This window comes from Sorex fumeus, unplaced genomic scaffold (genome assembly GCF_029834395.1).
Source record: "Sorex fumeus unplaced genomic scaffold, SorFum_2.1 ptg000045l, whole genome shotgun sequence".
NCBI classification, from domain to species: Eukaryota; Metazoa; Chordata; class Mammalia; order Eulipotyphla; family Soricidae; genus Sorex; species Sorex fumeus.
Window position 1 is genome coordinate 20,439,184 of NW_026606102.1, and position 61,851 is coordinate 20,501,034.

Consider the following 61,851-nt stretch of genomic DNA (forward strand, 5'->3'; position numbering starts at 1 on the left):
TACACCTGGCCGACTGGGTTCAATCCAGGCATCCGTATGGTTGCCAGAGCCCCACTGGGACTGATCCCTGAGCACAAAGTCAGGAGAAATCCCTGAGCACTGTGACCCTAAAACCGAAACAACAACAACCAAAGAACTTCCTCCTGGCTCTGTGCACAGAGGTCACTTCTGATGGAGCCCAGGAGACCACACGGAATGGGATGCCCTGAGTGGAACTCGGGTCAGAAGTCTGCAAGAAAGTGTCTTACTCCTGTACTAACTCTCTAGGACCTGAAGAATTGCTTTCTTTTTGGCAAAAGAAACCAAAGAAAAACTATCTAAGAGCGCCACGCTGAGGGTCAAAGTCTCTGCACCTGTCAAGCCAGGCCACAGGGACTGTGAACGGGGACCCCAGCTCAGTGAGGTGCCTCGCTGGAGTCCCTCCCAGCAGCCAGGCCTCTCTCCTGCATCCTTGGCCCCCTCAATCCTGGGAGATGCTAGCTGACAGGCCTCCCTCCCCCAAACCCAGCTCCTTGTCACTTCAGAAAATCAGAACTAAGCCCCAGTGATTAGAGGGAGACCGCGAGAGATGGGGCTTAGAGGCCCAGGCTCAGGGAGGCGCTAAGAGGCAGTGGGACTGAGAGTATTAGGGGTAGAGCTAATAGCTTCTCAGGGTGCCCTCCCCTGGGAGACTACAGTCTCCATAGGAGGAGGAAAGAGAGGGGGATGAGGAAGAAATGAGCAAAATCAGAAAGGAGGTGAGAAGAGGGGCTGGAGAGAGGATTCAACAGCCTGGAATACATGCTTTGCACACAGGACTGAGTTTGGTCGCTGGCACCACATGGTCCCCAGCACTGCCAGGAGCAGCCCCGGAGGGCCCCTGGGAAAGGTCCAAACTGAAAACAAAACAAAGCAAAAGCAGAAAGACAGAAAAAGGGGGAAAAAGAAGATTAGGAATGAAAAGAAGCTGAAGGAAGCAGAAAGAGGGGCAGAGAATGGCAGGAGGAATGAGACCCAGTGCAAGAGAGAGACGGGGGAGCATGAGCAAAGAAAGACGGTTGAGCGAAAAGAGAAACACAGTGACAGCAGATGTGGGGTCAGAGCGATAAGTGGGGCGCTCGTCTGGGACGTGGCTGAGCTGGATCTGGTCCCTGGCACCCCATGTGTCCTCAAGCCCTGACAGGAGTGATTCCTGCGAGCAGAAGAGCCCCCCAAAATTCTAAGCACCGCCGAGTATGGCCCGAAACCCCAAGTGATAACAATAGTAACATTAATAAAATAACTGGCAAAATGTCTTTTATATTTGGTTGCAATATATTATTTTTAAAGATATCTTTATTGAATGAAACTCACTTCAAAAGAGATGGGAAGAAGGCAAGCGAGGTTCGTGTTCAAGGGAAAACACAGTCTTGAAGAGCAAGTCATTATATCATTTAAAAAAAATCAGCATCACCTTGGAGATTCTAGAGGTGGAGGACATCTAGCAATCGTTATCAAAATTTTAAATGCTTTTCCTTGGAGCCAAACAATTGCACATTTCCACTGCTGTCCCTTGGGAAACCCGGCCTATGCACAGCAGCGTTGGGGATTTGGTCATCCCACGATGAAGCCATTGCCAAACACTGGGAAAGACTCACGGTCCAGCATTAAAGATGACACTCATTCAGCACAGAGAGCATGGGGTGCGGCTACTGTGCAGTCAGGAAGAAGGGCACTGGTTCTGCACTTCTCAGAGCATAGGGAGTTTGAGCTGTGAAGACAAACAACCACTTCAAGTTCATGGTGGGGAGGACGTAGACACATGGAATCAAATGTCTACGAGGAAGAGAATCCCACCAAACTACAAGTAAGGAGACCTGTGCAGCAGAAAAGAGAGGTATTTAAATGCCTCATTTTGGGGGAGGCGGGTGGGGGTCCTCCCAGGTGTTTTTCAGGTGTCCCAGAGGCATCTAACCTTTCGCTTGTTACATTAGGGGTGTGTGTGTATGTGTGTGGTGGGGGGGGACAAACCTAGCAGTGCTCGAGGCTTACTCTTGGCTTTGTGCTTGGGGACTACCTAGTGGTGCTCAGAGAATTGTATGCATACGTGGTGCCAGGGTTTAGATCAGGAGCATGCCAGGAAAGTGCCTTAGCCCCTGTACTATTTCTCCAGTCTCCTGCATTATTTTTTGAAGTTTTTTTAAAGCCTGTGCTAGTCTGCATTTTTAAGAATAATAATTCTGGGACTGGAGATATGGCTCTGGACTTAAGGCACGTGCATTGCAGGCCACACTGTCTCCCAGCCACCACCAGGGTTGGCCTGCTGATCCCTGGCACCACAGGGCCCTGGCAGCTCCACATCCTCAGGGCCTTGCTGGCCCAGTTGGCTAAGAATCACCAGGAGGGGCCTCTGGGACACCTGAAAAACACCTGGGAGGACCCCCACCCTCCTCCCCAAAAAATTCTGGGCTGGAGAGTTAAGCAGGTCAGAGTACATACTTGCTTGCAGAAGGCTCTAGTTCATTCCCTGACACCACATGGTCCCAAGTACTGCTGGAATAATCCCTAAGTACTGAGCTAAAGAGCAGCCCCTGAGTACTATCAATGTAGCCCAGAAACAAACGAGAGAAGATGAAGGAAAAAAATTTTGTTGTTGTTTTGCTTTGGGGTCATGCCCAGTAGTGCTCAGGAATCACTCCTGGCAGTGCTCAGGGAACCATATGTGGTGACAGGGATAAAACTTAGGTCGTCCAAGGCAAGCACCCTACCTGCTATACTATCTTTCCGGCCCCTCTTCTATTTCTCTGGCCCCAGAGAATTCTTTAAATAGGACGAGGGTAGTATTGAAATCCAATCAGGAACAGCTTTGTAAGGGCCTATCTCACAGTGTCACTGTCACCCGTCACTGTCCTCCCATTGTTCATCGATTTGCTCGAGCGGGCCCAGTAACGTCTCCATTGTGAGACTTGTTATTACTGTGTCTGCATATCGAATACGTCACGGGGAGCTTGCCAGGCTCTGCCGTGCGGACGAGATACTCTCAGTCTCTCAGAAGCTTGCCAGGCTCTCCAAGAGAGGCGAAGGAATTGAACCCGGCTCCGTTGGGTCAGCCGCGTGCAAGGCAAACACCATACGCTGTGCTATCACTCCAGTGATTCAATAAAAAAGTTAAAAAATAAAAAGAGGAAGGAAAGGGAGAAGGGGAATGGTGACGATATAGAACAGGAGGGAACAGTGACATGAGGGAGGAGGGCAGATGGGCCGGGCAGGAGATGCGGCCCATATGTGGGAGCGTCCACCCACCCCAGTAGTGACTCAAGTGTCACATTCCTTTTCCCTGTTCCATGAGGCTGAGTAATTGGAGGCTAATTGTTTTTTAGGCTTGTCAATGCTCCTGTGAATATTTGCACTGAGGACAGTCAGTCTGTGGGATAAATGACTCCCTGTGGGACACGGGGTGCGTGGGGAGTGGGAGGGCAGAGACAGTCAGGAGCGTTTTGTTTTGCAGAGCTGGGGCTGGGTCCATGTGCCACAGGAACTAGAAATCCAGACTCCTGAGGAAGTCAGGGGGAGCCTTCCACGGGGAACCCCCTCTCCTGCAGGGTCAGGAATCCTGGGCCTACTTTTAAAGGATCAGCTTAATGTGTGTTCCTCCCCAACCTCAGGCCCGACTCGGGCCCTGGCAACCAGGCTGGGAAACATTTAATGAGTTTGTGTCCCCAAGGACACAGTGACTGACAGCTGCCCCGGGTCATCACTCCTGTCCCTGAAGAGGACACAGCAGCTGTGGGCTCTGTGCGCCTGGGCCCCTGCAAGTGCACCTGGGGCCGCACCCTTGAGAGGGCCTGACCAGGGTCCCCTCCTTTTGCATGCACCGTGGGGTGGCACAGAAGGGCCTTTGGAGACTGGAGGCCTCTCTGCAGACGCCTCTAGCCACAAGCTTCAATCCTCCATCCAGTGTCCGTGTGTCCACTCCACCCGTTCAGCTTTGGGCCGGGCAGGCGGGAGGGAGGCTGGAGGCTGCCCACAGTGGGGTCTGGAGGAATCGGGGGGCACGGTCGATGTGGAGGCCTGAGTCTGCATGGGTAATGAGGCCAGGGACTGGCTTGTCAATAGCATTTAAGTACTTTTCTCCCCTTTTCAGGCCAGACTGAATTATTTATTCGTTTCTGGTCAATTTCTGGTAATGTCATTAGCATTTGTCCATCAAAGGCAGGGAGGAGAGTGGGAATGGTCCCCCACAGACACACTGAACCCCCATATTCCAAAGTGATTCTCAAATGTCATTCTGTCCAGGCCTTTCCCTTCCTCTCGCGTTTCTTATGCCAGGACCAGGATTATCTTAGATCCTGCATCCAGAAAGTTCTCTATTCCCACAGGCCTCAGCTGAATGGGGTCGAATATTGAGAAACCTTCCTATCTCCGCCATACTTCCTCCAATCATTAATGCGGATGCCCAGCCACCCACACTGAGTTACCACACTGACTGGGTGACCCCCAGGGGAGGGGAGCATGCTGTGTAGACAGGAATCGGCCTCTTCTCCGTCTGGAGATGAGATCAGAGTCTGGCTTCTCCCAGGCAGGCTCACAGAGGTGACCTGCCTCACCGTGAGTCTCGGCCCCTTCTCTGTCCCCAATCAGCTCCCAAGCTAGATGCCGCCTCTTCCCAGGGCAGCCCCCAGGGTGCCCACGAAACCCAAGGGATTGAGGCTCAGTCCCCGTGGAAGGACCCAGGGCTTTTGCCCAGTTGAGCCAAGAAGACTTGAGTCAGGAGCCCTTCGCTGACCAGCCTGGTTTTCCACTCTGAACCTTGGGGCTTCACAAAGGAAATGGAAGGTGCAGTTCCTTGTACATAGTGGGGTGGGTGGGATGTACATGGTTATGAGGAACCATGCAGCAGTGTGGGGTGCCTGGAGGGTGAGGGGTACAGCAACATCAGCCACAGCCAATCCCCAGGAAGGCCCTGGACTGTGCTGGCCTTTCCGGGTTGTTCCCCTAGAAGGCAGGAGTCTAGGTCTTCATCCTCCTGCACCCCTCAGGGCCCCTACCATGCCCCTGGGACTGTCCCTAGAGAGACGGGGAGACGGGGGAGAAATTCCTTCACCTGGGAGGAACTTGACTGTGAGAGCCGGTGTGAAGGCTCCAGCAGCTGCAGGAATGAGGGCGGGCAGCAGGGAAAGGTGCGGGCGTAGCCCAAGGTGTCCTGGACACCCGCCTCCACTGCTTCCAGCTGGGGGCTTGGGACTGGGAGGCAAAGAACAAGGTCCTAGGAGTCGCCATGGGTGGTCTAACTCATGAAGACATCCTAAAGGTTGGAGAGGTGTGGGTAAGTGGGGTGATTGGGGGTGGCACAGAGGATGAGAAGGTTTGGGCTCACAGGGGGAGCTGGGACAGTGTGGAGAGCAAGGCACAGAGGATTTAGGGGCATAGCAGGGGACCCAAAATTTGGAGGACAGAGAGTGGTCAGGATGAGGACAGACTGACAATGCCTGGGCCGGGGTGGGGCCGGCAAGCTGTGACGGGGGGCCTGGAGCCGAGTGGGTGGGAAGCGGCCCCCTACCCTGCCGACTCCTCAGTCACTAAGCAGGATTAGCCTCCTCTTCCTCGGGAGGGGGCTCCGTGCCTGCATCCGCCACCAGCTCTGGCCCTAATCCCCCGCGCTTTCTAATCCCCCCACGACTTTCTTAGGCATTACCGTGGGCTCTCAGCTCCCTAAGCACCACCCTGGAGATGGGAGCTGGGCTCTGACGGGAATTAGGCCAGCCTCTGAGAACGGTTCTGCAGACCATGGGGGGGAGGTGCTCCTCCTCTGCAGCCCCCACCTCAGCCTCCGGACAGGTCAAGAGCCTCATAAGGAGCCCCGTTAGCTGCCTGCCACACTCTGGTGAGGATGGGCAGTGGGGAGGGCTAGGAGAAGGCGGGTCACCAAGGCTATGAGGGTCCTTCACAGCTTGGCTGAGACAGAGGGTCAGGAGGGATTAGGAGACCCACCTGAGGGAGACTGGGAAGGGAGGCTGAGGTCAGACTGAAGGGGGCTTGAATGCCACCTGGAGAATTTGGACTTTACCTGGAAGGGTAAAGTAGCTTTGCATAGTGCAAGGCCAGGTGGGAAGATGATGAACTTGGGGCAAATGCTTTGGTGCCTAGGAAGGAGTGTGGGTTTGCGGGGCTGGAGCGATAGCACAGCGGATAGGGCATTTGCCTTGCATGCGGCCGACCCGGGTTCAATTCCAGCATCCCATATGGTCCCCTGAGCACCACCAGGAATAATTCCTGAGTGCATGAGCCAGGAGTAACCCATCACCAGGTGTAATCCAAAAAGAAAAAAAAAAAGGAGTGTGGGGTTGGGGGAAGAAGAAGGAGAGAAGTTGTTGGCTGTGTCACACCCAGTTCTTGGCAGCACAACCCGTGCACCTGTGCAGGAGGGCAGCTGAGTACCCCAGGAGACTTCTCAAGCCTCCTCTAGCCCTTGATTGCAAGAAGCAGAGACAGTGGCCAGGACACTGGACTCCAGGGAAGCTCCCGGGGGAGAGAGGAGACACGCCAGCCCAGGCTTGTGAGGGGAAACCACTTGGCTGTCTTCCTCCAAGGGGGACCACGCAGAGAGCCGAGGAGGCAGGAGGGATGCGAGACTGGGGTGTGGGGCCTAGAAGCCCACTGGCCTCTGGTCTCGCCCGCTTCCTCGCTGAGGCCGGACTACATTGTCTGCAGTGATTTCTCAGGCGGCTGCTGGTGTTCATCACTCCAAGGGCTTACCAGAACCCTGCTGGGCCGGGCTGCTCTCGTTTGCCCTGTTTCACAGATGAGAAAAATGAGGCTCAAAGAGGGGGTCGCTTTTCCTGGCCCCAGGCAGCTGGTGCAGACACCCGCAGCAGGGAGCAGAGCAGGCAGGTCACAGCGTCACAGGCTCAGCAGGCGAGGGGTGCAGTGGGGACATGAGCCCGGGGTTCAAATCTGCCTGCCAGTGTCCAGGTGAACCACCTCCTTGAGTGGTAACGTTCACCCCGGAGTGAGTGGGCATCGCTAGTGCTGGTGCCGGTGCCGGTGCAGGCAATGGGACAACTATACACAAGAGGACCCCCAGGGCGCACTGGGCCACTGGATGTGTCCAAGAGGGGCCCAGGCTAGTTCTCAGCTCTGTCCATCTCTGGAACTTTCTGCTGCACCTTCCTAGGGATGCTGGAAGGCAGCTGGCTCCCCAGACTCTTCCCAAGGGCTGGCTAAGCAAGGAGGCTATTGACTTGGGGAGGGCTGGGAGGAGGCTGGGAGGGTCAGCGCGGGCTCATCCGGCCATCCGGCAGGCCCTCTCATTGGACCCTGCTAATGAGCTTCCACTGGATTATCCGCTCCCACCTCTGCTCGGTTTACTCTGTCAAATCGAGTTTGCATTTTAAATGGGAATTTGACAAGATGGGCAATTTGTCTGCTGACGAGGTTAATGGGTGTTAGCCCTGCGGATGGAGAAGGGAGAACCCATGCCCCACACAGCCTGGCCCCTGCCCAGATCAATGACCCCAGCTACTGTTCCTCACTTTGCTGCAGCTTCCGTGGCTCTCCCAGAGGCCAGGGACCCAGCCTGCCCCACCTCCCCGCCTCCAAGCCATCTCTCCCAGAGGCCCCCACTGCGTTGCCTAGTTCACAGGCTGGTTGACCCCTACAGGCTGCCTCTCTTCCCTCTGGGTCTCTGATGCGGGGTCCATCTCTGCTCCCTGTCTACCTCCCACTGCCGCTGCCTCTGTGGGCCCTCTGGAACCAGAACCAGGTGCCTGGGACGCCTGTTGGCATTGCTATGTCTGATGTTTTAGATGGGGCAGGGATAGGTTCCGACAAAGCCAAGCGTTCAGCTCCTTCAAGTTCTGTGTTGGGGTCCCCTCTAGCCCCAGACCTAATGTTGAAACTCAACGGAGAGCTGGGGTTCCCTTCCGTAACTTCCCGATGGGGCCCATGTGGAGATCCGTCCTCCAGCTACCCCCTCTAAGGCGAAACAAGAGGCCACGTCTCTGGAACCCTGGTCCCCCAGGCCAGGATGGCTCAGGCCGCGTGGAAGACGCCTCGTCTCCCCTCCTCCCGGGCCCCAGCGCCCTTCCCCGCCCCGGCTAATGTGCCACAATTACCTCCTAAGTGCCCAAACAAATGTGGCTGCTGGGGAAAGTGACACGGGCTCCAGGTGATGGATTCGTGCCATCGGGGAGCCGGGCGGAGTGGGCCCCGAGCGGGGGGGCAACACTAATATTGTATCAGCGTCGGCGCCGGCGCCACGAGCCGGTGATGAATATGTGTCACTTTACCCGGCGCGCACTCGGGGGCCTGGCTGCGCAGGCATGGAAAATAGAGTGTCTGGGATTAATGATATTGAAAATGATAGAGAGCAGATTGGAAATGGCTTCGCCTGCCCGCCCGACCCGCGGAGATGGAAACGTACCTCAGAGCTATCTGCCCGGCCCCCATGTGCCCCCCCTCCGCCAGCACAGACCGTGAGGACCCAGAGTCGCATTCCCACCAGCGGCAACTTGGACGTCATGTGTGGGAAGGGGGTACACCTGTGAGCAGAGACGCTGGCCCAAAAGGAAATCTTAACTCCTGACTGACTCATCCGACCTCAGTCCCCAGTGAGCCTTGAACCTTGAACTGTCACCCGGTGAACCTTGACCTTGGCCAGAGACCAAGTGCTGACCTCCTTCCAGCTGAGCCCTGCCTCCAGCTACAGATTAAGCACGCTGGGGCCTGAGCATCTCCCAAGGGCCGGCAGGGGTGGGGCAGAGGCCAGACACTGTACTGGCTGGGCGCCCCTGTGGTCTGTTCCCTGGGGCAGGGGCTCCTGGGCCTAAAAGCAGGTGTCCTCTCCACCGAGGCTGTGGAGTGTTTAATTGTCTCTTTTATCGTTGGGACCGCACACATAAGAATCTGTTTGGGGGCTGGAGCGATAGCACAGCAGGTAGGGTGTTTGCCTTGCACGCAGTCAACCGGGGTTCTATTCCCAGCATCCCATATGGTTCCCCGAGCACCGCCAGGAGTCATTCCTGAGTGTAAAGCCAGGGATAACCCCTGTGCATAGCCCGGCTGGGTGTGATCCAAAAAGCAAAAAAAAAAAAAAATTGTCCCTGATGTGCCTTGATGTGTACAGTAATCTCTGGGGCAGGGGGCAGGGCCTGTAACTGCAGGAATGTGACTTAGCTTAGCTCAGACCACTCTGTGCAACACAGAAATATGAGTGTGAGGGTGTCAGGGGTGGTGGGGTGGTGGGTGTTGGTACCCACAGAGGAGGGTCTTCAGTGCATGGGCTTTGGTTGAGGAAAACTCTTTCCTGAGACCTGACTCTGCTCCCAGGCTAACTTCCCAACACCAGGCCAAAACACCTCTTCTTGCCTGCATGGGATCCATCTCCTGGGATCTTTCAACATTTTTTTTTTTATTTATTTATTGAATCACCGTGGGAAAGGTTACAAAGCTTTCAGGTTTAGGTCTCAGTCATGCAAATATCAAACACATTTCCCTTTACCAATACTTATTTTTTACCATGAAGAACCCCAATAAAACCCCACCCCCCACCCCTCCCCGTCCCTGTGACGGATCTTTCAACATTTTTGCCGGACAGACAGCAACTCTGAGACCGTTGAGCCCAGACTCAATACTGATCCCTCCACTAGTTTCTACCCAGACTCAGGCCAGTAGGATATAACTACATTCATTCATCCATTCATTCACTCACTCATTCATTCAGGTACCTATTGTGCCCCACAGCAGGTGAGAGGAGGAAGAAACTCTGCACCCTGGAATACTACTCAGCTATGAGAAAAGAAATTCTGTCATTGCTGCACCTTGGATGGAACTGGAGGGTGCTGTGCTGGGCAGAGCGAGTCAGAATGAGAACGACACAAACCAAATATGTGGAGGATAAACTAAAGGGGGGCCAGGAACAAGGGGAATAGAAAGAAAGTAGAGCAGGTAAGATTCTTGCCTCGCACGTGGCCAGCTCCATTTTGAATCCTGGTTCAACCCACAGCACCACATGGTACCCAAGCACAAAACCAGGAGTAGGCCAGCAATGGTCCTCCCCCCCAAAAAAGAAACAACAAAACGGAAAAAGAAACAGAAACAGAGTCTGAGATTCTGCCTATGAAACTGAGTCTGTTAGATGCTGGTGCTTGGGAGGAGGGTGTGGCACAGGGATATTCGATTTCAACGGAAATCATGGTCCTCAACTAAAAACAAAAGACAAGCAAGAACTCTGCCTTACGGGCTCCCACGGTGGCAGCCACTGTCTCTGCTGGTGGCTCTAAACACGTCCACAGCTGGGTCAGTAGCGCCAGCCTCTGCAGAAGGCAGCCGAGGAGCGCTGGGGGCCTGTCATCAGGCGGAGCGGCCAGGGGCTCCTGTGAGCAGGGACGTTTGATGGGAGGGACGGCAGAAGAGCGAGCACCAGCCACCAGGTCAGGAGAGAGAAGGGAGCGGTAGAGTCAGGTGAGGACCCCCTGGAGGGCTGGGTCTGGTGCGCGACGGGATCCTTCCTTGCACATTGCCGGGGGAATCTAGACGAGCTCCAGTCCAGAGTGCTCTGAGCATTGAGTGGGAGCAGCAGGGGCTCCGGTCAACACCACCCTACCCCACCCCTCAAGGCTGTCTACAACGCTCTGGAGCAGTCGGGGCGCGGGTGCAGCACCCTGGTCACCTTCTCAGTCCTGCCACTGTACTCACCTACATTCTCTGCAGCCCCCTCTGCCTTCTGGGGTCTCTTGGAGCCCTCCCCGTTCCCCAGACCACGCCTCTCCCAAGTCTGCTCACAGCCAGGGACGCAGGAACATTTCCCATCGCAGAGCACAGCAAGCCAGCTTCCCCTGATTTGGGGGGCTGCCCTCAGAGCTCCAAGTCCGGAGGCCAGGAGCCCCCCCTCCACGGTGTCAGCCTAGCACACTGTTTGCCCCTGGCTGGGATTTGCTGGAGGGAGGACCTGGGGGGGGCATAGACTGGCACATGGTGAGGGGTGCCAGGTTGCCCAGACCCGACTCTGCCCCGGGCGCGCCGTGCTCGAGGCCGCAAGAGCGGCGCTGGGCAGCGCGCCTCTCTCCCAAGGCCTGGGCCGGAGCTGGGCGCACTCTGCCTCCCTGCCGTCTCGGCCATCTCTTTGTGTGTGCGGGTGTCTCTGCCCCTTCCTCTCCCTCCTTCCCCGCCTCCCTCTCTCTCCCTGAGTCATTTGCGGAACGGAGATGGCCTAGCCCATCTGGGAGCGAGAGCGCGGCGGTGACGGAGGCGCAGGTAATAGCCGAGTGGAGGAGAGAGACGCGGAAATTTATGACATTGAAAATGACTGGGCCGGAGCGCGAGTGAGCGCGGGAGAGGCGCGGGCAGGAGGGGCGGCTGGGCGGCTCTCCCGCACAACCTTGCGGGGAGAAGAGGACGCAGTGGGGGCCTGCTGGGGGGTGCTGATGGACAGACAGATGGCAGGGAGGCAAAGGGCAGCAGGGAAGGAAAGAGCGGGCCAGGCGCACTCGGCCGCCTGGCCAGTCTGTGGGGCCCCTTGGGCAGCTCTGGTCTGAGTTCTGGGGTCCTTCTGGCAGTGGCAGCCTGGGCTGGAGACCATCTGGGTGTGCCCAAATAGGGCCAAACGCATTCCGGGTTGCATGGCAGATCCCCCCACTGGGACACTGGGATTGGGGGGCGGGGCTCCTCTGCTGGACCCCAGGAGCTAATGGCCAGGATGGTTTCCTTCCAGACTCAAAGTTGGAGGAGAATCAGTTTCTGGGTAGGAAGCCCAAAATCTCACTCCCTCCACACCCCATAGACCACCCAGGAAGGCATGGCTGAAGATGAAGGGGGTACAGAGCTGTGAGCTGGTCCCTCGCCACCACCCCAGCAGACTCCCCACCTGTCCTCAGCCCCGCCCTGCACCATCTTCTTGGCTCCTACACTACTGTCCTCCTCCTGGTCACCACCCCCCACCCCCAAGTCCAAGGCTTGGTTCTTAGATCAGTCTTCCTTGTCTGAGCTAAGTTGAGTCCCCTCAGTGGTGAAATGGGGGTGATGGCTCTCGCACTTGTTCTTGGGGGCAGCGAACCCCTGTCAGGGTGCAGCGTCTACTTCAACCTGTGCCCAGACATTCCTGCCAAGTGGACCCTGCCAGGCCGGGGGCGGGGGGGGGGGCTGAGCTCCAGAGGAGTTGGGGAGGGAGGTACAAGAACAGACCTTTGTGCCAGCAGAGGCAGAAGCTGGAGGCCTCGCGCAGGGGCTGGCTCCCCATCACAGAGCTGAGAAGGAGGCGAGCAGAAGGCTGGCGATGAGTCCACTCGGGACCCCCACTGCCGGACCCACACGGTCGCATGGAAGGTGATAGACAAGCAAAGGGCACGGAGTATGTCCTAATCCTGGCCATGTGCCAGTTCCCCAGTCCTGTCATCTGCAAGGTTTGGGACTGAGGGAGCTTTCTTGACACGGCACCTTGGGTCTGGGCCCAAACAGCTGTTCAGGTGCCCTCTCCAGTCTGCCTTCTTGCAGAAGCCTTTGCTGACCTTCCCCCAAAGCCCCCTCAGATGAGCCCACCTCAGCTGGGGGCTCTGAACACACAAGCCTTTGGCCAATAATAGCTTTGCCCCTGGCTGGGTGACTGCGGGGGCTCTGGTCCCCCACCGCCACCCCCCACAAATGAAACTCTCTCTCTGGAAGTACTGGGAGGCCAGTGGAAAGTCACAGGTATAAAACAATACAAAATGACCAGCGTGGAAGGTGCTTGACACACGCCAGTCAGCCTCTGGGCCCTGGGGCCTCATCCCAGGTGCTCATCCCCTGCTGCACGGAGAAGGGGGGATCGGAGAGGTGGAAAGACCGAGACAGCAGATGAAGTCAGAGCTGCACGGGAGAGACGTGGGGGGCATGGACGGGGGCTCCCCGTTCTGAAACGAGAGGGAAGCAGCATTCAGAGCGCCTGTCTGGGCCAGGGCGTCTCCAGGCCCAGAGCCTGTCCACCGGCAGCAGGGAGGTGGGGGAGGTGAAGAGTTCACTGGGCCCACAGGCTGTGGCCACTGGTCTCCACCCAGCCCCCTGCCCTGGCCCGGCCCATTGTGGCCACATAAAAGGTGACGGATGGTTAATGGGGGAGATAACAGGATTCATAAGGGAAATTTATCGGTCACTCTGGTGGTATAAATATGTTTATAGCAGACCGAGGGGAAATGAAGAAGCCCCAATAAATCACTGTGAAGCCACCAGCCACTAATAGGCGAGCGGCCTCAGGAACCCCAGCATTGGCGCTTGCAACACCCCCTCTGGCTGCCCGCTAATGGCATAGAGGGGCAGGAGACTTGTTCGGCCGCACGCACTGACCCACGCCAGGCTGGGAACAAGTCCCCGGGGCGTCTCTGCGGGATGCGGGACCTGAATAGTCCTGCCCTCGTCCTGTCTAATAGGCCACCTCCACTGAGGAGTAGGGCCTGTCAGACTCCCGGGCCTGGGGGTGACAGGGCAGAGTACACAGGGGCTGAGACTGGCCTCAGACCCGCCTTCCAAACTTGGTGCTGCCCCACCCCTGCCCTGTCCTGCTCAGAGTTCCCCTGTCCTTGGCTTCACAGCCCTGGAAGCTGCTGGGAGGAAGATGAGCCACAGTGCAGGGCCCTGCAGCAGCTCCAGCTGAGGGAGAAGCTCCTGCAGGCAGCAGCTCCCCTCCCGGATGAATGCAGGCGAAGGTTCCCTCGCAGCTACAGTGGAAAGGTTCCCTGACAGATTCAGTGTCGCCCCGGGGAGAGAAGATGCCTGAGGTGCTGGAGCAGAGGCACTGGCTGACCCTCCTGGCCGGGACACAGAGGCCGGGTGAATCCAGACTCTCCCCCGATTCTCCAACACCCTGGACCTCCCTCCCCACGGCCTCAGCTTCCTCCGAGGCCCTGTCCTTGCTTCTTCCCTGACAGGACAGGCTCACTGGGCCCCATCACCTCACCCAGCATCCAGCCCTTTGCACCGGCTTTGCTCCCACCGGCTGCCTCTGGTCACGCCTCTGTGGGCGAGCCCCCTCTTAGCTCTGCTCCCTCCTGCCCTCCTGCCCCCACCCCCGCGAGGAGGGGGAGTCCGGCCAGTCGCCCTGTCCTGTGCCTCTCCCTGGTGGAGGTCAGGCTTGGGACAGAATGGGGTGCCATGGAACAGAAGGGATGCCCAGAAATAGAGTGGGGTGTCACAGAGCAGCGTGAAGTGTCATGATGAGAATGAGCTGCGTGGAGTAGCGGGGTGCCATGAGTAGAACAGGGTGTCATGGACTTGCATGGGTGCATGAACAGAGCGGGTGCCCTGAACAGAGCGGGGTGTTGTGGAATAGAGGGGGGTGCCATGAATGGAGGGCGGTGTCATGGATGTAGCGGGGTGCCTGGAGCTGAATGGGGTGCACACTGAGGCTGAGGCAGGAAAAGCAGGAGGGTGCAAGGGGCGGGACAGCCTGCTTTGGGCCCTTTCTCCCCACCTGCGGGGCGGCCCAGACTCCCCCACGTCAGGCTGACCCTCTCCCGCAAGCCCAGTCCTCCAGGCTGCGCCGTCCTGGAGTGTGGGTCCCCGCAGGGACGACGGGGAGCCGGGGCGCAGGACCGGCTCGGCTCGGCCCGTTCGCCGCCGGGTCTCGGCGGGCCTAGGCCGGCCGGCTCTCCGGGCGAGGCGGGCGGGGGAGTCGCTCCGTAAATAGGCGGATGGCCCGGGGCGCTGCGGGCGCAGACACTCGTTTTTAGAGCCGGTAATTGACTCCTTTCACTTGGTAATTCATGGCTTGCATAGGCGCTTTAATGCGGGCGCCCGGAGAGGCGCGGCGGGCGGGAGCCCCGCTCCGCGGGTCGGGCCGGCCGTCTGTCCGTCCGTCCTCGCGCCGGGAGGACACCAGGCAGCGGGCTGGGGGGTGCAAGGCAGGTCCGGCAGCCCCGCCCCAGCCGTCTGACCGGGCCTTCGAAATGAATCCGAGTGTGGACAGAAAGGGGCGATGTGGGCAGCCCTCCTCCAGGCAACCGAGGGGGAAACTGAGGCCCACGGGGGAAGGGGCTCGCCTGCACCCCAAGCGCGGGCACCAGGCCAGACCGCCAGGCGCTCTCCGCCCGTATCCCACTCCCGCCCCGGGGGATTTTCCCGTTTCTCCCTAAATTCCGCCCTGGAGCTGGCTTTCCTGGGGCGCCACCGCGCCTCCCTGGCTGCCGGGAGGATCCCACGTCCTCTCCCTCCCACCTGCGCCCACCTCCGCAGAGGGGCAGAGCCAGACCCTCAAGCCTCAGGGTGGCGGGAGGACTGGGAGCGGGAGGAGGAGGAGGAGGGCCACGGTGCACCCCCACCGGCCAGGGCCTGGCCTCAGCTGACCAGCAGCAGGTAGGTGGCCCCGCGAGGCTGACGCCCCCTCCGCGGCCCCCTTCGCTGCTGCCCCCCTTCCGCAGGCCAATTTCAGTCCCAGATTCCCTCCGCCCCCACCCCTCTGCAACTCGTCACAAAAACATTGGGCTATTCTGCGTCCCCCGTTCTGTTTCCTAGCCCCCTAGCTGCCCAGACTGGGACGTGGAGTTTACACCAAGGCTTTGGCTGGGAATGTCCAACCGCGAGTCAGAGGAAAGCCGGGTCATGCCAGGCTTGGTGTGAAGCTCGATGCTGCCTCCTGGTGTCTAGATGTTGCCGGCGCCAGGCCGTCCAGAAGAGGCTGCCAGAACTTGGAGAAACATCCCTGGGGTACTGGACACCCTCCACTGAGGACCACTCTTCCCAGGCCCTTAGAAGGGAAGAAAGAGCAGGGACCCTAAGAACCCTGACAGAGGAGGAACAGGGACGCTCCTTTGCCAGCAGCGATCTGGTGGAAGCCGTATTAAATGAGCTGCCTTGATTAAGCCCTGCCCAGAGGTCCAGGTTTCTTCTGCTGTCAGTGACCCAAGGCTGCCCTCTGTGCAGTTCCCGAGTCTTCACCTGAGTTTCTGTCTGAATGTCCGAGGCTTGTGTCCAGGGGATAGTCTCAGTCTCCCAGGACAGGTACATGAAGAGGACCCTAAGTAAAAGAATGGATAGGTCGAGAGTGGGTACCTGGGTACATCTCGTGATTTTGCCTTGAGATATTATCTCTGGAAGTGGCCAGGCATGGAGAGAAATGTGTTTATTCATCTGCCTAATTGACCCAGGAGGACTACAGGAGGGTAGGGGACTTTTTGTTTGTTTTTTGTTTGGGATTTATATCCAGAGGTGCTCAGGGGATAGTCCATGTCAGGGATCAAACCAAAGCATCACTCCAGTCCTGTGAGCTGCCATCCCAACCCAATAGGCGATTTTCTGAGGGAAGAAGATCTCAAAAGAGTTCAGATGAACAGCAGGTCGTGAGAGGGGTGGAGAGATCAAGGAAGGCTTTCGGAGGAAGTGGCCTTTGACTAGAGCTTGGAGAATCCGGAAGAGAATGAAGGTGCAGGGGGAGGGAACAGTGTGAACAGAGGCACAGAGGCTGTTTGGAGGAGACGATGCTATGGTAGAGCCAACAGAGAGGATTCTGGTGATGATTCAGGGGGCAGGAGGCAGAGTGCCAGGCCAAGAAGTTAGTACTTGTTGGGCAAAGCTCTGGGCCATGAGCCTGATTGGGACCCCAGAGGCCGAGGCTCCTTTGATTGGGTTTCATGACTTTAGCTTTGCTCTCTGGAACATTTCTAGACAGTGGTGGGAACCAGGGCAAGTTCTAGATCTGAGAAGTGCCCAGGAACCAGCTCGCAGAAAAAACCAAGGTGGAAGGAACCGTGGAGGGCCTCACGTCTCACCCCCTTAATTTGCATGTGAGCAAACTAAGGTTCAGAGAGGGGAGGCAAGTTGCTCAAAAACACCAGCAAGTCTCCGCCTCTCAGTTTGGGCTCCTTTCCCTGTTTTGCAATTTGGGGTACTGAGTTTGAGGAGAGCAGCTGGAATGCAGAAGGTCCCCTGGAGGGAGAGCCCCACCTAGAGTCGAGATCACCAGCTAGGAAGTCAGAAAAATGCTTAGTGAGTTCTTGACCCTGCCACTCAATTGAGCTGCTCTTCAGAGTTCACTGACCACCCACAGAGTGATGGCAAAGGAATGCGGAGGGCTTCTAGGAGGAGGCGGCAGGAAGTGGGTATGGTATTCATGAAAAGGAAAGAGCACTGGGAGCAGACTTGAATGAGGATGAAGACAGAACTCCAGGAGGTGTGGTGAGATGCTTGGGTCTCATCTGGTACGTGGTCCAGGCCTATATCACATACCAGGGCAGAGGAAGGTACTACACAGCCAACGGAAGTCCCACCAGCACCCACCACCTGCCAGGAGAGAGGGTCCTGCTCCAGCTCCCAGACCCTTGCCCAGCCTCCCAGCACCCTGCATCAGTCCAGACGACTCGTCCCTATCCTATCCCAAGTCGGGACATCCTGGCCCCAGAGTTCCCGGCTCCCTCAGCTCTCAGTGATGCCCAGAAAGACTCTTCTGACTGTAATTCCCTGGAGTCAAGATCTAAAACTCGAGGCCAAAGTGCTAGTTTAGTGATAAGGTACTTGCCTTGCATAGCCAACCCGGGTTCAATTCCTGGCTTCCCACGTGGTCTTCTGAGCATTTCCAGGAGTAATTCCTGAGTGCAGAGCCAGGAGTGACCCCTGAGCACCGCCAAGTGTGGCCCCAAACAAACAAAAGAAAACTGAAGATGTAAAACTTGCTCCCTGTGTAGAGCTGATTCACTGGTGAAGAGAAAATTCACCCATTATTCTCAGCAAAGGAGAGACACCTGTATGGCTCCCAGGCAGAATCTGACTTAATTTCCCCAGTGAGAAGGGAAGCTGGAGCCAAACTGAAACCAGAAGCTTGGGGGCTGTGTCTGAGCCCTGCCTGCAAGCCACCCATTTGTACAAAATCCAAACACATTTTCGTTGCTTTGTGATGAGGTACTGCGTGCCTTCGTCTCTGAAGCCAGGTCTCCATCTGAGCTGCTCTGTGGCTTCGATCCAGTTCCTTAGCTCGTTCTGTGTCTCTGGGCTCACTCCTGACTCTGAGCTCAGGAACTACCTCTGGCTGGGCTCAGGGGACCATATGTGGTGCTGGGATCAAAGTGGGTCAGCTGCATGCAAGACCAGAGCCTTCCTCGCTAACTCTCTCTGGCTTCTAATTCCTTTTTTTCATTTACCTTTTTTTATGCAGGTAGGTATTTTCATTCCCATTTTCCTGGTGAGACCCTGTGAGGGCCGTGTCCAATTCCCTCACACAGTAGGTGCCTCTGGAGGGCCTTTGCCCTGATCCCCTTCACGGCTCTGGACCAGGGAGACCTCTGGTTTGGTAGTTTTCTCCTGAAAGGTCAGAGGCTGACTTGGAGGCAAACAGTGAGTCCCCAGGGATGGAGAGAATGTGCAGCCAAAGTGATGAGGGATGAAGAGTAAGGAATCGCCTTCTAACCCCCGCCCTCAAGTCAGACAGAGGGAAAACCCAGTCCTAATGAGTGAGCACAGGTGAGCACAGAAACCTTGGTCACCCCCATCTCTGGCTGGATGTGCCCTGCATGCATGTGCTCTGCATGTGGGAGTCGGTGTCATCTGTGGCACCACATGGTCCCCGAGCACTGCCAGGAGTATGTCCAGAGCACCTAATGGAAGTAAGTCAACTTTGAGCACTACTGGGTGTGACCCCCAAACAAACAAAACCCTCTATCGCTGTAGCGTCCCTGGTAGAAACCAGTTTCTCCTCACCTTGCTGCATCACAGTGGTGACCAGCCTGAGATGCACCCTGCTGTGGGGAAGTTTAGGAGGTTGTACAGGAGGGCGTCTCGCCCGCACGGCAGAGCCTGGCAAGCCACCCGTGACGTATTCGATATGCCAGACACAGTAACAACAAAATCTCCAATGGAGACGTTACTGGGCCCGCTCGAGCAAATTGATGAACAACGGGAGGGCCTTTACCTTTTACAGGAGGGCAGAAAGATCATCCCATAAACCCAGGACATCAACAGGTGGGAAGAACGTTGGTGGGCGCCCCCTTGGGGTCCTTCTAGGAACTACATCCTCATGGCCCCTTATGTTCTCCCACCCCTTGTGCAGAGGAAAGGAGATGGGGTGAGGGTGGGGGAGGTCCTCCCTGGGGCCTTAGTTCAGAACTGAACTGGCTACTCTGCACGTATAATTACCCAAGTCTTCTCCAATGTGGGGGATTTCCAGTATATGAGTATGGAAACCGAAGTGGCAAAACAAGGTAGGTGGCGAAGGGTCCTGGACTAGGGTTGCCACGCTGCCATATGCATGGGGAGTCACCATTGGGGATCAACAAGAAGCAACGCAGAGAGAGGACATAACACGGAGGCGGGGGCTGAGCCTTTGGGCCTCTGGGACGGACGAGGGAGGAACGGGGAGAAGGACCCCCTTGAGCAGGGTTTTCTCCCTTTTTCCCTGAACTGACCTCACTGAGACGAGGTCTGAGTGACCAGGCTGGATGTGCCCTGCATGCATGTGCTCTGTATGTGGGAGTCGGTGTCACCTGTGGCACCACATGGTCCCCGAGCACCGGGAACTGCACACTGATGAAGGGACAGGCGTTGTAACATATATGACTGAAACCCATTCATGAACAACTTTGTAACTGTGTGTATCACTATGATTCAATTTAAAAAATTTTTAAAAAATAAAAAAAGTTAGCCTCTGATAAAAGAGTTTGCCCAATAGAGAAACAGCAGAAGTTATACTTCAAATACATTGGTTGGTTTGGGCTTAGAGGTCACACCCAGCGGTGCTCACGGATCACTCTTGGTGGTACTCAGAGGACCATTTGCGTGCTGGGGATCAAACCTGATAAGGCAAGCACCTTACCCCCCTCAACTATCTCTCCAGCCCCCTTAAAGTATATTTTAAGAGAACTATTAAAGCACATCTATCAAATGCCAAATTGTATTTCAATTCATAATTGCTTGTTTCTAAGTGCTGATATGCTACAGTTAGGCGAGTTATCGATGCCAAATAATAAATTTGCACTCAAATTATTTGTAATTCAAACTTCATTAACTTTATTGGTGTGGTTTATTGACTGCATTTAACTTGACACGAGCAGAGCTCTGGACTTGAATAATATTTTAAGAAAGTATCTGCTCTTATGTTTTGTGGCTAAACACTTTTTTAGGTAGTAAAATCTACAATTAATTTCCCTGAGTTTATGGGCCGGAGTGATAGCATAGCGGGCAGGGCGTTTGCCTTGCACGCAGCCAACATGGCCTACCCGAGTTTGATTCCTCCGCACCCCTCGGAAAGGGGCGGCAAGCTACCGAGAGTATCTCGCCTGCACGGCAAAGTCTGGCAAGCTACCCGTGACGTATGTAAAATGCCAAACACAGTAACAACAAAGTCTCACACTGGAAACGTTACTGGGCCCACTTGAGAAAATCGATGAACGGGAGGACAGTGACAGTGACTGATACCTCGAGTTTAGGTGATCTATGTTCAGAGTCAAGTGAAAAGGAAGAACAAACGGACACCTCTAAGGATAAGTTTATTTGGTTCTTTGAAAGAAAAAAAAATAACAGCAAGGTGATTGTTTATCTGCTCTAATTCTCTTTTGGAAAATATGACCCATACACAGACACAAAGATTTATTCAACAGCAATAAACACCCAAGCAAAGAGGTGTGTGTACTTGTCATCTGCCTCTGGAAAAGAGAGCAGTTCTTCAACTACAAGTCTGGTCTTGCCCTACGCAGAGCAGGTTGCAGGACTATTAGCCTCCCCTGGAAATCCCCTCACTTAAGGCAGATGCCTGAGGACACTGCTAGCGCAAACTTCAGGGGAAAATACCTCCCCTCTTGGCAATTCCTTGTGAGTATGATTCTGCAAAGTGAATCTGTTTCTCGGCAAGCTCGATAAGTAAACTTGTCCCTAGAATTCAGCCCTGCATTCTAAAACCATCTAGATGTAGATCCGCGTTTTGTTTTTCTCTGAATTTGCAACAGGAAAGCGTGAGCAGCTGGTAGTCTCAGAAAGGACCCTCGTCCGTAGTCTTTTCTTTTTTAACTCAAGGTACAAGTGAAAGTCACAAGGCGCTTCAAAAGCCGGTCTCTGCCCCCGAACATCCTGCTCCTGACTTTGCCAGGCGTTCCGCAACGAATCCGGGGCTCCCGCTTGCCTCGCCGGGCCTGGCGCCGGGCAGCTTGTGCTCCTCTGACCGAGTCGCGTCTTCTCTCCCCAGACTCCGGGACAGTAACAAGCAGAACAACAAAGTCTCACACCGGCCGCAGCCAGCCGAGTCGCGCCCAGACGCGCTTCCACGGGAGCGGGCGGCCCCGCCTGCCGTTCTGTTCCCCTCCCCTCGCCACCGGGCCGCCGCGGACCAAGATGCGGGGTAGCCTCCGCGCCAGGGGCCGCTTTCGCGAATCAAGAGCGACCACGTGGTCCGACGGAGGCCGCGGGGCGGGGCGGGGCGGGCGATCGGACGTCCCACGGCCCGAATCCCACCGTCCGCCGCCCCGGCGAACGCCCGCGGCGGCCACTGGCGCCCAGGCCGGGAGACGGCCGGGCGGGGCTTTTTCTCTTTCACCGCCCCGTTCCACTCTCAGCTCTCAGGCCCCTGCACGCCCCAGCCAGAAGGCAGGAAGCGGTCGACTTCGCCAAGGGGCCCGGCCCCCAGCGCCCGGGCGCCCCCGGGAAGGGCCCGCGGCGGCTCCTCGGGAGGGGACTGAGCCTGACGAGGCCGCAGGGCCGCGAGGCCCCGCCCCCCCCGCCTTCCCGGCAGGCCCCGCGCGCCCGCGCCGCGCCGCCGGAGCGGGGCGGGGAGCGGGGCCCGGAAGGGGCGGGGCGAGCGCGAGAAGGACGTCGTTTTGCGACGGGCCGTGCGCCGCGGAGGCGGAAGTGGAGGGCGCGCTTGGCGGCGGCGGCGGGAGCTGCGGAGTCGGGAATCAAAACAAAGGGCCGGGGGGCGGGGGGCAGGCGGCGGGGCCGGAATGTGAGCCGCGGTGGGGCCGGTGGCCGAGGTGAGTGGGCGGCAGCGCGGGCGGCCTGCTCGGGGGAGGGCTGTCCCGGGTGCCGCGGGGGTCACCCGGACCCCGGCCGCCGCCGCTCCGCCGAGGGTGGCCTCGCGGAGACGGTGCCCGGGCCCCGCCGGCCCCCGGGGGCCGTCCGGGCTGTGGCTGCTGCGCGCGGCTCCCGGGCCCCGGAGGCGGCCTCCGGGCGTGGACGGCGAACACCTGGGAGCCCGGGGCTCTTGCACGGCTGGGGCTCGGCGGCGGGGTGGGGGTTTGCCGCGCATCCTCCTGGCGGCACCCCCCGGGGAGGCCCTCGGGCGTCCCCGGGCTTGAGCCTGACCCCCTCCTGATGACGCCTTGGGGGTTGCCGGGGCCTCTTCCCCCGTTCCCGACACGCGCGTGCACCCCCGGCACACACATCCCACTTGATAACACCTTGGGAGGTTGCCCGGACCCCCCCCCCCCACCCCACATACACACCCGCCTTCCCCGCGCATCTTCCCCCACCCCCGACACACACACACACACACACACACACACACACACACACACACGCCCTCCTGATGACACCTTGGGAGGTTGCCGGGGCCTCTTCCCCCACTCCCGACACACGTGCGTGCACACCCCCCCCACACACACACATCCCTCTTGATAACACCTTGGGAGGTTGCCCGGACCCCCCCCACCCCACATACACACCCGCCTTCCCCGCGCATCTTCCCCCACGCCCGACACACACACACACACACACACACACACGCGCGCGCGCTGGAGCTGCCCAGCTTCAGGGATATTTCTTAGTCTCACGCACAGGTCTGAGAGGATAAGGATTGTCCTGTCCCCGCCCCCCAGTAAAGTGGGAGGAATCCGGATGGTCGTCCTAGATGGGTGTTTTTTGGTTTTTTTTTTTTTTTTTTGAGCTCCTGGTTCGCTCAGCAGCCAGGGGTAGGGGGGAGGCGTCTTGGAGTTGTTGACCATCAAGCGGGAAAAACCGGCTTCTTGGGAGGCAAGGAGAAGCAGGACCCCGGTAGTGAGAGCAGCTCTTTTTTTCTTGGTTTGTTTGAGAGGGGTGGGGTCCAAACCCGGCAGTACTCAGGGCTGACTCTGTGCTCAGCGATTTTACTCCTGACAGTGCTCAGGAGACCAGATGAGGCACCGGGGATTGAACCCAGGTGGGCCGGGTGCAAGGCAAGCCCCCTGCCCACCCTATATTGTCTTCTCTACTCCCCTCTGGTAGAGAAGCTTCTTTTGTTTAAACAAAGCGAATGGAACAGGATGTGCTTGAGGAGGAAGACTAGAAGTGGAGTGAGGAAAAGGTTACTTCTAAGTGTTACAGGTCCCCTTGAGTCCAAAGAACAGGGCCTAGGAAATTGTTACTTCTAAGTGTTACAGGTCCCCTTGAGTCCAAAGAACAGGGCCTAGGAAATTGTTACTTCTAAGTGTTACAGGTCCCCTTGAGTCCAAAGAACAGGGCCTAGGAAATTGTTACTGTGTTGCCCAGTCCTCATCTGGATTCGGGTCCAGAGGTCCTGAAGTTGTCCGAGAAGCTGCTGGCTAATTGGAGAGTTCTGCAGAAGTGTGATGGCAACTTTTATTGCTGTGAGGCGATTACAGCAACGTGGGGCATTTATCCACTGCCCCTGGACCTCTGTAGGGAGAGAAAGGGACACTCCCACTCAGGCCGGCTGGGCTGACCGCCTGCTACTTAGCCATATTCCAGGGAATGCCTGAAATGTTCTCAGGATGCTGGGTGCTTCTGGCCAGAAAGTTTGCACTTTCTGTTGCCATTATGACAAGGGGGTTCCCGTCTCCCCCCTGGTGTGGGGGGAAGAGAGGACTCATCTGACCTGCCTTCTTGCTAATTGTGTTAGGCAAGTTGCAGGATTCTTTGTTCCCCTCCCCCCAGTGTAAGATTTACTGAGGGAAAAAAAATTACATAAATATGTCCCTCATTTTCCCCTTAAGTTTGTACCCTTTTTTGCCAAGCACATGTTAGATGGTTACATGGTAGAAAATGAGTAAATATTTGCTGTCACTGTCTCTGTCAGTTCCTCTGTCAGTTGTTCATCGATTTGCTCAGCGGGCCCAGTCTCCATTGTGAGACTTGTTGTTACTATGTTTGGCATATTGAATACGTCTCGCCAGGCTTTGCCGTGAGGGCCCGATACTCAGGGCACGATACTCCGGTAGCTTGCCGGGCTCTCCGAGAGGGGCGGAGGAATCGAACCCAGCTCGGCCAGGTCGGCTGTGTGCAAGGTGCTTACCACTGTGCTATCACACCAGTGATAGTATTTCATTCATACAAATGAAATCGTATTTGAAATAAATTTCATTATCAAAATGTTTGGCCTGTTTGACATGCATTTTGTAGCTTGCTAAACTTTGTTTTAAATAATTTATCTTTATTTTTCTCATTTATTTATGTATTTTTGGGGGGCTACACTTGCTGGTGCTCAGTGGACCATATGTGGTGTCAGGAATCAAACCCAGGCCAACCTTGGGGAAAGCAAATGTACTTCCTGCACTCTGGTCCCTTATCAATTTCTCTACTCAACAGTTATTTGACTAATAGCTTGATATTTTTTATTTCAATATTTGCTGGAGGAGGAAATAAAGAATTATTCAATAAAAGCCCTCATAAACGTTCTGTGCACCACTTTGGCTCACTTTCAACAGTGGCCTGGAAAAGGCTTGAGGTGGCACCGCGGAGCTGTGTCTGTTTCAGAGACATAAACTCTAGGAGCGGGAGAGATTTCGGAGGACATGAGATCTGCGCTTTGTAGGAAAGAGGAGTACCGTACTTTCCTGGCACGGGGGCAGGGTGCACTCCCTGTTTCCACAAGTCCCAACCGTCCAGCCAGGAAGCCGCTGTTTACTCTGCTTCTCCTTCAGGAGTATTTGTTTAGTGTCAGTAGGAGGGTCCTGTGCTTGGTGTAGATGATGGAAGAGTAGAAGAGTAAAATGGCCCTGTGGGCTTCCTTTATTCGGTGTCTTGGGGGCAGTAGGTTGCCTTGCTCCCAGCTTGAAGGCTATGATTAGCCAGTCTGCACAAAAGGAAATAGAGACTTAGTGTAATTTTGTAGCTTTGATGCACTGGCAAAGAGTAAAGTAGTTCCCCTCAGTTGCTGGTGTATACTATTTCCATTGCAAATATCGGCTACCCTGTTCCAATGCGGAAAGGAGATGCCTCTGGCACCAGGGGACAGCCCTACCGTGTGCTGGGGCCTGAGTTTGATCCCTGGCACCGTGTGGCCCTGCTGCATTGAACTGTCCATCTTGGTTAGCCAAGCATCAGTAGTGTAGACCCCAGACCACCTGACTATTGCTGGGGGGGGCGCGTCCCAACCAAAGCAACAACAAAATCATTAGTAATAATGTAAGTAGACATGGGAAGAACTTCCTGTGTTTTGCTGTGTCTCAGTAAAGCTATTTATGGACATTCAAGTTTTGAGCATATTTCAAATTTAAAACCCCTTAATTTTAAATAATCTGGTGGGAGTACACTCAGCTGTGCTCAGGGCTTACTCTTGGCTCTGGGCTCAGGGGTCACTCCTGGCTACGTTTGGGGGCCAGCATGGGGGGCTGGGCGTCAGGCCTGGGTTGGCCATGTGCAGGGCAAGCGCCTTACCCCCCTGCACTACCCCTCTGACCCTTAAATGAATGTATTTTAAAGAAAGGAGGTTGGCTACCGCCTCCCCTCTTCTCTCTGCCGAGCAGGTTGCTCTTAAATAAATTTTAGAATCATATGTCACTGGTCATGAGGGCATGGCAGGTTTATTTTTTTCTAAAAGTATGTGTCTTTTGCAAATAGTTTGACTAAACAAGTACAGTCTTGCTAAGTGAAGCTCCGGCCACATAAAAAGAAGATTTACTCAGAGACACACAGATGGTGTCCCACTCATCTGCCTCTGGGCCCCAGATGATAGAGTTTTGAAAATCTGGTTGAAACAAGAGTTCAGAGATAAAGAGTCCAAGTTGGCCTGTGTGTGTGTATTTAATAACTTGTAATATACTTCACAGCCATTCCACTTTTGGGAAGCGGAGAGGTTGAGCTATACCCAGTGGTGCTTAGTGCTCAGGGACTATTCCTGGCTGTGTAATCAGGAGTGACCCCTTGTGGCGCCAGGGATAGACTAGGGTTGGATGAATGGAAGGCAGGTGTCTTAGCCACTCTGCTGTCTGTGGCTCTGTGGCGATCTGAATTGTTTGGGGGCCACGTGAGGGGGAGCTCAGTACTCCCAGCTCTGTGCCCAGGGTGACTCCTGGAGGTGCTTTGAAGACCTAGTGTGGAGGGTTCAAAGCTGCATCCGTGTCACATAGGGCAAGTGCCTTAACCCCTGTTCTGCCCCCTCAGGCTCTATGCCGTGTCAGAGAACAATACCTGGTGGTGCCCTGGGCTCACTCCTGTCTGTGCTGAGAGATCACTACTGGTAGGGCTCAGGTCCATATGGGATGCCGGGGATCGAACCCAGGCCAGCCACATGCAAAGCAGGGGCCCCACCCACTGTACTAGCACTCCCTCCAGCCTCACCATTCCATTCTTGCTATTGGAGATCAAACTTCTCAGACTCCTCTGCACTGTATATACAGCCTCATGCTTTAATAACGGCAGATTTCTACAGATGCCAATAACATCGAAATCCCCTTCTTCACAGGGAGGAAGAATGAAAGAAAAGAAGGATGGAAGAATGTTGAACCGCTCTGTCTGGCTGTATGATGGAAGGGAACGCAGCTGAGAGTCCCTGCAGCAGAACACTTGGATGGCTTCGACAAGATAATGATGCTAAGCCGTGGCTTTGGAAATTCTCTAATTGCTTTTCTGGTCCTGAGCAGACATTGCCACTTAGTCCCCAAACGGTAATTAAGATTTTTAAAATTATGCTTAAAACTCACAGCAAAAATTTTTTTTTATTATTTTTTTTTCTATTGGGGTCATATGAACAGTGCTCAGGTCTTAACTCCTGGCTCTGCACTCGGATCACTCCTGCCAGTGCTCAGGGGACCAAATGGGTTGCCAGGGATTGAACCCGGGTCGGCAGTGTGCAAGGCAAACTCCCTACCTGCTGTACTATGCTCCAGTCCCTACAACAAAAAAATTTTTATTTTGTTTTGGGACCACAGCCAGCAGTGCTCAGGGCTTTTCTCCTTGCTCTGTGTTCAGGGACCATTCCTGGCTGGGTGTCAGGGGACCATATGGAGACCTGGGAGGGGACCTAGGTTGGCCGCATGCAAGGCAAGCGCCCTACCCGTTGTACTATAGCTCTGGCACAAAAACTATGCACAGTGGTAAGAGGCTGGAGGGACCAGGACACAGGTTCTGCCTGGAGTGCGGACCAGGGCCAAGTTCTCCTTGAAACCACACTGTTGCTGCTCTTTGTAACATTGTTGTATCCCTGACTCATTGAGGATGTAGATTTCTTTCCCTCCAGGCTTCATGCTCTTGTCACTGATCCAGCTAGAGGACATACATTTTTCTGTTAGTTATTTTGGCCACAGCTGGTTCCCTGGGCTCCAGGGTCAGCCACACCTCTTAGGCTCTCTGGACACTCTCTCTAACTTGAAAGTAACCTTTCGTTTATTTTTGGGTCACACCTGGCAGTGCTCAGGGCTTAACTCCTGGTTTTGCTCTCAGGGATCACTCCTGGCAGGGCTCAGGGAACCATACGGGGTTGTTGGGAATTAAACTCAGGTTGGCCATATGCAAGACAGGTACCTTATCTGCTGTACTAGCTCTCCAGCATGAAACATAAACTTAACGGTGGGTTTTTTGTTGTAGTTGTTTTTGGGTGTTTTGTTTTTGAGCCACACCCACTGGTGCTCAGGGCTTACTCCTGGCAGGACTGAGGGGCCGTATGGGGTGCGGGGGATCGAACCTGAGTCAGCTTTGTGCAAGTCAAGCGCCCTTCCCACTGTTCTATCTCTCCGGCCCCACTGATGACGTTCTGGTCTTAGATCATGGTTCCTCAGAGACCTTTTCCATAATGTTTGGCACCTTTTACTCCAGTAGATCTTACTGAAATACTTTATGGCCCGGCCGTAGGAATGATCAACTGTTTATTTGCCTTAAAATATTTTGTGTGTCACCTCTACTGACTGTTCTTTGTGGCTGTGTCATTTTTGTGCCGTCTGTCTTCGGAAGAGGCAAAGGGTAGGTGTGGAGACATACATGGTCATCCCCACAAGTGTTTTGAGTTGTCTGTTATTTTTTTGTTTTTGTGGTGGGGGCGTCACAGCTGGTGGTGGTGTTCCAGGGTAACTCCTGGTGGTGCTTGGGGTACCTTGTGGCGCCAGGAGTCAGGTTAACCGCATACATGGCAAAGTGCCTTCAACCGAGGACCACCTGGGATGCCGGGGATCAAACCCCGGTCCTCTGCATGCGAGGCAAGTGCCCTCCCTGTTGTGCTGTGTCTCAGCCCCCGGAGTTGCCTGTTAGACACCAACCTCCCACCCGTCTCTGCAGAATGCCCGTCGGTGGAGCTGTGCCTCCTTGCCGCGTCTGACCATCGGGCGATGACCGCGGCATACCTGAACTAGCTCACGGGTGTTGCACTTTTTCTTTGCCCAGGAAGATTACATGGAGAACAAGAAAGTCGCTGTGGCGCTCAAGGACGTCCCGTCTCCCCTTCGTGCTGGCGCCAAGCTCTTCCCAGCAGTCCCGCTTCCAGATATTCATTCTCTTCAACAACCTAAAGTCCAGCTGAGTGCGGTGCCCAGAGTAAGCTGCTGTGCCCATTGTGCCAGTGAACCCTCCACCTCGCCCCTGCGTTTTGGTGGTGGCGGTGGCAGTGGTGGTGGCGGCGGCGGCGGTGAAGGTTCCAGGGGCTTGGTTCACACAGGCAGCCTGCAGAGCACCAGGACGATCACGTGTCAGGTCGGGGCCGGCTCGGCTTTCCCGGCGGTGCCCCCGTTGCAGAGTGCCTCGGTGCAGAATGGTGGTGGCGGCAGTGGCGGCATCACGGGCGACGCGCCCAGCGTGTGCCTGGATGGCAGCCTGGCCTGCAAGCACCTGCCCTGCTGCGGGAAGCTCCACTTCCGGTCGTGCCCCGGCACGGCGCACAAGCTGTACCCGTTCCCGGCTCTGCAGGGCTGCACCTCGGCCGCCTATTTCCCTTGTTCCGATTTCACAAGTGGGGTGCCCGGGCGTTTGGAGGAGCACATCTCACCGTCAGAGCTCGCGCCTCACTTGTGCACCAGCTCCCTGCACCTTAACGTGGTCCCCCCGGTGTGTTTGAAGGGCTCCCTGTACTGCGAAGACTGTCTCAACAAGGTGGGTGTCTGTCTGCCCCTCCGCCCCCGCAGCTGCTGAGGTTGGAGGGAGAATTTTGTTTTGTTCTGTTTAGGACCATTGGGGTCCAGCTGGGGTCGGAGCTCAGTGGCCAGAGCCCAGCTCCGCAGGCCATGGGTCACCGTGGGCTGGATCCTGGCTCCAGGCTTTAAGAAAGTGGATGTGCTTCGGGAAAGTTTCTCCTGGGCACGGGGATGGAGGTTTGCCTGTGAGCAGTTTTCTCTCCCTCCACCCCCAAATTCTCCCCAGAGTTTTCAGCCTAAATCCTGCTGGTCCTAAAAGCAGCGAAGGGAAGAATAGGCAGGGACTGTGTTCTGGTATGTAGTTGGTAACTCTCAGGGCTACCCCCCCCCCCCAAACACACATACACACCCCGACACCCCGGTGGTGGTCAGGAACCTGTTTCAGTTACACACACACACACACACACGACACATGGACACATATACACACACACCCCAGTGGTCAGGAATCTGTTTCTCACAGATACCAAACTCGGGGGGGTTGTTTTGTCTGCAGAGGTTAGAGAACAGTTGTGAGTCCCTGTCTCCAGCATGCAGCTACGGTGTAGGTCCTTGTGTGTTGTTCTTGTGCAGCCATCTGGGGACCTTGAAGGTGGCCTCAGTGATCAGCGTGTCCAAGGGCTGTGTCCAGAGAGCCCCCTCTTGAAACTGGCACAGCCTCCGACTCTCTGTCCTTTTGGGCTGTGGACTCTGTCTGCCCCGTCTCCTCAAGTCACAGCTTGAAGTGGGATTGTGAGTCAAAAGCAACTGGCCCCAGGAGAGAGGATTTGGGGGGGAAGCCCACCTTCTCAGAGTTAGCTGCTGGAGAGGGAAAAGTTAGGTTGTGTTTTCAGCAGGTGTCTGTATGACTTTAGGTTCTGAAATGATGTCTGAAATCACCTCCTTGTCTTACATTTTTTTTAAACAGCCGGCAAGAAATAATATCATCGATGCTGCTAAAGTGTGGCCAAATATACCACCTCCAAGCACTCAGACGGCACCTGTTCCTCTGTGCAATGGCTGTGGAACCAAGGGGGCCGGCAAAGAAACGGCGTTGCTCTTGGCAACCAGTCTAGGCAAAGCTGCTTCAAAATTCGGTAAGTGGCAGCACGTATGGTATAACGTGTTTGGGTTTCAGCCCTCCGCCCTCTGATACCAACACACCCTTTAGTCACCACTAAAGGAACCCGCGAGAGTCTAAAAGCGTGTGTGGGTATGCATCTCTGTCTTTGGTAAATGTTCTCATTTTCTCAGACTAGTAAGTCAGTGGCCCTTTGTGATGAACTGAGGCTCTTTTTGTTGTGGTGGGGTGGGTTTTCTTTCCCCTTTTGGTCTTTTTGGGTCACACCCGGAACTGCTCAGAGTTACTCCTGTCTCTGCACTCAGGAATTACTCCTGGTGGTGCTCAGGCAACCATAAGGCATGCCAGGAATCGAACCCGGCTTGGCTGCCTGCAAGACAAACACTCTCCCCGCTGTCCTATTGCTCCAGCCCTCAGCTTGTTTTTCACAGAGTTTTCTGTGGGCTCAAAGTCCTTCGCCTCTTGGGTCTGTTTTCCCCGGAAAACTCGGGCATCGCGGGCTCGCTTGTGTTCTCGGAACAGCTGGGGAGGTTGGGCCCCTTATGCTAAGCATCCCTCGATGGTTCTGTTTTTCCACCCTGTGACGAGTCGTTCGTAGCTCTGCCTGTGACATTACTGCAGCTCATTACCTTGTCTTCATCATGACATGCAATTGAAAGTGTTCCCCTTGCTCCAGGGTCACCGGAAGTGGCACTTGCCGGACAGGTGCTAGAAAACTTGCCCCCTATTGGCGTTTTCTGGGATATTGAGAACTGCTCAGTCCCCACTGGCCGCTCGGCTACGGCGGTTGTGCAGAGGATCCGTGAGAAGTGTTTCAGAGGCCACAGAGAGGCCGAATTCATCTGTGTGTGCGACATCAGTAAAGAGAACAAAGAAGTGATTCAGGAACTGAACAACTGTCAGGTAACAAAGGAGAGCTCAGTCAGCTGGGATGGAAAAGGCAACGTGTTTCAGTTAGAACTATGTTTAATAAAGCACGTTTGTGTTACGTTAGCAAATAATATGGCAGTATGATAATTTCTGAAATGCTAGAAATGATTCACTCACTCTTGACCTAACAGTGAAACTACTTCTGTCCGTGTGATGGATGACGGTTGCAAAAGAGTGTTTCCTTTGGTTTTCAAAGCTGAACCAGGCTCATTGGATTTATTTGAAATTTGCAAATAAAACTGAGTCCCTTGAAGTTAAGCAACTTTTTGTTTGTTTACTGGGGTTTTGGGGCTGCACCTGGCAGTGCTCCTGGCTTGTTCCTGGCTCTGTGCTCAGGAATCACTGCTGGTGGCTTGGGAGACCATATGTCGTGCTGGAGGTTAAATACGTACAAGGCAGATGCTTCATTAGCAGTTCTTTCTTTGGGCCCCATTGAGTGAATTTTAATAGGGGGGCATGCTTGGCGGTGCTTAGGGCTTCCTCCTGGCTCTAGCGGGACCACTCCTGGTGGTCCTCAGGGAACCAGATGGGGTGCCAGGGATTGAGCTGGAGTCAGCCGCATGTAAGGCAAGTGTGCCTTCACCCCTGTACTGTCTCTCCACCCCCAAAAATCCCATTTTTATGACTCAGGCAAGTCGTCCCGTTATTCACCCTGTTGTTTAAAATTGTATGTTTATGTTCTGTACAAAAAGAAATCTTTTTTATGTTGCTTGAAGTTGAGGCATCTCTCAGAAACCTTTTCCTGACTTTGAAGATTGTTCTTAGTGGGCCAGGGTTATAGTACAGCAGGTAGGACACTTAGCCTTGCACTTGGCCCAACCGGGTTTTGATCCCCAGCATCCCATATAGTCCCCACGCACTGCCAGGAGTGAACCTTGAGCGCAGTCAGGAGTGATCCCTGGGCACTGCTGGATGGGGCCCCAAAACCTTCCCCCCACAAAAAAGCCAGGTTATTGATGTTCCTGATTGGTTTATTAAAGACACCAACATTATTTTAGTGCCCTTAAAGATAAATACCTCTTCTCTCCTTGTCACAGACCACAGATACCTGACATCAAATACCCCAAATCATTACTCATTCATCAAATCCCTGCCACCCCCAGCTGGTGTGCAAAAGTTACTTCATTACTTTATATTTCTCCTCCCTTTTTTCTTTTTTCCTTTTTCTGAAAATGAGGACATAGATGGAGTGCAGAAGCCAAAGGTTGGAAATAAGCCCAGCTGGAATTATGGACTCAGTTCACTCATATGGAGAATCTGTGTTCAAATTACTGAGAGCTGGTTGCAAACTTTTTTCTGTTTTGGCCCATTCCTGAGTGACAATAATGATACTAGACACCTTTCCCCCTCCGGGACTGTCTGTTTGGGTATGGGGAGAATGCCTAGTGCTCTTCTCGTGTGCTCATGCCCTGCACGTTCGGCGTCTTGTGAATCCATGTAGGTGACCGTTGCTCATATCAACGCCACAGCAAAGAACGCGGCCGATGACAAACTGCGCCAGAGTCTACGAAGGTTCGCGAATACACACGCTGCTCCGGCCACCGTGGTCCTTGTGTCAAGTGAGTGCGGCGGCCTCACTGCAGGGGGTTCTAGAGGCCAGACACAACCGTGTCCTAGTAAAACGCGCCTCCAGAGAGGTTGAAGGATGTGGGGCACCATGATGTGCTTTTGTGCATGTGTGTGGGGGTCGGGGGCGAGCTACAAGGACTCGGACCCAGGGCCTCACACCTGTGGGCAAGAGCCTGTTGCCACATCCCCAGCCCTTGGTCCCTAAGGGTTTCGTTTACCACCCTCCTGGAGACAACAGTCTTGGTAAACTTTCATTTCCGCCTGCTCGGAACACTCAGTGTTTTCTCCATCAAGGGTTTACAAATGGTGAGGATTCCCCCCTCACAGATGCATGTGATGATCGCTCTCGCTGTTCTGTCCCTCCCTCCTTTTTATTTCACAGTTCTGGGGGGCGGACCCCAAACAGGGCCAGGGGCCCCACACCACACCACGTCGCGGCCCTCAGATTCGCCCACGGGTTTCGGGATTTGATTTTTCTGAACCGTCACGGGAAAGGGTTGGGGCTCGAGAGGTTTCTGTGTTTCTTTGTCGAATGTGAGCAGGATTCTTTGTTTCGCCTGCTCGCTTGCTGGTTGGTGTTGACATGGGGCTTCACCAACCAAATGCTTACTCCCGCTGAGCATGCAGCAGTCGCTCCTGGCTGGCAGTGCTTGGGGCACCATGTGGGATGTGGGGGTTGAACTGGGGATCGAACTGGTTGGCCATGGGCAAGTCTGTACTGTATCTGGTCTTTTCTTTTTTTGTTGTTTTTTGTTTTGGTGGTCACACCTGACAGTGCTCAGGGCTTCTCCTGATTCTGTGTTTCGGAATCACGCCTGGCGGGCTTGTGGGGCTTGGGGTTCTGCAGAGAGGAGGGAGGGAGCAGCTTTTCCTCCCCCTCGGTGGGTGTCCGGCGAGGCCACTGCCTTGGCCCAGCGCGCCTAATGTTTGGGGCTGGGGGCGGGCTGTGCCTTTCCTTCCAGCTGATGTGAACTTCGCGTTGGAGCTCAGTGACTTGAGACACAGGCATGGCTTCCATATCATCTTGGTCCACAAAAACCAGGCCTCGGAGGCTCTGCTGCACCACGCCCATGAGCTGATCCGGTTCGAAGAGTTCGTCTCTGACCTGCCCCCCAGGCTACCGCTGAAAGTGCCGGTGAGTGGGGGGCCTCCTCTTTGCTGTCCCCCAGAGCCCAGGCAGCCCCTGGGAAGCGAAGTGGCTGAAGTGACCTTGTATGATCCTCTGATGCCCCCCCCCCCCCCCGAAATCAGACCTAGAATTCCTTTTGGTCTTTCTCTTCCAAAGAGACAACCGAAGCAGGAGCATCTGCTCGAGCGCTTTATCTTTTCTGTTGGTCTGCTTTTGGGGCCACAACTCCTGGCTCTGCACTCAGGGTCACTTCTGGCGGTGCCCAGGGCACCACATGGGGTGCCGGGGATTGAACCTGGGTGGGATGCGTGCAAGGCCAGCGCGTCAACCTGGCGCTGTATTGCGGGCCCCCAGGCTCTCGGCTCTTTCAAATATCACAGGGGGTTGGCGTTTGATTTCCCGGCCCCAGTCCAGCTGTGGTTGCTTCGTGTCGGTGAGAGCGTTTCTCTTTGTGCTGCAGTTACTGGAGGTGCCCCTGCCGTGACTAGGCACCCCTCCAGCTCCGCCTGCCCTCGGCGCGTGTCTTGGCAGAGAGCCTGAGGATGGGTTCCTTCCCCCTTGGGGTGGCCTGTGCACCCAGAGGGTTGGGGGGCAGGCGCTTTCCGGCAGAGCGAGCACTCCTACACCCTTGTTCTGGTTGCTTCGGGATGCCAATGTCGGCCACAGTGCTGAATAGAGGTGGCAGCCTGGAAGTCCAGGCTGGCGAGAGCAGAGTCTGGAGAGACGGCTCAGAGGGTGAGTGCATGTCGCCCACGGGGAAGACGCACATGTGCTCCCCAGCACTGCGTGTCCCCCAAGCACCGCCCGGCGTGGTCTCTGGACACTGCTGGGTGCAGCCCCACGCCCACCCCAGGTAATAATCAGGTGGATATCGGTGGGGTGACCAGATGAGTGGCTGCTCCCTGACGACAAGAGCAGCTTGGCTGCCTGACTTGCGCGCTGGGGATGCGGCTCAGAGAGGATCCCATCCGGCCTCTCCATGGGAGGGACTCCCTGGAGGCCGTTCGTCTCCTTGCAGCAGCTCAGACTAGCCCCGTCCAGCCCCGTCCACTGCTTGCGCTGCCCATCCCATGCATCCCTGTTGTTAACGTTACGGATAGGCCCTGGCCCAGGGCGAAACGTGCTCGAGGCGGTTTTCACGGGGGATCCCAGAGGCCCTGCCCTGTCCCGGCTCTCCCTCCTCCTCCCCTGCCCCCGTGCACCCCTGTCAGCACCCGCGTTCTCAGCCTCTCGGCTGTGGCTGCGTTTCTCCTGCCGCGCTTCGACATTCCCGCCTCTCCCCTGGGACCCATCGCATCAGGCGCAGTATCAGGCCGCCCATCTTGGTGGGTTCTGGCTTAAAGCCGGAACACAAACAACCACCAAGCCCGATCCTTTGGGGTCCTGCAGGTCTGCTCTTGTTTACTCGTGGGCTGTTGACGGTGGCGTCGGACGCCAGCGAGTCCCGCCTCATCGAGCCGCCCTCCCCGCGCCCCAGCTGCAGCGTAGCCCCGCGCGCGGTTGTTTGTACGTGGCCGCTGCCACGTGCCCTCGGGTTGACGCTCTTCCTCTGTATCAGCAGTGCCACACCCTGCTCTATGTTTATAACCTCCCAGCAAACAAGGATGGCAAGAGCGTCGGCAACCGGCTCCGGCGCCTGTCGGACAACTGCGGCGGCAAAGTGCTGAGCATCAGCGGCTGCAGCGCGGTGCTGCGCTTCCTGACCCAGGACAGCGCCGAGCGGGCCCAGAAGCGCATGGAGAACGAGGACGTCTTCGGGAACCGGATTGTCGTGTCCTTCACCCCCCAAAGCAGAGACCTCTGTGAGACGAAGGGTTCCGGTGCCCTAGGCGACAAAGTGAAGTCTCCCAGGAAGCAGAAGGGCGCGAAACTCTGCCTGCTCAGGGACGCGGGCGAGCCGGCGCCAGGGAAGGGGGTGCCCGCCAGCTTGGGCCCGGCCGCGAAGACCCCCCACGTCAAGAGTCTGCAGGTAACCTCCGCCCTGGCTCCGGCTTCTGACGTGGTCCCCGGTCCCGGTTCTGCCCCCCGGGCCTGCCTCAGGCTGTCTCCCTCTTGCCATGGGGTGGTGCGTCCCCAGCGGGTCTGACTCCTCTCGGGGACTTGATGCTTGTCCTCGCGGCCCTGGTGTCTTCCCAGGAGCTGTGCCACCTGGAACCAAAGACGGGCACGAGGAGCAGCGAGCCCCAGCCAGGCCACCTGCGGCTGGTCGCCCCCGCTCACAGAAGTTCAAGTGCCACCCCCGCACCCGTGTCGAAAGCCTCGGCGCTGGCCGAGCCCGTTCCCAAGGCCAACCCGAAGTAGGTCCCCGTGGCCCGTCCTGGGGCTGCTGGGTGCGCGTGCGTGCGGGTGCGGAGAGACCCACTTCCTCTCCGCTCTTCCCTCTCCCCGTTAGGAAAGAGAACCCCGGCCGGAGCGCCGCTGCCTCCCCCATGGAGAGGCAGGAGCTGGAGGAGAGTCTGTTCCGAGTGAGCTACCCCTCTGCCTTCAGCAAGCTCATGGCGTCCCGCCAGGCAGGGCCTCTCCACGCGCCCCAGGCCTGGTCTCGGTGAGTCCAGCTTGCAGCCTGCAGGGGCCTCGGGTGTCTGAGGGCGAGGTGTGGGCGACCCGGCTTCCATCCGGGCACCAGGAGGCCCCTGAGCACGCCGGAAGTGGCCCCGAGCCCCTGAGCACTGCTCGGGAGCCTCCCCCTGCCAGAGGAAGCCAAGCACAGAGCACTCGGCTTGCCACGCAGTGCTGAGGGATCACGGACGCACAGGGAAGGGGGCGGGACTCGGCTGCCCCCTCCCTTGCCAGCTCCCGCTGACACGGGAAGTGGGGTTCTCGCTGTGTCTGCCCCACCCCGGTGGGAGAGGCAGAGGTCGGAGGCCAGGATCGGTGGCAGCCGCCACTCAGGTGTCTTGCTGCTCCGGTGGCGTGTTGTGTTGAGGGGGTTCCCACGCCACGTTGCCTGGCCGGCCCCTTCCCAGGGGACAGGGTGGTGGCCTGAGAGGCAAGGGGCTCCACGGCCGCTGTTGGGTTCTGTCAGGAGCTACGCTCCCCACCGAGGTGGGACGGGCAGTCAGGCCAGGAGGCCGGGTCACGCCCAGGAGCCCCTTCTGGCCTGGGCCCTGTGGGGCTCGGTGAAGGCTCTGGGGGAGTGACCTGGACCTGGAAAGTGGCAACTCAAAGCTCCCATAAAAGTTTTCTTGTATGTGGGAGCTGCAGAGATAGCGCAGTGGGTACTGCACTTGCCTTGCACGTGGCCGACTTGGGATCAGTCCCCAGCACCCCAGGGGGTCCCCCAGGCTGTGCCAGGAGTGACTCCTGAGTGCGGAGCCGAGAGACAGCCCTGAGCACCATCAGGTGTGGCCCAAACATCCCCCCCAAAAAAGGAAAAGAAAATGTGAGGGGCCATAGCATAGGAGCGGGAACTCCTGAGCTCAGAGCTGGAGACCCTTCCTGACGTGAGTTGCCGTCACCCGCCAGCCCAACAGAAGGGGCCCGGGTGGAAAAGAAGCGACTCGAGCCGGCCTGTAGTTTTTGTCTTTACCTTGAAATAATCCACGGAAGGACTTTTTGATGCTCAGCACAGTTCCAGGTGTTCAGGAACCGAAGGGGCGCTCTCGGGGCACGTGTGAGGTGGCAGCCGGCCTGGAAGCCAGATCGGTGCCTGAGAAACGGTTTCTGTCTGTAGCCAGTGAGCGGACCAACGCCAGGAATAAACGGAGCGGGAAGTGGCCGCTCATCACGAACTGCCTCTCTCTGTGTCTTCAAGCAGGAGTATGTCTCCGAACCTCTTAAACAGGACGTCCCCGCTGGCCTTCAACACGGCAAGCTCGAGCGGCGGCGGCAGCGGCGGCGACTGCCCCGACCCGTTTGTGAACGGGGCTGATGTCCAGGTCAGCAACCTGGACTACCGGCTGTCCCGGAAGGAGCTGCAGCAGCTGCTGCTCGAGGCCTTCTCTCGGCACGGCAAGGTGACTGCTCCTCCCGGCTTTGTCCAGCCCCCGCCTGCTACCGGGAGCTCCCCTGCCCCTCTGGTCTGCTCCAGTGTGCTGGGTTTCTGTCTCTGGGCCAGCCCGACTCTGTACCTGGGGATCACTCCTGCCAGTGCTCTCTCAGGGGACCTTGTGGGCTGCCAGGGATTGAACCTGGGTCGGCTACATGCAAGATAGATGCCCTCCCCGCTGTCCTGTTGCTCCGACCCCACCTCTGGTCTGCTTTACGGTGGGGTGGGGGCGTCCATGCCGTGTGGGGATCCCAGCCCTCGGGGTCAGGTAAGCTGCAGGCAGCCCTGCTGGCCATGGGCAGGAGCTGGCGTGGGAGGGAAGGACGGGCCGCTGGCTCAGCGCTGGCCGCTGGCACGCACAGGAAGGATTCTGGGGCTTTGCCAAAGCCTTTCTTATCCTCTCATGGTGTAAGATCCTGGTTGTAGGTGCCTTTTCCAGAATCAGTTTCTCCCCCTCCCCTCCCCCCTCCCCTCCCCTCCCCTCCCCTCCCCTCCCCTCTCTCCTTTTTCTCTCCTCTCTCCCTCTCCCTCTGTCTCCCTCTCTCTCCTCCCTCTCTCTCCCTCTCTCTTTACCACTCTCTCTCTCCCACTCTTTCTCCCTCTCTCCCCCTCCCCTCCCCTCCCCTCCCCCCTCCCCTCCCCTCCCCTCCCCTCCCCTCCCCTCTCTCCTTTTTCTCTCCTCTCTCCCTCTCCCTCTGTCTCCCTCTCTCTCCTCCCTCTCTTCTCCCTCTCTCTCCCTCTCTCTTTACCACTCTCTCTCTCCCACTCTTTCTCCCTCTCTCCCCCTCCCCTCCCCTCCCCTCCCCCCTCTCCTCCCCTCCCCCTCCCCTCCCCTCCCCTCTCTCCTTTTTCTCTCCTCTCTCCCTCTCCCTCTGTCTCCCTCTCTCTCCTCCCTCTCTTCTCCCTCTCTCTCCCTCTCTCTTTACCACTCTCTCTCTCCCACTCTTTCTCCCTCTCTCCCCCTCCCCTCCCCTCCCCTCCCCCTCCCCCTCCCCTCCCCTCCCCTCCCCTCCCCTCTCTCCTTTTTCTCTCCTCTCTCCCTCTCCCTCTGTCTCCCTCTCTCTCCTCCCTCTCTTCTCCCTCTCTCTCCCTCTCTCTTTACCACTCTCTCTCTTCCACTCTTTCTCCCTCTCTCCTTCTCCCCTCTCCCAACTCTCCCTGTCTCTCTATTCCTGGGCCTTGGGCTTCTGCAGTGTCCTGGTAGGCGCCCTGGCCTCCAGGCCTGCCTTAAATTGCGGTGTGTGCTGGAGGCCGCGGGCAGCCCAGCTTGATCTGTGTACCCGAAGGTCACCTTTCCTGGCTCGCTGAGGTTCTGGGAGGTCCAAGTGCAGTCTTCGTGCCAGGAGCTGTGGTTGCAGTTGCAAGGGCCTGTTCGCCTCTCTGCCTCCCCAGGTGAAGGCTGTGGAGCTGAGCCCCCACACGGATTACCAGCTCCGGGCCGTGGTGCAGATGGAGAGTTTGCAAGAAGCAAATAGCGCAGTGAATAGCCTCCACAGACACAAAATTGGCAGCAAGAAGATCCTGGTCTCACTGGCTACTGGAACTGCTAATAAGTCACTGTCTTTACTGAGGTAAAAACAAAATGAAACGTGCAAAAAAAAAAATTCAAGTCATTTCGTTCAGGAAACTTGGTCCAGAAAATTCAGGAATAAATAGGGTTTTTGTTTGTTTGTTTGTTTTGTTTTATTAGTGAAACACCACAAGGTACTGTTATAGACTTATAAATTTCTGTGCTTGGGTTTCAGTTATACAATGATCGAGTACCCATCCCTCCACCAGCGCCCATCCTCCACCACCACGGTCCCAGCATCCCTCCCACCCCCCATCCCCTCATCCCACCCTGCCTCTGTGGCAGGGCATTCCCTTTTGTTCTATCTCTCTCCCTTTGGGTCCTGTGGTTTGCAAGAGAGGCATTGAGTGGCAATCATGTTCGGTCTATAGTCTACTTTCAGCATGCGTCTCCCATCCTCTCGGCCTTCTTGTGGTGGCGCCATAGGTAATAATGCTCACTCCGAACTGCAGGTTAGAAATAAAGGAGTTAAAACATTTTACGCATGCCAGGTGATTAGTGGAAGGTCAAGTCCAGTGTAAACTTGGCAGTGAGGGGCAGAGGAACAGACGACACGCTCAGAACAGGCTCTTGAAATAGGAGGCATCTGCCGTCACAGTCTGTGAACCTGTAAAGCTTTAAATAGGTTCTTCCCACTTTGGCAGAAGAGGAGATTAGTGTGTGAAGTAGAGCACCTGTCTTGTCTGCCCAAGGCCCTGAGTTTGGTCCCCTGCATGGGGGTGGGGGAGTACAGAAAAAAAATAACTTTTCCCTTCGGGCAGTCCCAGACCTATAAGCCCAGCTGGGACCTCATCTCCGGGCCCAAGGACTGAGCCATCAGGCCAGCTATCTGCAGGCCAGTTTTCAGCCTTGGTCAGACGCCCAGTCCTGGGCACCTCTCTCCACCAGCGTCGAGTAACTGCCATGTTGAGGAATCTGTGGAGGGTTTCATTCAGCTGAGTTTTTCTCCCTGTTGTGGGCAAAGTTAGTGAAACACACTTTTCTTCAGGCTTTTCAATGATCTGACGTGTGCTGTGTTTTTCTAAGGGTTTAGTTTGATTGTATTTTTGTGTATTGGGGGAAGATTTCTGTGTTCCGGGGTGGTTTTTATTTTTGGCCCCCCCCCCCCAGCATTGCTCAGGAGGCAGTCAGCTGGGCTGATTGTTCAGGCACAGGCCTGAGAATGTGGTGCTGCTTGGGCCCTGCGGGGTTGGGGAGACCATTGATGGGTCCTCCAGGGCCCTGTGTGGTGCCAGGAATCAAAGCAGGGTCCACCTACTGTTCTGCTGTGTCCCGGGACTCAGACTTGGTCCGCCTGATACTGTACCCTCTCCCGGCCCCGTAAGTTTTTTTGTTAAAGTCGGGTAAAATTAACATGTTGAAGAAAGTTTGCAAAGCTCAGAAGTATGCATGGAACCCAGGGCTTCGTGCCTGCCCAGCAGATGCTCTGTGAATAGGCCACACCCTCAGCCCTGAGGTGTGTTTACGGTACAACTTGGGGGTACTGGAGGTTAGTGCGCGGGTTATGGCATGAGCCTGGCATGTGGTTGACCTGGGTTTAGTCCCTGGCATCCACTATACCCCCCCCCCAAGTGAGCCAGTAGTGAGCCCTGAGCACTGCTGGGTGTAACCCCAAAACAAACCAAAATCTAATTTGAGGGCCAGGAAGCGATCTGTGTTCTGATTGATTCCACTTTTGTCCTGCAGCGCAGAAGCCATGTCCATTCTTCAGGATGCCCCTGCCTGCTGTCTGCCCCTTTTTAAGTTTACAGATATCTATGAAAAGAAGTAAGTTTGATCCTGCCCTCCCCCCCCCCCCTCCCCAGCACTGAATTCCGTGCCTAAATCATGGGATGACTTAGAACTTCTTAGCATGTTGTCGGGAATGGAACAGAGACGCTGTTTTCTGTTTGTTTGGGGTCACCCCCGGCAATGCTCAGGGGCTACTCCTGGCTCTGCACTCAGGAATTACTCCTGGTGGTGCCCAGGGGACCCTTTGGGATGCCAGAGATCGAACTCGGGTCAGCCGTTTGCAAGGCAAGCACCCATCCCACGGCACTATCACTCCGGTTCCCGTTTCCTGGTTTTTGACCTACACTTTCAGACCTTGAGTGCTCAGCATATTTAGACCTCAGTCCACCGTATTTTTATTTCTCCCGCCAGCTGACTGACGGGTCCCTAGGGGACGCTTCCCAGCGTCTTTCAGACGGTCAGTTTCAGCAGGCTTGGGACAGCCGAACCCCTGCACTGTGGCTATGGACCCAAGAAGTGCCCCGGGGGGGAGGGGGCTTAGGGCGGCCGCAAAGCTGGCACGGCATGGTCCTTACCATGTGGCGCTCCCGCCGGGAAGGAGAGAGAGGACACTCTCAGAGGACAGCGTCCGAGGGAGGGCACACTGGGAGTGGGCGCTGGGGCTGCGGCGGGTGGAGCAGAATGGGAGCAGCGCCCCCCTCACTCACCGTCGGGGGGCCATGGGCAGCTCTGGGTGCTGTAGCCACAGCCAGGACCTGCGCTGGTGGCCGCAGCGTCCGAGCCAGAGCGAGCAGGGTCCGCGGCTCAGCGGGAGCTGAGGCCCCGAAGCTTCCAGAGCTGTCAGTACAGGCTGCTCATGCCAGCCACAGTCTGAGGGGCCGCGCGTTCTATCTGGTTTGGGCCATGGCCAATGAGGCTCAGGGCTTACCCCTGGCCCTGTGCCCAGGGCTCACTCCTGGTGGGGCTGGGCGGACCTATGAGGTGCTGGGGATCAAGTCAGCTGTGTGCAAGGCAAGTGTCTCTTCACTCCAGCCTTCTGAGTAGTTTTTATCCTTGATAATTGAGGGGATGGTTGTCTGGTAGAACTCGGAAAAGAAAGAATGTGAGGTTTGGGGTGGGAGGGGGCGGAGAGAGAAAGTGATTCTGGAAGGTGCCGTGGCTGGTTTTTTTAAGCACTGGCAGAAGGTGGGACCGAGCAGTTAGTTCTTGCACTCGGAGACACTCCTGAGTCAGCTCTGAAGGAATTTGGCTGCAGGTGGTCCCGGAAGGCCAGAAGTGGGTGCCGGAGGCGAGGGTGCTGCCAGGGGTGTGGGGTGACGCCCCAGAGCACCGTGCGAGGGTGAGGAGGAAGCAGGGACCCTGTGCCTCAGCCCTGGGTGAGATCCGTGTGGGAGATGTAGCATCTGTGTCCCGAGTCGGTGAGCAGTTTCGTCTTGGGGAAGCCGGACCGAGGTGGGGGGACACCAGGGGTGGGACAGATGCTCAGGGCTCTGGCTGTGTGCCAGGCGCTCCCCAGAGCCTCATCCTCACATCAGTCCCGTGCATGGGGGTGGGTGGGTGGCATCGCCCCACGATTCCAGGGGCCAGGTTAGTCCTGCGGTGGGACTCGGGGCACGTGGGCCGAGCCAGGCGGCTCCAAGCCCCACGAACGGGGCTGTCTCGGAAGCAACATTGGGCGGAGGCGCTGCCCTCACCGGCCAGGCCGAGCTCCTTGCTGGAACCGCCCGGGGCTCCTGGGTGCTCCTGGGGCCCCAGGGCCCCGGGACTCAGACGCGCTGCTGGCCACCACCTGCCTCTGTGGTCTCACCCCTCAGGTTCGGCCACAAGCTCAACGTGTCGGATCTGTACAAGCTGACAGACACGGTGGCCGTCCGTGAGCAGGGCAGCGGCCGGCTGGTGTGTCTCCTGCCCAGCAGCCAGGCCCGCCAGAGCCCCCTGGGCTCCTCCCAGTCGCACGACGGCTCCTCCACCAACTGCAGCCCCATCATCTTCGAGGAGCTCGAGTACCACGAGCCCGTCTGCAGGCAGCACTGTGCTGACCCGAATTTCAGGTGGGGTCTCCGGGAGGCCCGGCACCTGCTCCTGCCAACCCCGCCGCCGCCCCACTCCCCGCATGCCAGCTCAACAGTTCGCTCGCTCTCTCTCTGCAGTGAACATGAGTTTGACCCGGACTCGTACAAGATTCCCTTCGTGATCCTGTCTCTGAAGACGTTCGCTCCGCAGGTGCACAGCCTGCTGCAGACACATGAGGGCACGGTGCCGCTGTTGAGGTGGGCAAGGGCCGCAGCTGCCTCGCGCCCCTCTGCCCTGGCTTTACTTGCCCCCAACACTCCTCGAGTGGAAGCGTGTCCTGCAGGCCGCTTCTTCCAACCCTGCGGGACACTTCTTCCAGCCGTCGAGCCGGGCGCTCACGCTCAGGCCATGTCTCGGGTTGGGGGCCAGGTGCTCGGGAGTCGAGCTGGAAAGTGTATTTTGTTTTGGTTTTTTTGGGTCACAACTAGTAATGCTCGGGGGTTTCTCCTGCCTCTGCATTCGGGAATTAACTCTGGCGGTGCTCAGGGGGACCCCGTGGGATGTCATGGATCAAACTCGGGTCGAATGTGTGCAAGGAAAACACCCTCCCCGCTGTGCTGTCGCTCCGTGCACTCCCACCCCCACTCCCCACCGTGTCTGCAGTACAGAAGCCCCCTTGGCTACCCCACGGGCCCGGAGTAGACTGGCCTGACACCAGGATACACTAACGCTGGCGGGGGATTGGGTGGCAGCCCCTGTACCGTCTCCTCAAGAGTCCCTTGGTTCTTGGGTCACCCGCAGCTCGAGTGTTCGGGGCTACTCCTGGCTCTGTCGGTACATGGGGGACCCTGGGGTGCTGGAGAGCACACAGTGGCTCAGGCGTGTGTGGACAAGGGTTCAACCTCTGTCCTCTCTCCAGCCGGAGGGGCCTTTCCACCCCTTCTGTGGACACTCTCCCCTTCCCACTGTGCCGGGCGGTGGCCCTGGCCTCCCTGGCACCTGCGTTCTCTGTGCCCAGACCCTGCTAGCCCTGACCCGTTCCTGGGCCTCGGAAAGGAAGGTTCCGGGGGTGGCCGGCGCTCAGCTTCCCCGGGATTTGACTCGCCTTTTTTTCTCCCCTGACCAGCTTTCCCGATTGTTACGCCGCAGAGTTTGGCGAACTGGACGTGGTGCAGGAGAACCAAGGGGGCGTTCCTTTGGAGCACTCCATCACCTGTGTTCCAGGGGTGAACGTCGCCACCGCCCAGAACGGCGTCAAAGTGGTGAAGTGGGCGCACAACAAGCCCCCACCCCCCAACTCAGGTAGGGGCAGGTGCGGCAGGCGCGGGAGGCTCTGTCAGAACAGCCGCCACACCCGGCGGTGCTCTCGGCTGACTCCTGCTCTGTGCTCGGGACCAAGGGAGGTGCTGGGGTCAGACCCAGGTCAGCTGCGCGCGGCCAATGTCCGCCCCGCAGTCCTGTGGTGGTGGCGTCCACCCACTGGGAGGCCTCGTTGCTGTCCTGGTCTCGGAGGCGCCCAGGCAAGGGCTGCGAGCTTGGTGCCCTGTCTCGGCGCTGCCTGAGGAACACTGTCGTCTGTTCCCCGTGCGTCCAGACCCGTGGCTCCTGCGGTCCAAGAGCCCCGTGGGGAACCCCCAGCTGATCCAGTTCAGCAGGGAGGTGATCGACCTGCTGAAGAGCCAGCCCTCCTGCCTCACACCCATCGGCAGCTTCATCCCCTCCTACCATCACCACTTCGCCAAGCAGTGCCGGGTGTCCGACTATGGCTACTCCAAGCTCATCGAGTTACTTGAGGCGGTGCCGCACGTGCTGCAGGTAGGGAGCAGGCTGGGCTCTGGTCCTAAAGGGCCAGTCCTCGAGACGCGTGGCGGCTGGTGGCCACGTTCCAGAGAAGCCAGTGCAAAGCGCAGCATGTGTGCACACATCACGCACAGACATGTGCACACACAAAACGCGCAGGCACGTTGGCACACGTACATGAGTGCATGTATGCACACGTATGTGCAAATACAGGCAAATGCCCCCGTAAACATGCATGTGCACACGTGCCCACACACGCAGCGTCAGCCTGCTCCTTCTCCCGCCCTCCGGAGACCCGCGACCCTCCCAGACGTTCCTGCCTGTTCCAGCTGGGCCTGCCTTCCTAGCAGTCAAGCTGAGGGCTGGTCCCCACGCGGCGACCCGTTTGCTCCCACTGGGTGGGGAGGCGGCCCCGGCCTGTAAGCGGATAGAGACAGAGGGAGTTCCCGAGACTGGCAGCCTGGGCGTTTCATTTCACCGTCGTAGCAGAAAGGGGTGCAGGCTGACAGCGGGCCACGTGGGGCTGGGGCTGAGGCGTGGGACACACGGGAGCACGCGCTCCACTGCCTGGAGCACAGCTCGGCCGTGAGGCTGTCCGTTGGGCCCTCGTCCCCGCGTCCCGAGTGCAGCTGCCGGCACTCAGGGCTGTGTGGGCTCCCGGGGGCCTTTGCTTTCAGATCCTGGGGATGGGCTCCAAGCGCCTGCTGACGCTGACACACAGGGCCCAGGTGAAGCGCTTCACGCAGGACCTGCTCAAACTGCTCAAGTCCCAAGCCAGCAAGCAGGTCGTTGTGAGAGAGTTCTCGCAGGCTTACCACTGGTGAGTTGCTGACCAATCACCAAGCAGTCTATAAATTAAGGTACCAGTTTTTTGGTGGTGGTGGTGGTGGAGGCACACCTGGCTGTGCTCAGGCCTTACTCCTGGCTCTGCACTCGGGCCACTCCTGGCAGGCCCAGAGAGCCCTGTGAGGTGCTGGGGATCGAACCCCAGCCAGCTGTGTCCAAAGCAAACATCTTAACCACTATTACTGTCTCTCCAGCCCCATATATACTTTTTTTTTTAAGTAAAGCAACATTTTTCTCTCTGCTGGTTTCCCCCGTTCCCCCACCCCAGTTTGGGTCATCATTTAACTCTTCCGCCCAGTGTTCTCGGAAAAGCGGCATGTCCCGTTCCTGACCCGTTTGCGTGGTTACCGTCTAGGTGTTTCTCCAAGGACTGGGACGTCACCGAGTACGGGGTGTGTGAGCTGACAGACATCATCTCGGAGATCCCGGACACCACCATCTGCTTGTCTCAGCAGGACAGTGAGACGGTGATCTGCATCCCCAAAAGGGGTATGTTGGCTTCCGCTGGCCAGGAGGAAATGGTTCCAGTCCGTGACTCCTGTGGCTTGGGGGCGGGTCACCTCCCTGCGCTCCGTGGTGGGCGCACACATCCCGCAGGCCTGTGTGTGAAAGCTGGCTGGCTGGTGCTGTGGCTCTCTGCACCTGTCCTCCGCCGGGGAGAAGGCGTGGCCTGTCCATCCTTCTGTTGCTTTCAGCCCTGCTGGGACGGGGTCATCTGTCCAGGGTCAGCTCTCGGACTCGTGCTTGCCCCCCTTCTCACCTCTGAGCCCCTTTACCTCGCACCCTGGAGCGGGAGAGGAAATGCAGTGGACAAGGGGGCTCCTCCACCTCCACGTGTCAGTGGTGCTGGGAGGCGGGCCAGGGAGAGCCAAAGGAGTTTGCTGCCCTGTTCGCCTGCTCTGCAGCCCCACTCCTGCCCAGCGCGGGGGCCGAGTACTCAGGCTCCCATAGCCAGGACGGTGTTTGTCTGCCTTCTTCCCTTTCTGAGATCGAAATCCACAGAAACAGCCAAAGTGCGGCTTTTGCTGTTCTGTGGGGTGAAAGTTTGAGGCCCAGGGCTGGAGCCATGGCACAGTGGGGAGGGTGTTTGCCTTGCACGCGTCTGACCCAGGTTCGATTCCCAGCACCCATTGGGTCCCCCAAGCACTGCCAGGGGTAATTCATGAGCACAGAGCCAGGAGGAACCCCTGTCATCACCAGAGTCTGAGGCCTGAGACTACTGGTAGCAGTTTTGACTGGAGATCAAAGGAATGAACACAAAAAGAAGCCGTTGAATGTCCAAAAGTGTGGGTTCAAGGCTTGGTTTCTAGAGTGTGTTTCAAGTACAGCCTGTAAAGTTCTGGGTGTCGCACGGGGCACGAGGCTGGGGAAGCCTGACGGGGGCCAGGGGAGTTATAAACTGTGAGTGCGCGTGCATGCGTGTGTGTGTGTGTGTGTGTGTGTGTGTGTGTGCGCGCGCGCGCCATTCCGTCATGGCATTTGAAGCTCAGGGGCCAGGGGGTCTGCGGCTGCTGAGAGGGATCGCGTGCGTGTGTGGGTGTCTCCGGTCGTGTGTGTCAGGGCGGCACAGAGGGTCTCCCCTAAGCCGGGCGCAGGAGCAGGCACAGCCAGTGCGGGAGCCAGGAGCCGGGGCAGCTGGAGGAGCCTGGCGGCTTTCCTGCTTCTCTCCAGAGCGGACTCAGGATGAGATTGAGAGGACGCGGCAGTTCTCCAAGGACGTGGTGGACCTGCTCCGGCACCAGCCGCACTTCCGGATGCCCTTCAACAAGTTCATTCCCTCCTACCACCACCACTTCGGTCGCCAGTGCAAGCTCGCCTACTACGGGTTCACCAAGCTCCTAGAACTCTTTGAAGCCATCCCTGATGTTCTACAAGTAAGAGGAGGGACTCAGTGTCTGAATCGTCCAGGGGCCGAGGGCGTTACCTGAGAGGGGTGCGGGCCTCGCTTCAGGAACCGATCGTTTCAGGCAGGCCTGGTTTCGAGAAAACAGAAAATTATGAAAGAGTTAAAATCGGGACTAGCCTGATCAGACAAGCTGTGTTGTTGGCCTGATAATGTTTTTAGGTACGGATCGTAGTTTTATTTTCCTTTTGCCAGGGAAAAATAAGATGTCTGTCACTGACTTGATTAGCAGCACTATTTTGATCCCTGCAGACTTAGATCTTTAAAATACTGTGTAGTGCTGGAGTGATATCACAGCGGGTAGGGCTTTTGTCTTGCACGCCGCCGACCCGGGCTCGATTCCCAGCATCCCCTAGGGTCCCCTGTGCACTGCCGGGTGCCGGGTGTGACCGGAAAAAAATTACTGTGTAAAGGACACATACCTGCTTATCCCTGGTGGGCTGCGGGGAACAGAGGTTGGCCGGGTGCAAGACAAGCACTGTCCCCCTGCCCTCTCTCTCTGCCTCCCTCCCTCGTCATTTTCAAGTGTGTTCCGCTCGTTTGGGTCACACTCACATTGGCACGCACCCAGTTTGCAGAACTCTCTCACGGGGCTGGGGGTGGTTCTGGAGACTGACCCCTGACCCCTTGTGCTCAGCACCGAGGCCCGTTTTCAGCCCCAGGACCCTCCCTCTGGGGAACTGGACCCTGTCCCCGCTGCTGGTCGTCCACTTCCCCTGCTGCCCGATCAGCCCGGCCGGCCCCACCGCCTGCCCCTCCTCGTGTGTCTCCAGGTGCTGGAGTGTGGCGAGGAGAAGGTCCTCACGCTGACGGAGGCGGAGCGCTTCAAAGCTCTCGCTGCCCAGTTCGTCAGACTCCTTCGCTCCCAGAAGGACAACTGCCTCATGATGAGCGACCTGCTCCCGGAGTACGCCAAGGCCTTCGGGTACACGTTCCGCCTCCAGGACTACGACGTCAGCTCCGTTTCAGCCCTGACGCAGAAGCTGCGCCATGTGGTCAAGGTGAACAGGGTCGGTCTGGTGTCCCGAGAGGCGTCCAGCAAACCCTCGCCCTGGCTGCACCCTCCCCCACCTCAGTCCCCAAGACAAAGGGGACGCTGAGCTGGGGACGGGAGAGGTGACGCGGCTGGCGTGGGGGAAAGCTGGGGGGGTTTTCTCCCCCTCCCATTTTCATCAGTGCTGGGGCTGGAGCGATAGCACAGTGGTTAGGGCATTTGCCTTGCCTGTGACCAGCCCAGGTTCGATTCCCACCATCCCATATGGTCCCCCGAGCAGAGCCAGCTGGGTGTGACCCAAAAAGCCAAAAAAAGGGGGGAGGGTATTTCCATCAAGGGTCCCTGATTGGCGATACGCCCTGAGGATAGTTCCCTGCGCCCATGCCCCCAGCACCGCCCCCCACTCTCCACCTGAGTCTCGGGCCCCCTCCCACCCCTGCCACCCCGACCTCAGAGTTGGACCTGCCTCCCTCGCCCCGCAGGTCGCTGACATGGAGTCCGGCAGGCAGATCCAGCTCATCAGCCGCAAGTCTCTGCGCGCCCTCACGGCGCAGCTGCTGGTCCTGCTGATGTCCTGGGAGGGCGAGGCCACGCCCTCTGTGGGGGAGTTGCGCGCCCAGTACGAGGCCGCCCACGGCGCCCCCCTCAACCCCTGCGAGTACGGCTTCCTCACGCTGGCCGAGCTGCTACGGAGCCTGCCCTACCTGGTGGAGGTGGGTCAGCGCCCCCCAAGACGGCCTCTCCCACGCGCACCGCGAGCCAGCGCGGGCGTTCCCAGCGTGCCCGGTGCGGCTTTCCCTGAAGGCTCTTAATTAGCTGCAGACGGGCGGGCGCTAGTTCCAGGCGGTCTGTCACTTGGGTTGGGAGGCCTCTCCGTGCGGGGCCAAGCCCTTGGGCTCCCGGGCAAGTGCTCGGTTTCCTCGGCCACCGAGAGGGGTTCCGCACTGCTGTGTCTGTTGCTGCTTGGCTGTTCAGCCCATAGAGCCGTCGCTGGGCCTTGTCAGTGGGCGGGCAGTGGCCCTGGGGCCGCGTGGAGATTTGCGGCCTGCCCCTCTCGCCCCCTTCTGCCCCCACCCTCCCGCGTTTGTCCTTCCCCTGGGTCTGTGCCCCCTGTGCGGGCAGACGGCGCTGATGCCGCGTCGAAATCAGGGCCTTAAGAGGGAGCGTCCACCCTGCTTCCTGCCCGTTCTCCCCGTGACGTTCAGGTTCATCCTCCGGGTCCTGCCGGGCGTTCTGGAAGCGACTAAGGCTGTGTCTCCCCTCGGGCCAGGTGTTCACGAACGACAGGGCCGAGGAGTGTGTGCGCCTCACGAGCCTGTACGTGTTCGCCAAGAACGTGCGTGCCCTGCTGCAGACGTACCACTACCAGCAGCTGTTCTTGCACGAGTTCCCCGTGGCCTACGCCAAGTACGCGGGGAAGACGCTGCTCCCGCAGGCCTACGGCCACAGCAGCGTGGAGGAGCTCCTGGGCGCCATCCCGCAGGTGGGAAGGGGGCGGGGGCTCCTTCTGCTCCTGTGGCCCAGGCCACCCTGGCACCCACCGCCCTCGGGGGCCTCAGGAGCCTCAGTACCCGAAGGCCAGGGCTCCACTGCTGCTCATCAGCCCAGCCGTGGCCTCACACCCGGAACCCCAGGGGTCCCAGAGCCGGCCCTGCCCCGGCCCTCCTGTGCCCACTGCCCACTGTGCCAGCCAGCCAGAGTTTGGGGACAGTTAAAGCCGAAAAGGACATTTCCAGCGGCCTAGAGAGAGCACAGGGGTTGGGTGCTGGCCTTGCATGTGGCTGACCCTGGGTTCACCCCGGCATCACTACAGTCTCTCAGGTTCCTCCAGGACTGATCTCTGAGCACTGTCGAGTGTGACCCCCAATGTCCCCCGCTACCCCCCCTTTTTTTTTTGAATATCCGGGTCAGGAGGGAGCCCAGGTTTGCTTGAGGGAGGCCTGGGTGCAATCCCCAGTCCCGCCTGGTCCCCCCAAGTACCACCAGGAGCGGACAGACTGGGAGGAGCCCCTGCACCACCTGACTTGGCGCCCAAAGCCCCTGGCTGGGGAATGTGTTGTGTGTGTATTGGCTTCTTGGCGGCGGTCCCCACGTGGCGGTCAGGAGGCCTGGGGGCCCCGGTGAGGGTTGGGGTGCTGCTGGGCCCCCCAGCACTGCCTCGAGCCCTCCAGGGCCACACCCGGCAGTGCCCAAGGCCCACTGCATGCATACCGGGGACTGGGGACCCCGCGCCCTCCCTGCCCCTCGCGGGCTGCCCGCACTCCCAAAGGGGGGGCAGGCAGAACAGTTCCTGGGTACCCTTGGTGTCGGCGCTGTGGTTGTGTGAGGTGGGCACGCGGGGCCCTTGCTCCCTGCGCGTCGGGGCTGGCCCCCCGCCCACAGCCGGCTTGCCTCTGCCTACCCGGGGGTGTCTTGGCGCAGGTGGTCTGGATCAAGGGACATGGTCACAAGAGGATCGTGGTGTTGAAGAACGACATGAAAGGTAGGCCGCCCCTGCGCCTTCAGCCCCCGCCCCCGCCCTCTCCCCCCTGACGAGTGCCGCCTCCTCCAGGTCGCGTGAGCTCCCTGGGTCCCTCCCCCGCCGACCGCGAAAGCCGGCCCGCCGAGACGCAGCGGATCCTGGAGGGGCCCGAGTTCCAGCCGGTGGTGGAGAGCCACGGTGAGGGGCCAGAGGGACGGGGCGAAGGGGCACCCTCGGCACAGCAGGCAGGCGGGCGGGGTGCGGGCCCAGATGCGCCTCAGTGCCCCCACGGCCCCCGCGATGCCCAGTGCTGCTGTGTGCTGGCCCTCGTGAAGGGGAGAGTCAGGGAAGAAAGCTGCTGATACTCCGGGCAGGAGGGGACGGGGCGCGCCCACTGGAAGGGACACGAAGGGGGCGGCACAGAGCAGGGGTGAGGCCATCCAAGAGGGTCCTCGCTTAGGGGCTCCTGTTCGCCGACGCCCCAACCCCAGCTCAGACGGATTCGGCAAAGCCAGGACGGGGCGGAGCCAGAGGCCTGACCGCAGTGTCCGGGGGAGGGTCTGGTAGCAAGCGGCGCTTTAGTGTTTCTCAGATGCCAGCTGCTTCGGGGGGCCACAGCGACAGCGCAGCGGGGAGGATGCTGGCCTTGTGCACAGCCCGCCTGGATTCGATCCCCGGCATCCCAGAGGTTCCCCCGAGCCCTGAAAGGAGCGATTCCTGAGCACGGCGGGTGTGGCCTGAAACAAAGCACAGGCACTGCCCAGAAACCTCCGCAGGCCGTGTCTGCACCCACATCAGGGGTCCCCGGGTGCCTTGGGAGGACGGGAGGCACGCGGCAGCGAGGTGTGGGTGCTCCGGCCCGGCAGGGACTGGGTGTCATGGGATGGTCAGAGACTCAGCCTGGGGCCCTGCGTGGGCAATGCAGACAAACCTGGGACCCTCTGGAGCAGTTCCGCGTTCCCCCAGAAGGCAGCAGGAGACGGTGGCCCTTTGGGGGGCAGACACTCGCCCCATCGCGGGAAAGGGCTGCCAGGGTGGGAGTTAGGAAGCCGCCAGCCGGGGCTCTCCACGCCGCGCTCGCCATCTGTGCATGTGGGCGGCCGGGCAGGGCCCCCGACTTGACTCCAGCCTGTGCCCCCCTTCCCCGTGCCCCCGGCCCTTCTCGCGACTTGGGAGCTGGCAGTGGCCCCGTTTCACAGCACACGTTGAGAGCCGGTGCCTCGGTGCTTTGCGCGAACGGACCCCTTGCTCCTGGGCAGCCATGAGGGCGCGGTCCCTCCCTGCCCTTGCTCGGGCCCTGCCCTGACGGCCAGCGGGCACTTAGCACTCACTGCCTTTTCCGCAGAGCACCCGCTCCCCGACCACCAGCTGCTCCGCCTCACTGACGACTCCCCGGTGGACCTCCTGTGCGCCCCCGTCCCCTCGAGCCTGCCGTCCCCCCAGCTGAGACCCGACCCTGTCATCCTGCAGCCCGCCGACCTCATCCAGTTTGAGGACCACACTCAGGAGCCCGCTGGTAAGGAGAGAGAGAGAGAGAGAGAGAGAGAGAGAGAGAGAGAGAGAGTGTGAGTGTGTGTGTGTGTGTGTGTGTGTGTGTGTGTGTGTGTGTGTGTGTTTCACCGTGCTGTGTGCCTTTGTGTCACTAGGGGGCACTGTGCTCTGTACATGTGTTTGTTTCTGTGTGTGTGTCAGTAGGGTGCGCCAGTGTGTGTGTGTGTCTTTTTGACTCTGTGTATCTTTGTGTGTCTGTCAGTAGGGAGTGTCGTGCTCTATGTGTGTGCCTGTCAGTCTCTGTGTGCATTCTTGTGTGTGTATCAGTAGGATGCACCATGATATGTGTTTGTGTGTGTGTGTGTGTGTGTCTGTCTGTCTGTCTGTCTCTGGGGGTGTGTCTGTCTGAGTCTGGGTATGTGTGTGTGTGTCTGTCTCTGGGGGGGAGGTGTGTGTGTCTGTCTCTGGAGGTGTGTGTGTGTGTGTGTTCACATCTGTCTGTGTGTGTGTGTAGGGTGCACCGTGGTGTATCTACAACCCGGAGGCCGAGGAAGGCCACAGTGTGAGTTGTGCAGTCAGGGTGACCTCCTGAGGTGGCTGGGGACCCTCCAGCAGGGAGCGGGGTGGGCCTGTGGGGCTGTGGGGGCTACGCTGTGGGATCCTGCAGGGGCCCTGCCACCTGGGCTGGTCCTGAGGTGGCCCCAGAGGTTTCCGAGGATGGGGGCTGCGGGTGGGCATCTGTCCTGGCCCCCACACAGCCCCTGGGCACAGCCTCAGCCTGGGGCCCCTGCCTGCCCATCCCACCCACCCCCGGCTGCCAGCATTGGAGCTTCCGGCCCGAGCGGACGGCGTCCACTGCAGGAGCCGTTCCCATGCTCACTGGGTACTCGGCACCACAGCGTGAGCAGAGTTTGGCTCTGCCAGCCCAGACAAAAAGTGGGAGAGCCTGTCGGGGGTCTGAAAGGGGCCCTGCCACCAGAGGCCCCTGCATGCGGCCGATTCCTCGGCACTTCTGTGCCCCAGGTTCTGGCTGGCCGGGGACAGGAGCGGACGGGGCGGGCTGCTGTGGGCTCGTGACCACCATGCTCCCGTGTCAGCCGTCATTACCCTACCGCCGGGGACCTGGGACATGCATGGCTCTGGGGGAAGCTCCCGAAAAGGAACAGCTGAGGGCTCAGCGTCGAGCTGGCGCGAGGTCAGATGCTGCCGTTCTCCCCTGGCTGTGCCAAGGCCCTGGGCACTTCCCTCCTGGCTGTCAGGTCTCGTGGCCTCTGGCAGAGAGAGCCAAGTGGCAGCCCGAGAGGAACCTCTTGCTCTGCCGCAGCTGAGACAGGCTGGGGGCGCGTCTCGGCCGCCCAGGGAACTGCGGGGGCTGCTTGAAGAAACGGTTTTGTAGGGCTGCCTTGCACGCAGCATCCCTTAGGGTGCCCCGAGCACACAGCCAGGAGTTGAGCCCTGGGGTCTGCCGGGGATGGGCCCGCTCCCCTCCCACCCAAAAAGAAAAGCTGACTGAAGTACCCGCCGATGAGGTGCGTGTGCCGGCCCGGCCCTCACGCGTTTGCTTCCTCTGCGTTCACAGGGACGACGGTTTTGAATGAGGACAAGCCCAGCGGGATGCCAGCGCCCACCAAGGATGAGGACCCGCCTCCCGCTGGCGGCCCCCCCAGCGTCTCGGAGCCGGCTGCGCCACCCTGCAGCAGGGGGCCCGCCCAGAGCCCCGCCAGGAAGCCCCGCAACCGCGTGAGGCTGGCGGCCAACTTCACCTTCGCCCCCGTCACCAAGCTCTGAGTGTCGCCAGGGACGGAGACCAGCACAGGGCAACGCTGTCTGATTCCGCACACACGTGGGTTCCTAACGGCCTTTAACCCAGACCCCCGCCCCCCAACCTCCAACCTCGCGCTTGTTTCTCGGCCTGTTCCGAAATACCGTTCCTCCTGCCTCCAACACAGCCTCGAGCCGCGGGGTTGGGGTTTTGTTTTCTTTTGTTTGTTTTCACCCACGAGTCCTCTGCCCCCCAGTTATTTGAAGGGGAGAAGGGAAAAAAAATCCCACGAACTTCTAGTGTTTGTTTGAAAGAATCCTTCAGAAAGTTGACCCAACTCTTTCATCATTAAGAACTCAGGTGGCCTCTGAGTACCACCCAGTGTGGCCCCCCAAAAAACAACCACCAAAAACAACAATCTAAAAATCAAAATGGTGTTCTGTAAGGAGAATGCGGTGGTTCTGTGCCGGCAGGAAGCTCTGGCTTCCCGCCCCCGGCACGGCCCAGCCCCTGGGCCTTTGCCCTTGGCCCGCTGCTGCGCCTGGCAGCATGCGTGCGGGCCGTGTCTGCCCTCGCAGCAGGGCCGGTGGCCCGCACCTTCACGCACCAGGGCCCAGGGGACGGCAGGGTGATAGTGCGCGCTTGGGGCCGAGATCCCTGCTGCCCTGTGACTTAGACATGTGCCTGTGCGGCTGCTTTGTTTTAAATCCAACCAGGTCCGCTGTGGACCGTCACGGCTTCGTAAACATCTCCCACCCCCATGCCGTTTTAAAGCTGTTTTCCACTTTGGGGTTCCATTCTGGAGCTTTCTAGGAAGTCGAGGATGTGTGAAAGCTTCCCCTCTGCAAAGTTTGGCTCCCGATGGATTTGCGCCAGGTTGAGGGGCGGAAGGCGGCCCTGGCGCCACGCGCCGGCGTCTCTGAGTTTCAACACTCCTGCCGGCGCAGGGCGAGGCCGAGTGGGGAAGCGAATCTGAGGGTTCCCTATGCACCAGGTGCATAAAGCACGGGTCAGAGCTGCCGGGGAAGAGGCCCAGGGTCTGTCGAGACCCGGGTGGGCCATGGGTGATCAGCTTAACCTTGCTTCGTCACCGAAGCTGGTTTTGGGCATCAGTGGGAAGCTGAGAGAGAGAGCGCGCGCTCAGTGTCTTTTTTTAACAGCATCTGTTTTTGCTCCGTTACCTCTCGCTCCTGGAGGGCGGCGTGCTGGGATGTTTCGGGGTGTCCGACGTTGGCGTTTGGGGAAAGCCGACCTCTGAGGGGACACTGCTGTGTGCAAGGCCCTTCGCCGTGAGCCGGCCGAGGCAGCCGTGTCAGCCCCCGCCCCCACCCCCTTCCCCAGAGGAGCCTGGCATTTACAATGGCTTGTATCTGCCAGGCAGAGGGGCTGCCGGATGCAGAGCAGGAAGAACTTGCGGGCAGGCGGCTCCTCAGATGGTTTCTCTTGGGGAAGTGTTTGCATGTTGTCATTTCTAGGAAGCTGGGAAATGGGCTCTGACTCCACAGAGTCAGCATTTTGAGAAAATGCCGTGAAAACAAGGGGACCTTAGATTTTTCACACATCAGATTTCTTTTGGTTCCCCCCAAAAATTTTAAACGAAGCCAGTGATCTCCCTGTGCCCCAGCACACGGCGAACCCCAGTCTGCACGGAAGGAAGTGAGCTGGGAGGCCACAGGGGCCTCCTCCCAGACACGAGCATGCCAGGGCGTGCTCTGGTTTGAGCAGCTCTCGGCCGCCGGTGGGGGGAGAGCAGCGGCGACCCGCTGGGTGCGCACTGGGACTTGGTTTTGCTCACATCTCCAGCGCTGGGAGCTTGAAAGACGTCCAGGGCACCCGCACAAGTCACTGGGAGCTGGGCAAGGGCAGCTGTTCGGGCCACGCACACAGAGGCTCCTGCCTGGGGTCAAGCCGGGCTCAGCATTACTGCCAGTCGGCCCCAGGCATGTGCGCTCTTGTGTACCTGCTCACCCGCCCACCCACATGCTCTGAGCACAGCTGGAAGGATGCAGTGCCCGCCTGCTGTGTGCAGAACATACTCGGCTTGGCCAAGGCCGATGGCTGTGTATTTTTTTATCCAGAGGCTGAATTAAATGATGCGACAAAATGATGTATGAGAATTAAGACAATGAAATTATTTCCGAGTGAAAAGATGTACCGGATTCGACTTAACCCGTTGGGGGCGGGGGGAGAAAAACAAAAAAGAACAACAAAGCGTTACCGTCCAACCCCCTTTCCATTTGCACTGTTGGTTTTGGACGGGCTGGGTGTGAGCTGTTTCTCTGAGCTGTCTCCTTTGTCTGAACACTTTCTTTGTGGTTCAAGTGCTGTTTTGTGTGTTGGGACCAAACAGTTGTGAAATAAACTTTACAAGCAAGCATCTAACCTGTGTCTGTGTCTACGGAGCGAGCGCTTCTGTTGGTTCTGCTTGGAGCAGGGGATCCTAACGGGGTCACGTTGGGTCTCCACCCGCCACGGTCCCCCATCTGCTCACCCCTGCATCAGCTCTGCAAGGGGGAAAGCCGGCAGATTAGAGAGGCCTGGTCCTGGTTTGCAGTCTGGGGTGGGAGGTTGGGTAGCGCTCCCCGCGCCCCCTACATAGACACGAGCAAAAGCTGTCCACACGCCTTCCCTGGGAATGCACTTCAGCTGCCTCAGCGTGGGCACTGCCAGGCTGGCCTCCCACTCACCCGCTCCTGACAGTCACACACTGCCTGTGACATTCAGTGACCACCTCCACATACTATGATGAGGGCTCAGGGGACCAGGAAGGGCAGGAAGAGGCAGTGCCCTGGGATGGCCCCCAGCAGGGGGCAGTGTGGGGGCACAGCTGTTAACTGCCCAGCTCCTAGGCCCCAGGGCAGCTGTCTGGATCAGCCCTTGGGAAGGGCCCGGCCAGTCTTTCTGCCCAGCTGGAACCACCATCACCCCATCACCCTCCCCCCCCCCCCCACTTCCTTGGAAGAAAGTTTGGTCAGGGCCACCCCAGGCAGTACTCAGGAGCTCCTTCCCACAAGGAATCCCCCCTGACCCCCGCCCTCGGAGCCCTATCCCTGCACCCCCTGCGAGGGCCTGGAAGGCCAGAGACGCAGCCTTGGGGAACTTGCTTCTCTCTCAAGTGCACTTGTTTTCGCAGCTTGCTGTGGAAAAGATCTTGGAGCTTTGCAGCATAGTCTCCAGGCTGCACACCCGCAGGAACCCTGGGTGCCTCGGGGGGTGGGCCGCGCACGTCCTGCAAAGCAGAGATGGGTGCTGTCTGGGTGGTCTGTGGTCTGTCCGGGTCACCCTGTTGCTTTCTTTTTCCAAAATAGAAGCTGATGTTTGTTCCAGAAGGGTTGCCCCCAAGCCCCTCACGAGGTCCCAGCACCAGGCAGGGCCGCTGTTCCTCACCTGGAGCACGCCCAAACCTCCGAATGGTCGTTCTGCTGCCTCGCCCCAACCCCGGGATCACGGGGTTTCACTGAGTTGTGGTTACAACAGTGTTAACATGGACTGTTTTCCTGTCAACAGGTGAAATTTGAAGAGGCTGGGGGAAGCAGGCTGGGGCTGTCCAGTAGGCTGGGGCTGGCCACACTGACCGCCCCCTAAGACACAAGGAGCGCCCGGCGTGGGATTCTTCTCCCCCGGTTTCTCACAGCTTCCTGCTGCTTCCGCTCACGCCTGAAGCCCTGAGGGCCCCCCTGTGTCTGCATGTTGGGAGCCGGTCACACCGTCTCTGAGGCAAAGCGCAGGACCCCCCCTCAACACAGCCTCATGGGGCAGGGTCCGGGCTGCTCCTGCATGGGGGGACAGGGAGGTGGCCCAAGAGGCGGCTTCAAATGGCTTCGTGGAGGAAAGGGGGTCGAGGCCTGCCTGGGAGAGACGGCGGAGCTGGCCGCCTTGGGAGCAGAGCCAGCAGGAAGGAGCCCCTTTCTCCCCTGGCTGGTAATGGGGGGGCTGCAAAGTGCTGGCCAAGGCTGCGGACCGATGGAGCACAATGTTGCCCCCCGCCCACTCTGGGGTGCTCAGCCCCTGACATCCCCAAGCTGTCTTGTTGGGGGTTGCGTCAGGCATCAAAGGGGTGACGGGTGGCATTGGGTGAGTGAGAATGACTTTCCTGCAGACCAGCAGGGCTGGGAGCACCCACCAGTGCAGTGCTGTTCGGCCACTAAAGAAGTGACCAGGTTTCTCTGCGCGGTGCGTGAGACGGTGAGCCACCCCAGGTACATCGGAGCTCAGTGATGAAGGCAGAGAAGCCAATGCCCAGCGCCTGACACACAGCTGCTCTCAGACCCAGCCCTGTCCCTCCCGTGCCAACCTGTGTGACCTTTGGCCCATCTCATGCTCTCTCTGGGCCTCAGTTTCCTGACCCGCCACAGGGGGCTGATGATTGCTCCCCGAGGCATGGAGCAGAGAGTGACAGGGTGCTCCCTGGACCCAGAAGTGCCAGTGTCCATGCCAGACGGGTCCTTAAAATCCCGCAGGAAGTTCTCATGCTCGGGGTCAGGAGGGATATTGCGGGGTTCTCCTCCACCAGACCACACTGTGCTCCCTCCTTCTCAGGTGCTCCGCATAGTGTTTTTATTTTGTTGGCTTTTGGGGCCACACTCGGCGATGCTCGGGACTTCCTCCTGGCTCTGCACTCAGGAATCACTCCTAGCGGTGCTGGGGGACCCTACGGGATGCTGGGGATTGAACCCGGGTCGGCCACATCCAAGGCAAACGCCCTCCCCGCTGTGCTATCGCTCCAGCCTCTTTGGCTCATTTTTAATCTGCTGTCCGAAGACCCTCTGAGATCCTTCGTTGCTTCTGCTGGGGGCTTAAGCACAGTGTCAGAGGGCAGTGGGTGAGAGTCAGCCGGGCCGACCTGGGTGCTCCCGATCCTTCCCTGGCCCTTCACGCTCCCCTCGTCCTCGTGAGCTGTGCTGTCGCTCCAGCTCCTCCCCCTCTTTTCTCAATGGGTGGCACGGGAAAAGCTGGGCACGCGGAGGGCCGCCCTGCATGGAGCTCGGGGGTGTGAGGCGTTCGGAAGCAGCCCTGCGACCCCGGAAGTCACAGCCAGGGAGGTGGGAAGGTGCAGGAGCGTTTCCAAGAAGGAGGCAAGACGCTGGTTGCGTTTGCGCGGCATGGGGGTCCCCCCGGCGTCAGAGCGGAAAGGGAAGGAGAAGGAGATGCTGGCGGGAAGCGGGGCGGGGCTGGCAATGCGGAAGGGCCAGCAGAGAGCAGGACGGGAAAAGCCAACAGACTCAAGAAGCCTCTGCGGCCCCAACCCTGGACGGATTCGAAGAAGCAGGGGGAGGGAATAGGGAGAGTCAGAAGGGGTCGGATCGGTGGGCACCTTTGAGAGCTTATCGCCCCGAAGACTGTGGGAGTCGTGGGAAAGAGGGCAGAACTTGTGGGGACGTCACTACTCCAAATACCAGCCAGCCATGGCCGGGGCATGGCTCCGGTGTGACCCCCCCCATGGTTCCCTGAGCATCACCAGGTGTGGCCCCCACAACGAGTAAAAACAAACCATGAGCTCTGGCAGTTGCCCATGCAAAGGCGATGGCCAGACTCCGTCGTGGGTGTGAGGTGTGGGGTCAGAGGGCCCAGAAATTTAAGAGGCGAGTGTGGAGGAAGAGAGGCAGCAGGAACAAGCCTGGGGCGAGCGCGGAGGGCACTCGCCTTACCTGGGTGCGAGCCCCAGCACCCGGTAGCCTCTCCCAAGCCCCGCCAGGAGTAAGCCCTGAGCACGACTGGGTGACACGAAACCGAGTTCTAGGGTGACAGAGCACAGCCCTGCAGAGTGACTCCTGGGGTGAAAAGTGCAGAGGAGCCGTGACAAACTGAGCCAGGGGCCCGGCGTTCCCTACAGCTCAGAGAAGAGCTCCGGATCCGTCGGCCTGAGGTCTGTTTCCAGAAGGGAGTCCGTGCACAGAAGCAGCAGCTCAGGGGGCTGTGGAGGTCGCTTGACAAAAGCAGGTGGAGGGCCAGGGCGGAGCCACCCGCAGTGCTCACCGATTCCTGCTTTGGGACCCGGGGCCCTGACGGTGCCCGGAAAGACTTGGAGACGTGAGGCCGGACCGAAGGAGGAAGGGCGAGGGCAACTCGGATGCTGGTGGTGTCCAAGGGCAGACGGGGAAGAGAGGACGCTGGCGCCCAGGCCCTGAGGACAGGGAAAAGGGCCTCCTGGCCCCGGGCAGGGGAGGATCTCCCAGTGAGTGGAGCAAGTCAAGTGGGTCTCAGACCACACGGCAGGGCCAGGGCGGCACGAGGCCGACGGCCCTGTGGGATGAGTGATGAGCAGCAGACCCAACCAGCCCTCGGTAGACGAGTGTGTGCGTGTGTGCATGTGTGCGTGTGCGCGCACATGTGCGTGTGTGTGCATGCTTCGTATCATGTGTGCATCTGTGCATTGTGCTGCCTGTGTGGATGCATATGTGTGCACGTGTAAGTGTATGTGGTTCTGGGTTTCCTACATGATAGCCACGTACCTTACCTTTTTTTAGCGGGGTGGGCACGCCTTGTGGTGCTCCGGACTTGCTCCTGGATCTGCACTCAGGGATCACTCCTGGTGAGTTATGGGGACCCTATGGGATGCCACGGATCCAATCTGGGTCAGTCACGTGCAAGGCAAACACCCTACCCGCTGTGCTGTCATTCCGGCCCCACATTCTTTCCCACTGATGCCCAGCCCCTGGCGTCTGAACCACTGAAAGGTCCTGAGACCGGGTGAGAGCCTGCCAGGAGCTAGTGCCAAACGATCCGCGAGGGTTTCCAGCTGGGAGGGGGGCGGGAATTCAAATGAAAAAACCCACAGCAACTTCCTGACATGCCCTCGGCTTTCTCAGGGGCACACGGGGACAGAGGTCACTCCCACCTTCCAGAACGAAAACAAACAGCGAAGAGCTTGGTGCTGTGTACGCAGTTTCCATTTTTATTGTCTCCAATGGATGGTCTACACAGCAATGAGTCTGGAGTTAGGCTAACTACTCGGGCCGGGCACGACACACACAGGGACAGAGAAGTCACATGGACTGTGCCCAACTGGCTGGAGCAAATGGACATCGAGTTACACAGGTGGACGTGGCAGGCTGGTTAAAATACCCCCCACCCCCCGAGGTTGGGACACACTGGGCCGGGCGCCTCTCCCGCTTTTCTGCTTGTCTCTGGCCGTCTGTGTGTCCGGCTGGTGAGCCGGGCTGCGGTGGGGGGGGACACCCTTCCGTGGCCCCCGGGCTGCACGCTTCAGCATCTGCTCTGTCTGGGGGGCCCTTTCCTCTCTGCCCTTCTTCCTCGCTCTGCGAGCCCCCTACTTCTCTGATCTCTCCTCTTCTGAACACTTGGGGGCGCTACAGCCCCAGCCCCCACCTCCTTTCCTACTCCACACCTGGAGGCAGACTTTGCCAGGGAAGGAAGAGCCCGGCGTCAGCCCCCGCCATGCTCCCACGGGTGAACCCCGTCAGACACGGAGGCCGGGA

At 58.3% G+C, this 61,851-nt stretch overlaps 1 protein-coding gene across 1 annotated transcript; it reads left to right on the forward strand.

Annotated features, from left to right (window-relative positions):
• Positions 1-21,761: 21,761 nt before the first annotated feature.
• On the forward strand, positions 21,762-55,545 carry MARF1 (meiosis regulator and mRNA stability factor 1). The gene is made up of 27 exons (XM_056122262.1): positions 21,762-21,866; positions 26,513-26,714; positions 28,423-29,124; positions 30,073-30,241; positions 30,902-31,128; positions 32,597-32,714; positions 33,687-33,859; positions 35,412-35,822; positions 35,990-36,150; positions 36,246-36,398; positions 37,611-37,809; positions 39,234-39,412; positions 41,098-41,178; positions 42,957-43,193; positions 43,293-43,412; positions 44,282-44,457; positions 44,750-44,970; positions 45,633-45,775; positions 46,157-46,290; positions 47,473-47,675; positions 48,478-48,705; positions 49,181-49,411; positions 49,969-50,181; positions 51,120-51,180; positions 51,250-51,357; positions 52,505-52,675; positions 54,230-55,545. The coding sequence occupies exons 2-27, from the start codon at positions 26,571-26,573 to the stop codon at positions 54,436-54,438; spliced, it is 5,172 nt and encodes a 1,723-aa protein (XP_055978237.1). The 5' UTR covers positions 21,762-21,866; positions 26,513-26,570; the 3' UTR covers positions 54,439-55,545.
• Positions 55,546-61,851: the final 6,306 nt, after the last annotated feature.

Coding starts and splice junctions, on each gene's coding strand:
- MARF1 (XM_056122262.1), top strand. CDS start 26,571: ATGATGGAAGGGAACGCAGCTGAGAGTCCCTGCAGCAGAACACTTGGA. Junction 32,715..33,686: donor CACCGTGGTCCTTGTGTCAA/GTGAGTGCGGCG, acceptor CTTTCCTTCCAG/CTGATGTGAACTTCGCGTTG. Junction 50,182..51,119: donor TCCTGGGCGCCATCCCGCAG/GTGGGAAGGGGG, acceptor GTCTTGGCGCAG/GTGGTCTGGATCAAGGGACA.